The following is a 71,342-nucleotide window of genomic DNA, read 5'->3' as shown; positions in this document are numbered from 1 at the left end:
CAGATTTTTAAATAAATGGTGCTGGGACTATTTGGAAAAAGATAAAATTAAACCCATACCTCACACCAGAGTCAAAAATCAATTCAAAGTGATCAGAGATCTAAATGTAAAATACTAAATCATACAACTACCAGAAGACAATAGCAATGAATTCTTCAACTTTGGTATGGGAAAAGACTCAAAATCTAAAAGCAATGAAAAAATACATTTAGGTATATTTGACTACACGGAACATTAAAATTTCTGTTTCTAGATGGCTAAAACCAGCCAAACCAATCAATTCTAAAATAAATCAACCCTGAATATTCAACCCTGATGCTGAAGCTGAAGCTCCAAAACTTTGGCCACCTGATGTGAAGAGCTGGGTCAACTGCAAAAGCCTGGATGCTGGGAAAGATAGAGGGAGGAGAAGGGGACAGCAGAGGATGAGATGGTTGGATGGCATCACCGACTCAATGGACATGAGTTTGAGCAAATTCCAGGAGATAGTGAAGGACAGGGAAGCCTGGAGTGCTGCAGTCCATGGGGTTGCAATGAGTCAGATACGACTTAGTGACTGAACAACAACAATGGCTAAAACAAACAGCTAACAAATTGGGAGAAAATATTTGTAAGATGTATTACAGGTAATGGGCTAATATTCCTTTTAAAATTTATTTATTGTTTAATCAAAGGATAATTGCTTTACAGAATTTTGTTGTTTTCTGTCAAACATCAACATGAGTCAGCCATAGGTGTGCATATATCCCTTCCCTCTTGAACTTCCCTCCCATCTCCCTCCCCATCCCACCCTTCTAGGTTGACAGAGAAGAACTCTAAAAATGAGGGACATGGACCCAAAACCTGATAAGAAAATGGAAAAATACACTGATACAATTCTTTTAAGAAAAAGGGGGAGTTTTAATTTATTAGTTTTATAAGAAATAGACCATCTGTATTCAGTCTCCGCAAGCACAGAGAAGACCCAAGTAGAATAATCGAGAAGAGTCAGGGTGAAAGGAACAAAAACCAAACGGTGAAGAACCCTGGAGCTAGCAAGAGCCAGGAAGTTGTTACTACCCTGGGACAGCTGTGGAGGAGGCAGCGTAGGGCGCCCCAGAACCAAACCACAATGACTCAATGGGGAGGGAGCCGGAGAACAAACACCTGCCTTCATTCACCAGTCCCTACTCCAGCCATCCATCTCCCGCTGGTGTCGCCTCACGGCTGGACTCAACCAGGAGCCTCCTGGGACACAGAGCAGATGAAGAAAGCTGAAGATGTTATCTGGAGAGATGAATGGGGAATATTCAGAACACCCATTATTTCATTACTACAAGCACAGTGTGTACCGCATTTGAGAAGGGTCTCAAATGATCACAGTACAGACCACCAAGAAACTAAGAATCTGAGGCCACTCCCCCCACCTTTTTTTCCCCCAAGATTTATTTTTTAGGTGGATCATCTTTTTTAAAAGTCTTTATTGAATTTGTTACAATATTGTTTTTGTGTTATGTTTTGGGTTTTTGGCCACTGCCAGGCATGTGGGATCTCTCCAAGCAGGGATCAAACCCATAAGCCCTGCATTGGAAGGTGAAGTCCTAACCACTGGACAGCCAGGGAAATCCCTAAGGCCATTTCCTTTTAAGAATATGGCCTGGGCAGGAGTGAAGTTATACCTGAATTTCTGTTATCATGAAGTTTTTAACTATATTATTTTCACCCTAGGAATAAAAAAATGTGGCAGATGGGAGGTAACTAGAGATTTTTGATGCTACTTTCACTGAAGTATGGGACCTATGTTGCTTTCCCTTGATTTTGGGTGAGTTCTGACTGCTTTGATCAGTGGAGTATTGTGAAAATGACAGTTCCCAGACTTGCCCTTAAGAGACTAGCAACTTCCATTCATGTCTCTTGGGACAGTGACTGGAGCCCTGAGCTGCCATGTAAGAAGACTGACTCTCCAGAGGCTGCCATCAAATAAGGAAGCCTAAGCTAGCCACACAAAGAAACTCCCTGGAGAGGGAGAAGGGGATCAAGAGAGGAAAAAGAGATACCAGCCAGCTTCCAATTGTTCTAGCCTTCCAGACATTCAACTCATTACAGGTGAGGCCCCAGGCATTCTGGAGCAGAAATGGGCTGTCCTTGGTGTGCTGTGTCCAAATATAGTAATAGTAAGTAATTTATTCAACCACTAGGTTTATTGTGCAGCAATAGATAACTTGAACAGAATTTTGTCCTTGGAAATGGGATGCTACCCTAACAAATACCTAAACCATACGACGCTGGCTTTGGGACAGGGTGGCAGGAAGAAGCCAAAAAGGCTGTGAAGGCAGCTGGTGAGGGGCTGAAGGATGCAGATGCTGGAAAACAGAGGACCCCTTTTATGTAGTGGCAGAAAGTCTAGCAACACTGTCACCTGTGGAAAGTGAAAATTAGAAAGGCTGCTTAATTAACTCATGGGGTCAGCTGGGGAGATGTCCAAGCGGAATGTAGAAAAGTGCCAAGCTTAGACTTCCCTGGTAGCTCAGGCGGTAAAGCTTTCCACCTACAGTGCGGGAGTTCTGGGTTCGATCCTTGGCTCAGGAAGATCTCCTGGGGAAGGGAATGGTATTCTTGCCCACCCCCATCCCCCCACCACCACCCCCCCTAAAAAAAAAAGAGGCTCAACGAAAGTGCCAAGCTCCTTTTCCTAGGTCCCATGATAACGTGTAAGATGGGAGGGACTTCCCTGGTGGTCCAGGGGCTTAGACTCTGTGCTCCCAATGCAGGGGGCCAAGGTTCAGGCCTTGTTCTGGAAACCAGATCCTATACACTGCAACTAAGAGTTCTCTTGCTGCAAGTAAAGATTCCACTTGCTGCAACTAGGAAAAAAAAAAAAAAAGATCCCGCATGCAGCAATGAAGATTGAAGATCCTTGGTGTTGCAACTAAGCCAAGTATGTACACACAAGATGGGAGAGACGATCCAATTCTAATGTTTCTAATGAAGAAATCATGCACGTTTTTGGCAGAATTGGGAGAAAACACAAAGAAATAAAGATTTACTTGGTTCTCAAATAAAACCGTCAGTCATCCCCAGTCACTCCCATTAAGAGATTCTTAAAGAAGAAATGGCTTCAGGGCTAAGCTCAAATCCAGAGTGTGGCTATAAGATACTCTATCAGAAAAATTCAGGGCAGGCCTGGGAGTACTTCTAAGAACCTTAAGACTATGTCTCATAGACCATCTCAGTAAACACCAGAGCTCCCAGGAATCTCAGGGTGTTGTCCCACACCAGCCTCAAAGGAGGTCCTGGATTTCTACTTTAAATGGGCACATTCTGCCTCACAGGATGGCAGGGGCTATGGAACAAAGTCACATTCGTTTCATTTGAAATATACGCTGAGTGTCTGCTCTATGCCAGGCCCTGTACTAGGCTTGGGAAATTCCTGATAGATACCAATTGTCAAGATTCTGGAGCAAGAAATTGGGATTCTCAGAAGTTCTTAGAAATTCTCAGAATCATAAGTTATTCTATTATTTTTTTCTATAATACCTTTCTTTACATTAAAAAAAATGATGATTTGTTTTGGCTATGCTGGATCTTCATTTCTCTAGTTGTGCAGGCCAGTCTCTAGTTGTGGGGCATGGGCTTCTCACTGCAGTGGCTTCTCTTGTGGAGTACGGACTCTAGGGTTCTGGGTTCTGTAGGTGTGGTGCAGGGGCTTAGTTGATCCACAGCGTGTGGGACCCTCCCAGGCAGTACCCGTGTCCCCTCCACTGGTAGGCAGCTGCTTATCCACTGGACCACCAGAGAAGTCCTTCCTTACATGTTTTTAAATAGCAACTGACTATAACATTAAATGGTGAACCATTTTTCTGTGACAAGGTTATGCTAAAAGGTTTCCAAGGTTTTCTGCAAAAATCAAAAAAGGAGTAGTAAATGAGTATTATTATGGAAATATATACTGATGCAGGATTATACTACCTTTTGTAAAAAAAAAAAAAAAAAGAAAAGCAGAAGCCTCAATTAAAATAGAGTCAGGAGACCAGAAGGGAGAGCTGTCACGCGCTAGATGATAGCTGAGCACAACAAGGGGAAGAAAGACTTCTCTTTCTTTCCTGGCAAGAGCTCTGCCAATGAGACTCACAACTCGGCCAATGAAAACCCACTAGACTTCAAACTCTCAGTTCCTCCAATGGACTCTTTGTTTACCACCTTCCCCTGCCCCGCCCCACCTCCAACTTCCTTTTCCCTCTTTAAAACAGTTCTCCTCTCCACTTTTGCTGGGGACTGGTGCATGCACCTTGGAGAAGGAAATGGCAACCCACTCCAGGGTTCTTGCCTGGAGAATCCCAGGGACAGCGGAGCCTGGTGGGCTGCGGTCTATGGGGTCGCACAGAGTCGGACATGACTGAAGTGACTTAGCAGCAGCAGCAGCAGGCGCATGCACCCTAGTTGCAGACCCTGAATTTAATCCTTTACTGATTTCAAATAAACTCATTTTTGCTGGAGAAATAACTGTAGTCTATTTGTTTTAGGTTGACAATTTCAGCAACATCTAAAAACGATCTCTACCTGGTATCCATATTTGATGACAGAAAACATTAAAAGACCAACAAGTGCCAAGTACAGTAGTTTTAAAATTTTAAAAATAATACCATGAACATTTAAATTTTAAAAGTTATCATTCTTTTTAAAATTGAAGTATAGTTGATTTACAATATTGTGTTAGTTTGTGGTGTACAGAAAATGACTCAATTATACATATTTACATCCCTTTTCATATTCTTTCCCATTATGGTTTATAATAAGATATTGAATATAATTTTCCCTGTGCTATACAGTAGGACCATATTGTTTATCTATTTTATATACAGTAGTGTGTATCTGCTAATTCCAAACTCCTAATTTATCGCTCCCCCATTGCCTTTTCTCTTTGATGACTGTAAGTTTGTTTTCTATGTCTGTCTGTTTCTGTTAAAAGTTACCATGCTTAAAATGAACTTTTAACAGCACACAAAGCATGAATTGCTTTGATTGTCTTAATTTTTGTCTTGCTTTATGACAAATATTTCAGATACTGAATATTCTTTCATTCTGATATCTAGTTTTTTAATTAATCATTTTATTTGCCTGGGTGGAGTTCCAGTTGCGGCACGTGAAATCTGCTTCCCTGACAAGGGATCAAACCATGGCCCCCCTGCATTGGGAGTGCCGTCTTAGCCACTAGATCACCAGGGAAGGCCTTGTTCTTTAATTTTGTGTTGATAGTTGAATTGTTGAGAGTGTGTCTACAGGTGTCTTCCAGCAGATTGTTAAGATACATGTAGTTTATTATAAATTCATTCCCTTTCTAAAATTAATTTTTATTGGAGTATAGTTGCTTTACAATGTTGTGGTAGTTTCTACTGTATCCCTTTTTAAAATGATTAAAATATTGTATTTCTCTGATTTTGATTTCATTCTTAAAGTTTATATTATTTTTGCTAATTCAGATTTTTAGACCAGTTTCAGATTTCATGATGAATAGTCCACAAAAACATTTACTCTTCTCCACATTTCTTCTGATAAGGCATATTTTCCTTCATAAGAATCTTTCCAGTAAAGATTTTGCTAACTAAGTGATTTTGCATCTCATATAAACTACTAACATTACTTAAATGTTTAATGAGGGATATTAGATATTTTTTCCTACATTAAGCAATTTGATTCTAATTTTTTTTTAAGCAGAATTCTGTTTTTGCTTAGAAGAATTGCATCGTGGTTACTTACTTTTTCAACTGCTAATCAAGCCAGTTTCAAGCAATTTAACATTCCTCTCACAATTTCATAATATTCCTCTTTGAAAACAAGTGTCCCAACTTCAGTAGGCATAAAATAATTTTTCTCATTTGAAAAATCTCTCAATTATTATTTTTTGTGTGTGCTTCAAGGTGCTTTGCCATTCAAAAAAACCTGTAAGTTTTTTCCCCCCATTCTTGTTGCAAAAGAGAATTTTTCACTGGAGAAAGTGTGAACAGTATTATAATTTTTCTGATTCTAAAAACTGTCAGGAGGACATCATTTTGCAGATCATACTGATTAGCCCCAACCACATCGTCTGGATCTGAGCTCATTGCTCTCATCTTTCCCACGTTCAGAATCCTCACTGTGTATGCTTCCTCTGCTGGTTGTTTTTGAGGCTTTCACCTTTCAAGGCTTTGGGCAAAACTCTCTGCTACAGCACAGTGAAGTAGCACAACTGCTGGAAACTTCCCAGATTTTTTTCATGACTGCCACGCCATCACTAGTTGTTGGTATTGGTGGATTCCTTCAAACCAGTAACAGCTCCATGCAGATCGTTAATCTTTATTTCTTGCAGGAAGAATGATAATATTTTCCTCTGTTTTCTCAAATTATTTTCTCAGAATTCAGAAAAGTATCAAAATTCCAAGAAGTTCTGGAAAGGAATAGAAATACTACAGCAGATGCTGGGGTTACTGCAGTGAACAAGACAGAACAGATCCCTGCTTTCATGTGTAAACACAAATGAATGAGCTATTCCAGGTAGTAAAAGGGCGCTGAAGACAATAGGGTGGTGTGTCTGCGGACGGGTGTGGCGTGTTTGTTAGTGTTGAGTGTGGTGCCATGCAGGGGTAAAGCTACAAGGACCAGTGGCATAAAGCAGTTTGTTTCTATCTCATATAAAAGATACCTAGAGGCTGGGACTTCCTACCCTACACCCATCCCATAGTATCGTTAGTTTTCCAGGTTCCTCTCTGCCCTTCTTCCCATCATCACTGCCGCCTCAGAGTCCAAGATGCTTCCAGAAGCTGCAGTTATTATACTGGTGTTCTAGACAGCAGGAGAGAGGAAAATAAGAAGGACTTCTCTGCTTCATTTTTTTTTAAAGATTTTTTTATATGGGTATTTTTTTTTAAGTCTTTACTGAACTTGTTACAAATTGTTTCTGTTTTATGATGTAGTTTCTTGGTTATGAGACATGTGGGATCTCAGCTTCCTGACCAGGGACCGAACACACACATCATTAGAAGGTGAAGTCTTAACCATTGGACTGCCAGAGAAGTCCCTCTGCTTCCTCTTAAGGAGGCTCTAGGAAGTCTCACACAATGTTTCCACCTACAGCCATTAACCAGACGCGTGGCCACATTTGGCTGCTAGCATGGACAAGCATACGGGGCATCACAGTGCCCTGCTGAAGGTCGAGGTTCTATGGGAAGGGACAGCCACGAGTGCACGGTTTAGGAAGTCTTTTTAGGAAGTGACAATTCGCTGGAACTTGAAGAACAAAAAGCTTCTTGTGTGATGATGGGAACAGAATATCTCAGGCAAAGGAAACAGCAAATGCAAAAGAGAAGTGATGGAAAATGTGAAATGTTTGTTGACTTCATGGAATCAAGTCAAGTGAGACCGGGAAGAAGTAAGGAAAGGAGGAGAGAAAAAGGGTCCCGGAGACGGGCAATGTCTGGACCACACAGGCCTTCACCTGCCACCAGGAGAGATTTGCTTTCATTTTTAAACAATTAAAAAAAAATTTTTTTTTCAATTGCACTAGAAATTAGTTTTAAGGGAGAGAGAGCCATGCCTTAAATGCTTATTAGAATGCTTAGGTGCTAAAGAGATCTATTCATTAATACACTAGTACTGACTTGGTTTTAACCTTGATTTCACCCTTGATCATTTAACTGGATGTGGTGAATTATTGCTTATTTTGCCTTTGTTTCTCTGAAGGCAACACATAAAATTCTACCAGCTCATTAGCTGCCTCAGTGAGAAACAGGTAATATCATACAGTGAGGTACTTTCTGTGGCGGCCTGGGATGCTGCAGATGTGAGAGACTTCAGGGTGCTAATGAATAAGCAATAGTAATAGCATGTCTGTGACTTGGGGGTGGCTCTTTTAACCATTCCTTTTTATTTTTTACCTTTTTTTTTTTTTTAAGGCGATTAGGCGCTTGGTAGGAATCTGTATTATATTGTTAGGCAAGACTACACGGCCATATGGACATATGTAAATTGACACTTGATTATTAATTAACTTCTGTTAGATAATTTGTGCTCCCTAACACTATCACGGAGAGTTGAACAAAAGCTATGCGAACTTCAGCCTCGGTTCTCCACCGGTTTAGAAATCGCCGCAAATGCCTGTCTGTGGTCGCCCTCTAGTGGTCCAATTAAGCCTAACATTTAAACACCGCATAACAGCCAATCTTTTCTATTCATCTACCAAGAAAATATCAAGTGACTTCCCTGGTGCTCCAGAGTTAAGTTATGCATCTACTCACCCTTCTTGTCTCAGAGAGGAGGACTTCCACATAGTTCCTCCTCCCTTCTTTCTGTCTCTTACAAATTGATTTGTGTGACTATTTGATTGACATCTATCTCCTCCCCATCTAACTAGACTGTGCTCTGTGTGAGAGCAAGGACCTCTCTTTGCCTTTAATTCTTGACCCCATTCTTAAATAAATATGTATTAAATGAATGAATATCTGAGCAGTAAAAACCTGAATGTCAAGAACCTTTCCTACTTCTTCACTCCAGCCAACTTCACTAATCAGGAGAAAATAAGTTCAAGACCTCTGTGCTTGCTATTTTCTTTTCTTTTCTTTCTTTCTTTTTTTTTTTTTTGCTATTTTCTTTTTAAAGATATTTTTGATGTGGACCATTTTATTGAATTTTTTACAATACCGCTTCTATTTTATGTTTTGGTTTTTTGGCCGTTAAGGCATGTGGAAGCTTAGCTCCCTGACCTGGGATTGAACCCACACCCACTGCATTGGAAGGTGAAATCTTAAGTACTGGAGCACCAGGGAAGTCACTTGATATTTTCTTAAAGCAACTGATGCTATGTAAAAAATTTTAAATTAAAGTATAACATATATACCAAATTGTAAGTACACAGTTCTGTGGTTTTTCACAAACTGATCACACCCTGTAGCCAGTACCCATGTCAAGAAGCAGAACATTAGCAGAAACCCAGACACCCACCGGTGTCCCTTCTCATCACTATTCAAGCCCAGCTTTTAACATCATCCAATCATTTGCCTGTTTTCTTAGTTTATAAAAGATGGAATTGTACAGTATGGACCTTTTCTATCTGGCTTCTTTTGCAATGTATTACATTCGTGAGTTTCATCCACATTACTTTTTGAAAACCTATCTCAAAGATCAAAAATGACATGTGCAGAAAAATTACAAAAGACTGCTTAAATGACTCTAAGTGGCACAGCCATATCTCCTAAGCTGAGCGCAGTCCCTCAAACACTTGGGCAGCCAAAAAAACAAGCTATAAAAATGAGACTCAGGTTTTTAAAGCAATGACTTAGAACCCTCTGTTCCTCCCCTCAATTCACTGTATTCCAAACTTCATGGCAATTTTTCTCCCATTCCAAATGCTTGGACTAATGTCCACATCCTTCTCCAAGTCCTATGAATTTTGCACTTTTCCTAACTTTCTTCCTGGTTTTTTTTTTTTTTTACCTATATGCTTCTTCTTTGTGTGAGTGTGTGTGTGTCCCATTTCTTGCTTGAGGTTGAGGTGGGAACCGTGAAACTGAGTTTAGACATAAGGGAAGGAAGTGAAAAGGGATCCAAGATGGAAAAAATGGCAGCCAGAAATAACATACAGATGAAACAAATATCGTCTCAAGAAATACTTTCATAATCTGAAGGAAAAATAGATTAATTACAAAGGAATAAAAAATCCACTAAGTAAGCCATAATTATTATATTAAAGGAGAAAATAAGATTTAATTTCTCTCAAAGGAAGGCAGCCTAAGCCATCAAAAAACTTCCATCCACATTTATGAAATATTCAAATATGAATAGCCGCCCACTTGGGGGAGAGTCTAGGAATGTGTTTGAAGTTGAGTGGCTCTGTAAGCAGCAGTTTTATTATAGAATAACTCCACGTGTCTACCTTACAATAAAGTAGAACACTTGATAGTTTAAATATTGGCTTCCTGAACATGATCATATTTGCTTCTCATAAAAATCTGGCGAGGTAGATAGGGCAGGAATTCTATAGGTATTTGAGAGAAAAGGAAACAGGTTCACAGAACAGAAAGCCATGCAACTGGCAAGAAGCACATTGGATGAGGAGGTAATGGGCAGCATGGTGACTGCAGTTAATAACACTGTGTTTGAATAGAACAGGAAATGCAACCCACTCCAGCATCCTTGCCTGGAAAATTCCCTGGACAGAGAAGCCTGGCAGGGTCCATAGGGTCGCAGAGAGTTGGACAGGACTGACTGAGCATGCACGCACACATGTGTATTCCAAAGGGGCTAAGAGAGCAGATCTTAAAATTCTCACCACAGTAAAAAGCCTCTGTAGCTATGTGTGGTGACGGATGTTAACAGGACTTGTGGTGACCATTTCACATTATGTTGTGCACCTTCTATATCAAGTATTATATCTTTATAAAAACTAAAATAAAATGCATATGAGGCCAAAAACGAAGACCACTGGAGACTTGAAGTCAAAGCTTTTGATCCCAGATCTTAATCTCTTCTTGCTGCACAATCATACTGTTAATTATAAGAGGGAGTTTTACAAGGAAATTTATAGCAGTTCAAAGTCTGGTTTTCAAAAATGAGATAACAGACTAAAGGACTATATAGATGCTATGGTTGTGAGGAGACTTGGCCATTCAAAGAAATGTGATTATTTGCAATTCACTCTAAGTCTTGCCCTTAGGAAATCAGCAAGTTCATTGGCCCTACTTTTTACACAGTTCATGGTAGAACAATCTTAACTTCACCCAGTAATTCCATGCCAGGGTCCACTTGGTTTTATCAACAGGAATTTCTTACCTAACTCTAAATCCTCCCAACAGCAAGTTTTTTAAAAAGCACTCTAAATTCCAAGAAAGAAGAAATCATATTTTGCTTCATAAAGTCAAAACTGACCGTGCTGCCCTGGGAAAGCAAAGGTGCTGGCACTAGACTCTACTCTCAGCTCGTCTTGCTGGTGATGATGATCTAGTAGCTAGTTTGCAGGCGTTAGCAGAACTGTCTGCTACATGTTGGGCCACAAATCAAGTCACCAGTTTTCTTTGGACTTTGTAGTGGCGGGCACTGGCACCTTGGAGGTGGGCATCTGGACTTTTCCCTGCTTTCAATCTATTCCACTTTCCAGTATCCCTTCTGCCTTAGGGGAACATCTCTTGCTCATTTTCAAGCCAGGTGGCTTCCGTCTAGCTCATTCTATCCCTAACTCCAGGAATAAGCCCAGGCGTCATCTTAACCCCTTGGAATAGTCTGTTCTACTGGCCACAGTGATCAGCTCAGGAAGAGGGAAATTAACTCAAAGTAGGCCAGGGAGACTCAACGCCAAGTCTTTCTAAGAACTCCCCACTGGGATTCGGGGCCACAGGTTGCCGCACACCCGGAGCTATGAGGCCCACCATGTACGGGAAGAGCCTGGTGAGACCAAAGCCCACACAGAGGAAACCAGGGCTGAGGAAGACAGATGTCTACAAAGAACAGCTCCTGATAATCTGACTTGAACCCCTGCACCCAGCATGCCCAAGGCTTATAGATTAGCCTTTCGGTTAAAGCTTGTATGGGTTAGTCTGCAGACATTTGCAGTTGGAAGAGTTCTGCCCAGAGCAATGTTTAAGTGATCTCAGTTGAGAGTTATTTGCATTCTGACCCTCTGTAGCCTAATCTTTCCTTTCCTATTTTGCTAGAAGACAGACATGAAACCCAAGAACAGGTCAGACAAAACAGCTGCTGCTAATCTTCTACTAAATGCTCTCTGAGCAAACTTGGATCCACAACATTTGGGGGATTAAGTGTAAATCACTGAACCCTTATCTTTAGCAAGTAAGATATTTGTTCATATAGGCTTCTTTAAATAGTCAACTTTGCCTCTAATTTTAAGTTTAGGTTTTTAAAATGTCTACAAAACTCTATTGTTGAAAATGTAAGCTGGAAAACGTCTGTCAAGTTAAAAACTTACTTACAAGACTTTAAGAGAAAGGAGAGCCTCATATTCTTGGGGGAAAGGCTCAATGAATTTCAGAGCCATAACTTCTGGTTTGTTTTCAAAGGGAGGATGAATAATGCCAGCTACCCTTTTTTCTTACTTTTCTTGCTACTATTGGTGTTAAAACTAGAGAAATTTTTTTTTTTAAAGATTGTAGTAGCTATTTGTGGTGCTTTGAATATTAAAGAAACTCAACTTATGAAATGAGAATAATCCATTAACTACAGAACAATATAACATACAATAACAATGCATTAGATATAACAACAAAGGAAGCTTACATATTGTGCACTTACTATATGCCCAATCCTGCACTAAAGGCTTAACGTGCGTTATTTAATTTATCCCTCACAACAATCCCATCAATCATCTTGAGTAATGAGGCTTAGAGAGGCTAAATGACTTACTCCTGGGCCCCTGGGAAAATATGAATCCAAATCCAGGGCTGTCTGATTGCAGGATTTAATTACCAAACTATGCTGTCTGGATTTCTAATCCCTTCTTTGTTCCTCATTGTGCATAAATTTAACTGAGAGGATATTTTGCTTGCCTGATTGATTGTCATGATTTTTTAAAGTTTAAATCAGTATTACAAATCAGGCTGGTGTGTGGCTAGTTAACATCAGAATGTATTGATACAGTTTTAGATTTTCTTGAAAAGTGGGACGATCCGGCCGCCTGGCCCTTCTTTTCCCTAGGAGAGAGGCAGGGGTTATGTCTGGCTGCCCTCTGTTGATGGGGCAGGTCCACTTGGAGCTGGACCAGTTCTCTGTAAATGCTATTGTAGCTCCCTGGCTTCCTGCTTCTATCCCTCCTCCCAGTTGCCTGTCCTCTGTCTTTAAAGAAACATAGATCCAATTTCATGAAGCCTGCTGAATGCCTTCGAGAGTCTCCTATTACCTGAAAGCACTTCCTGTGCTGCTCCACCCCATCTTTCTAGCACATTCTCTGGCCTTTATGTCCACCCACTCCTTGTATTGTGTCCTCTGGCCATGTTGGGTTCCTCACTGTCCACCTGATGCACCGCATGCCTGCCCCCATATGCCCCCTGTGTGTTCACGCCTTTCTCTTGCTCTTCTGGTGCATCCATGTCTGTCTGTTTTTTCGCAGTGGTTCAGTTCTTCAGTTCAGTTCAGTTCAGTCGCTCAGTCATATCCGACTCTTTGTGACCACATGGACTGCAGCATGCCAGTCTTCCCTGTCCATCACCAACTCCCGGAGTTTACTCAAGCTCATGTCCATTGAGTCAGTGATGCCATCTGACCATCTCATCCTCTGTCGTCCCCTTCTCCTCTCGCCTTCAATCTTTCCCAGCATCAGGGTCTTTTCCAGTGAGTCAGTTCTTCGCATCAGGTGGCCAAAGTATTGGAGTTTCAGCTTCAGCATCAGTCCTTCCAATGAATATTCAAGACTTATTTCCTTTAGGATGGACAGGTTGGATCTCCTTGCAGTTCAAAAGCATCAATTCTTTGGCCCTCGGCTTTCTTTATAGTCCAACTCTCACATCCATACGTAACTAGTGGAAAAACCATAGTTTTGACTAGACGGGCCTTTGTTGGCAAAGTAATGTCTCTGCTTTTTAATATGCTATCTAGGTTGGTCATAACTTTTCTTCCAAGGAGCAAGCATCTTTTAATTTCATGGCTGCAGTCACCATCTGCAGTGATTTTGGAGCCCAAGAAAATAACGTCTCTCACTATTTCCATTGTTTCTCCATCTGTTTGCCATGAATTACCGCACAATTGCACTTATCTCACACGCTAGCAGATTAATGTTCAAAATTCTCCAAGCCAGGCTTCAACAGTATGAGCCATGAACTTCCAGATGTTCAAGCTGGATTTAGAAAAGGCAGAGGAACCAGAGATCAAATAGCCAACATCTGTTGGATCATCGAAAAAGCAAGAGAGTTCCAGAGAAAGTCTATTTCTGCTTTATTGACTACGCCAAAGCCTTTGACTGTGTGGATCACAATAAGCTGTGGAAAATTGTTAAAAGATGGGAATACCAGACCACCTGACCTGCCTCCTGAGAAATCTGTATGCAGGTCAAGAAGCAACAGTTAGAACTGGGCATGGGACAACAGACTGGTTCCAAACAGGGAAAGGAGTACATCAAGGCTGTACCTTGTCACCCTGCTTATTTAACTTATATGCAGAGTACATCATGAGAAATGCCGTGCTGGAATCCAGCTTGTGAAGCACAAGCTGGAATCAAGATTGCCGGGAGAAATATCAATAACCTCAGATATGCAGATGACACACCATTATGGCAGAAAGCGAAGAAGAACTAAAGAGCCTCTTGATGAAAGTGAAAGAGGAGAGTGAAAAAGTTGGCTTAAAGCTCAGCATTCAGAAAACTAAGATCACGGCATCCAGTCTCTTGTTTAACTTGTATAAATCATCTGAGAAGAGCCTGCCAGTGACTTATGGTATCGTGCCCTAGATCTGTGGTGGCTTATCAAACCCATTTCTCCCCAGATAAAGGCAGGATTGTCATGGAGGGCAAACCACTATTGTCATGGAAAGTGGGGGTTTGGCTGCTCACCATTCAAAAGTCAATAAAGAAGCAAGTTTGGTGGAAAGGAAAGCTTGCTTTATTTCTGATGCCGGGAACTGGAGTGGAGGGTTAGATTCCTGTCCAAAGGCCGACTCCACCACCACTGACAATCACTGGGCAAGGGCTTTTATAGATTGAGGGAAGATGCTACAAGTAGAAACAGCACCGTTTCTGACAATTAACTTCTGACAGTTATCTTGAATTTGGTCCTGCGGTTTTCTGACCAACGTTATCTTGATTGTTTTAAGTACAATTAATCTTCGGTTTCAGAGTCAGTTTGTTCCCATTTCCTGGAGGCTAATTCTCAGAACTGTGGCAGTTTATGTCATGGCTACAATCTGGTCATCCTGCAGATAACTTCTTCCACCTGGTGAGGGTTTTAGTATCTCTAAGACAGCTCACAGAATATGGTTCAGAATATTATCTATAGCCTTATGAGGAGGAATTAAAAATCCTCGACTGTGTTTACTGAGTTTTATTTTTATTTAGTCTTGTTGGACTGATTTCCTGTTTCTGTGTTTTCTCATTTTGATGATTAAACTTTTTCTTTTCTTTTTTTTTTTTTATTGCTGCACTCACAGCATGTGGGATCTTAGTTCCCTGACCAGGGATTGAACCTGTGCCCCCTGCATTGGAAGGACGGAGTCTTAACCACTGGACTATTAGGGAAGTCCCTAAACTTATCCTTTGACTAAAGTTTTTCCACAGACAAAAGGCAGGCTGAGGACACTGGGGGCAAGGACCATAGTGTCCTGCCCTGTTTCACTATGGAGCCCACAGATTTGTTGCAAGAATGTCCGTTGGCAGCAGGGATCCCACAGTCATACCCTCCTTTGTGGTCTTGCTGGCGAACTTGTCTGAAATGATGGAAGCTAGAGCATCCAGTCTGATTTCATGGGAGTTACAGGCCTGAGAGGTCCCCAGATAGCTCTCGAATTTTAGGTGCAAAGATCCCTCTTTCCTCTGTTTCCAGTCCTCTAGGTGGGGTGCTTTTCTTGTCTTTCTCTCTGCCTTTTCTTCTCATTTTGGGTGAGAATACATCCTTCAAGTAAATTATTGCTAGAAATGATATGTCCAGGAAATAGTGTACAGTTGCCCCTAGACTAACACAGGTTTGGACTGTTTGAGTCCACTTCTAGGTCGATTTTTGTTTTTTCTTTTCAATAAACATGCAGTTGGCCATCTACATCCACAGGTTCCATCCAGGGCCTCCAGCATCAACCCAAGTTTGGTTGAATCCTCAGATGTCAAACTGGAGGATGCAGTCGGCCAACGGTACCAGTCATTTAAAGAAAGAAATGGTTTATTTGGCTGCATCTGGTCTTTGTTGCAGCATTCTTTATTTCCAGAATGCTGAATCTTTACTTGCAGCATGTGGGATCTATTTCCCTGGGCAGGGATTGAACCTGGACCCCTGTGTTAGGAGCTCAGAGTCTTAGCCATGGGACTGCCAGGGAAATCCCTCCACCAGCCATTTCTAGAAGAGACTTGAGCATCTGGGCATCTTGGTATCCCTGGGGGCGCCTACAACCCATTTCCTGCAGATTCTGAGGGTGGACTGTATGTATTTCTGGCCCCCTGCTCCCCACTCCCTCCAGCCTTCCTTTGTCAAAGTTGTCCTTATCCTGCATGGAGGCAGTGTGCAGGATCACACACTGCTTGTTGGTAGTTAGGTAAACTTTGAGGATTCTGGAGTCAGAGAAATCTGGCTTCACATCCTGGCTCTGCTCCTTCTATGTGTATGTGGCCCTAGGTTAATCATTTAACTGCTCTGAACTTGTATCCTTGTTAAGTGCAGATACTGCCAATACCTGTCTCACATGCTGGTTGTGAAAAAGCTTGGACAAGCAAATGGATGTGAAGTGATTGGCACCATGCTTGCCACCCTGGACACACTATAAAAGTCGTCAATTATTATTGGCCACATGGCAGAAAGAAACATCGGCGAAGCAGCAGGACAGCCTTCCAACACTGTTGTCCTTTCAGACGCTGCTTGATCCCTGTTCGCTGATGTGGGAGTTATATTACACAGTGCCATCAAGCCAGCTTTCCATGTCTGGATATGTACTCCAGATGTTTAAGGAGCTTCAGTATTTCCTGTGTCGTAAAGTATCAGTGGAAAATTATCTGAACAGTGCCGATTAGGTCTTATCTCTAAAATTTTAATAATGTGTATTATACCTCATGGGGAATTTTTTTGTTTGCTTCTGAGTTAATGGAGATATTAAAACTGAGAGCTCTGAGGGGAAAGCGGGTAGCGAAAAGTCGGCTTCCCACCATGTGGTCATGTTAAAAAGCTCCCTGTGGCGAAGCAGTTTCAGTGAATCTTCACTAGCCAAAATCAAGCTGAGATGTAGCAGTTTAAATGGTTCCAGCTTTTGTCATTAGGATCACCATCAGGGTGGCCCCCGTGTCTCTCTCTATTATTGATTTATTTTTTAGTATTTTCTTATTTTCTAGTATCGCAAAATGTTCCATACTCATATTTATTTTCTCTGTTCCTGCCTTGGAATTAGTCACTTCTCCTAGGAGCCCTGGTTCCTTTTTTGGAGAGGCATTCTTAGACGTAAAGAAAAACACAATGGTTTTCCCTTATACCACACACAATACCCTGAAAGCTTTGTATTCTGGTCCCCCAAATGTATGGAGCTTCCTCCCCCCTCCCCAACCTCCCCATCAAGCAATTCTGCAGCACCAACTGGCTGTTGTACAATATAATGCAATGTTGACACTATCTACCCAGAGGTAGCATCAGATCCTGTGGGTTAAGGGTTCAGTCTTACGAGACTGCCTCCATCTTCTTAAAAAATTAGTCTAGATTCTTTTTTCACATGGGACCCTTTTAAATATCTGAAAATACTTACTAGTTCTTCTCCAGTTTCAATAGTCCCAGTTTTTTCACTCTTAGGAAATGGTTTTTAGACTCTTCACAATTCTGGTATTCTCTTTAAAAAGTGTGACATCTTAGTAAAGATACCTTTATGATGTATTGCCTAGAGATGAGAAATTTGTTTCACTAGTTTGGAGAACATTAGATATATTATTTCCTGTATTCTCAGTACTATAGCTCCCTTATATACACTTATAATTACATTATTTTTAGCCAAGCTTAGAGTTTCTTGACAATTTTTAAAATTCCACAACAAGTACAAAACACTATAGTCAGGACAATAAAAAGATAAACAAAATGTAACAATAATAGCTAACATCTAATGAGTTAATATATATCAGGCATTTTATAGCATTTTGCTATTATTAGCCCCACTGGGCAGCTGGAAAAACTGCAGCTGAGCGGTTAAGTGCTTCCTCGATGTCTCACAACTAGTCTATGGTTATGTTAGTATCAGAGTCTGATTCCCAAAACTAGCACTTGAGAATGCAGAAGCAATACTTCCATCAGAAAACCAGCTAGATGGTTATGTGCTAAGTCTCTGACTCTTTGCGACCCCATGGACTGTAGCCCACCAGGCTCCTCTGTCCATGGGATTCTCCAGGCAAGAATACTGGAAGGGGTTGCCGTGCCCTCCTCCAGGGAATCTTCCTAACCCAGGGATCAAACCCAGGTCTCAGTATCGCAGGCAGAGTCTTTTACCTTCTGCTTCTTAAATGAGTACCATGAAAATTGTGTACCATGAAGTATTGAATGGAGGGTATAATGAATGGTGAAGGGGAAAGGAAATATTTTTAATAGAGCCTGATTAAATAAATATTAAGAGGAAGAGTTTTCAAGAACAAAAGAGGCAGAAGAAGTGAGCTGTAGGACGTGGAAACCATGGTGAAGAATCTGGTAAGACTTAGAATGGACTAATTTGATTTCAAGGAAAGAAAAGATGATGAGGTAAAATAAAATTTATCTTACTCTCCAAGTCAGGGCACTGGGAGATGAGGCAAGTGGCCAGAGTCCAAGTGAGTGGGAGAGGTTACATTTCCAAGTGGGAGTGCAGTGGAACCAGTAGGATTTGGGCTGATTTGCCGTGTCCCCCCTCTTCCCTTGTGGCTCAGCTGGTAAAGAATCCACCTGCAATCTGGGAGACCTGGATTCAATCTCCGGATTGGGACAATCCCCTGGAGAAGGAAAAGGCTACCCACTCCAGTGTTCTGGCCTGGAGAATTCCATGGACTGTATAGTCCATTGGGTAGGAAAGAGTCCAACTTGACTGAGCGAATTTCACTCACCCTTCTGTGTGAAATGTTTGGTGGAGCTTTTCTGGAACTTTCAACAAGGCCCAAGGAGTATGAGAAGAGGAACTATATTCTTGAGCTCTATCAACAGTTCCCAATTTCTAGCTTTGAGACCAGCACAAGCTGGGAGGGGGAGGTTTCAGACAGGAAGAAAAACACACAGCTCAAAACAGCCTCCAGACATAAAGCTTGGTTGTTGTTCCAAAGAGCCAAGACAGTGGCTTTCAAATGCAAGGGTTGGCAGAGGAGTTGGACAAGGAGCTCTTCATTATCTCTGAATACACCTAGACTGATCTGAGACATTGTGAGACCAGTGTGGTAAGAATAACCATATGTGGGGGCTTCTCTGGTGGTTCAGTGGCTAAGACCCCCAAGCCCCCGATGTGGGGGTGCTCAGGTGTTTTCCCTGGTTAGGGAAACAATCTGGCAGTGCTGTAGCCCCTGGGCTGCAAAGAGTTGGACACAACTTAGCGACTAAACAACAGGGAACTAAGATCTCACATGCCACAGCTAAGACTCAGTGCAGCCAAATAAATAAATTAACAACTATTTTCAAAAAGAATAACTGTCTATGTCTGTAGACATGAGAGAGGGAGAGAGAAACAGAGAGGCAGCCAATGAGATTTGGCGTAGCTGCCTCTTTTTTCTGAAAAAGATTAATCATGCAAACTAGTACAGCCACTATGGAGAACAGTGTGGAGATTCCTTAAAAAACTGGAAATAGAACTGCCATATGCCCCAGCAATCCCACTCCTGGGCGTACACACCGAGGAAACCAGATCTGAGAGAGACATGTGCACCCCAATGTTCATCACAGTACTGTTTATAATAGCCCGGACATGGAAGCAACCTAGATGTCCATCAGCAGACGAATGGATAAGGAAGCTGTGGTACATATACACCATGGAATATTACTCAGCCATTAAAAAGAATACATTTGAATCAGTTCTAATGAGATGGATGAAACTGGAGCCCATTATACAGAGTGAAGTAAGCCAGAAAGATAAAGAACATTACAGTATACTAACACATATATATGGAATTTAGAAAGATGGTAATGAAAACCTATATGCAGGACAGAAAAAGAGACACAGATGTAGAAAAACAGACTTTTGGACTCTGTGGGAGGCGAGGGTGGGATGATCTGAAGAATTAGCATTGAACATGTATATTATCAGGGTGAAACAGATCACCAGCCCAGGTTGGATGCATGAGACAAGTGCTCAGGGCTGGTGCACTGGGAAGACCCAGAGGATGGGTGGGGAGGGAGGTGGGAGGGGAGATCAGGATGGGGAAGACATGTAAATCCATGGCTGATTCATGTTAATGTATGGCAAAAACCACTGCAACATTGTAAAGTAATTAACCTCCAACTAGTAAAAATAAATGAAAAAATAATAATAAGATAAAATAAAAATAAAAGAGATTAATCAATATTCTGGTGAAAGAACTATTCATATACAATGGTACAAGAGAAAAAATGTAAAGGAGTTGGTTGAGAAATCATAAGTGAATAAGCATGAAGGTTGAGCATGAAGGTGACATGAAGGATGTATTTGAACAAAGCTATGGGATCTATTTTGGGCTTCCCCGGGTGGCTCAGCAGTAAAGAATTCACCTGCAATGCAGAAGACTCGGGAGACACAGGTTCAATCTCTGGGCCAGGGAGATCCCCTGGAGTAGGAAATAGCAACCTGCTCCAGTATTCTTGCCTGGAAAACCCCATGGACAGAGGAACGTGGTGGGCTACAGCCTACGGTGCAAAGAGTTGGACACACACACACACACACACACACAAGATCTATGTTACTCATGATCTCAGAGTTTCATAAATTAGAAGTGGATCTGTTGGATGTTGAGAGATGAAGGGGTAGACATAGGCTCTGTGAAAAGACACAAACAAGTGCTGGATTTCCTGCTGAGAAGGGCCACAGCTGCTCAGGGGAACACAGATCATCCATCAATCTTGTCTTCTCTTAGGAAACCACCTTCTCTTAAGATATACTTATGCGATGTCACAAAGCTCTCAGACACTGATATTTGAGTACAATTTACACTTACTTAATTAGATCCTTGGCCAAGTTATAAGTTTACCTTGCCCTCATGGCTTAACTCAGTGTATTTAAAAGGTGCAAAATCATCTCCTACCGTTTGTGAAGTCAGGGAAAGGCTTTTGAACTATATGTGCTTTCCTTCCAGTGAACACTGGGTAGCGCTGTCACCTAGAGAAAATAAATCTAGGCAGTTGTGCACCAGGCCTCGGCAGCTCTACTTAACTACAGCGCTGAAGTCCTCAATCTGTTAGTAAATCGAAATGTGGGTGCATAGGCACCCTGGTATTTTTAAGTCTTCATTACAATTTTTCAAATTTCCTCAGTGAACTTGTAGGTAGCACTTTCTAGTATAATGGGCATAAAGTTAAACGTGATATAAAACAATTGGATTCCATTTCTCTAAAAATGTTGGCATTGTTCCTACTGACTTTAATGTTTCTAGATGTATCTGGTCTGAAGAACTAGCTAAAAAGTCATTAAGTTTAAAATAAAAGAACAAAAAAGCCTTTTTATTGTTTAAAGTGTATTATTTTTTAAGTGAAAGATAAAATTTAATTGTGTAAGTCACTAAACTGTTGGTACTGTTTGTTATAGAAGTTAGCTTTCCCTGACCCACACTTTCTTCTTTGCTTCATGCTCTTAAAGCTAGGGTTCACCTTCTCTATCTACACACAGTCCCTTGGGCATTCTGTTCAGATTTAATGACTTTCAGTACTGTCTACCCACCGATGACTTGCAAACATGGATCTCCAGCCCAGCTTCTCTCCTGAACTTCAGGCTAATATAATCAGTAACCTGGTTAATGACTCCACTTGAATGTTCACTAACACCTCAAACTTGTCTTGCCCAAAATGGGATGCCTGATTTTCCTCCAAAGACCTGCTCCCCTGTGGTTCTTCCTGTTTGGGTTGAAGGCAACTCGGTTCTTCCAGTTGCTCAAACCAAACTTCTCTCTCAGCTCCATGTGGAATCCAGTGAGAGTTTTTGTTGTTTCTGTCTTCAGAATCTCACCACTTCTTTCCTCCATAAATGCTACACCACGACCTGAGCCAGAGTCCTCTCATCACTGGCGTCTCTCTGCTTCCTCTCCCTTTCCTCTTTCTTTTTAAAGTTTCTTCAAATAACCTTAGCAATTAATCCTAATGGGAACAATCCCTATCCTAAAATAATGTATTCAATATTCCAGTTTTGTTTTCAGAGGGGAAAAAAATGTTTTTTTAAAGAAAGCTGGAAGAGCTGAGGTAAAAAGAATTTAAGTTGCTTAATAAATTAAGAAGTTATTGGAATAATTTCGATGAAAGGTCACGAGAGAAGGAGTGGCAGTGAGAATGGAAAGGTTTTTAATAGCTTGTGTTGATTCTTATACGACCACCTTTTCCAGTTCAGAGGTCTGAGTGGCTGGATACTGAGACCTCTTGGGGGAGAATGGGGTCACGTGCCTTGTGGAAGAAGCCGTAGTGTTAGTGGATTTTTTTAAAAAACTTATTTTAATTTACATAATTTTAACTGGAGCATGGGCTTCACTGGTGGCTCAAATGGTAAAGAATCTGCCTGCAGTGCAGGAGACCTGGGTTCAATCCGTGGGTCGGGAAGATCCCCTGGAGAAGGGAATGGCAACCCACTCCAGTATTCTTGCCTGGAGAATTCCAGGGACAGGGGAGCCTGGCGGGCTACAGTCCACGGGGTCACAAAGAGTTGGACACGACTGAGTAACTTTCACTTTCACTTTTGCTTTACAATATTGTGTTGGTTTCTGCCACATATCAACATGAATCAGCTACAGGTCCATGTATGTCCCCACCCTATCCTACCCCTCCCTGTTGTCATAGATCACGGGATTGGAGCTCCCTGCACCATACAGAAACTTTCATTGGCTATCTAATTTTACATATGGTACTGCATACGTTTCAGTGCTGCTCCCTCAATTCGTCCCACCCTTTTCTTCCCCTCCTATGTCCACAAGTCTGTTCTCTGTGTCTGCATCTCTACTGCTGCCCTCCACATAGATTAATCAGCACCATCTTCCTAGATTCCATATGTATGTGTTAATATATGATATTTATTTTCCTCTTTCTGACTTACTTCACTCTGTATATTCACTTTAGGTTCATCCACCTCATTAGAACTGAGTCAATTGCATTCCTTTTTATGGGTTACTGTTTTGTAGTAACACTTCTTTATTTTCCTTTTATTAACACTTCCTTTATTGTCTTTTAAAAATATTTATTTATTTATTTGACTGCATCAGGTCTTAGTTGTGGCATGCAGGATCTTCATTGCTTCCATCTTTTGTTGTGGCATTCGGGCTTGGTTGCCCCATGGTATGTGGGATGTTGGTAATTTGATCTCTGGTTCCTCTGCCTTTTCTAAATCCTGCTTGTATATCTGGAATTTCTCGGTTCACATGCTGCTGAAGTCTAGCTTGAAGGATTTTGAGCATCCCCTTGTTAGCATGTGAAATGAATGCAGCTGTATGGTAGTTTGAACATTCTTGGTGTTGCCTTTCTTTGTGATTGGAATGAAAACTGATCTTTTTCAGTCCTGCATATTGAGTGCAGCACTTAAATAGCACCATCTTTCAGGATTTGAAATGGCTCAGCTGGAATTCCATCACCTCCACTAGCTTTGTTCATAGGAATGCTTCCTAAGGCCCACTTGACTTTACATGCCAGGATGTAAGTAAGTGTTTGGACCCAGACATTCTTTCCAGACCCCGTCCTCTTAACTGATAGCCATGCTTTCTATTGACACGTGTAAGAAAAGCCACACTATTCCTAGCTTTTATTTTTCTGAGTCCACCCAAGGAGTCTGAAAGGAAAAGAAGGCTACGTAACTGCAGGAAACACACAGGAAATATTTTATTAGCTTCCAGATGGAGAAAAAGGTAGAGTAAAAATATTTCAATAGAAATCCACAGCCCTCCTCAAGGAGCCCACTCGGGCATCCACGGCCCCCCAGTCGTGGTAGCGCCTGTAATCCCCCGGCCGCAGCAGGTACTGCCGCCCCCGGTAGTTGGGCATCTCATAGAGGATCCACCAGCCCTCCAGCACATTGAAGGAGTGGATCTCACTGAAGTGGAAGCGGTCGTGGAGTGAGGAGCAGTCCTCTGTGATCTCCACCATCTGGCCTCGGTAGTCCTCTCGCTCATAGATCCTCAGCCGGTGGGAGCTGGTCTGTGGGTTCAGCAATCAACAGATGGGAAAAGTCAGAAAACCTAGTCTTTAGCCACCAATCACTCACACCCCTTGGGGAATGGGCATTTAAAATTTTTTTCTATATCAAAGATGACAAAAAGACAGCCAACACCAGGGTCAACTGTATACAGCTGGGTAGACTGCACACTGCAAAATTGAAGAGAGTGCCATTCACGTAGATCAAGATATGCAGGCCTTCCCTGGTGGTCCAGCGGTTAAGACTCCGCCCTTCCAATGAAGTGGGCGTGGGTTTGGTCCCTGGTTGGGGAACTCATATCCCACATGCTGTGGGGTGTGGCCAAAATAAAAAGGATATGCATGGTGCTCCCTAGAGTTTTCTAGGGCCACAACCTATATGAATCATATTTAGTACCTACTTAGTACCATTCTTAAGTAGCAATTTTATATATAATATTTGTTCTCTCCTTTATAAAGACCATTGACTTACAGTGGTCTGGAGCTCTCCTTGGAGGATATAAAAATAATTAGATTTTAAAATTAAAAGGCAAATATATCCCTGGCAAGAGGCATTAGTTTGGATCTCAGTAGCTTCAGAAGAGGCTGGGGAGAGAGAAAGCAGAATTGCTTTCCCCAGAGTAAGGCACAGATTGGCAGCAGTTGGGACCAGACATCTCCTCATCCCTTCCTTTCTGCTTTGAGTCCTGCTATTCTGAAGTCTTAAAAAGCAAGAGCCATCGTAATGGTTAGGTTTCAGTCCTCAGCTCTAACATATGACCCGGGAAAACACTTTAAGGTTATTAATAAAAACAGAAGCTCAAAATCATGAGGGAGGCCTGCCTAGATCAATAGATTATATGAAGTTTAGGAAAATGGAAGGGAGGCTGTTAGTCCTGGGTGAATCCTGTCTGTCTCTTCTGAGCACTTGTGCCTTTATCTGATTGTTTCTTCCCAGCAGGTACATATTCAGTTTTCCTTCTTCCACCATCAAACCCTCCTTAGCAAAGGTTCTCATAAGCAGTTCATTCTGAGGCATAAAAAAACTGCTAATAAGGCATCTTCCATAGTTTGCAAAGGGTTCACATGTCCGTTACCTAATTTTGATCTTCACAACAGCCTGACACATGTGGGGCAACCATTCTGTCTTCTTTTATGAGAAACTAATGACTAGAACTTTCAGGCTGTAACCAGAAGAGTCAGGCCTGGAAGGTGGAAGCTGAGATTTCCAGGCTCCTAATGCCAGTCTGGGTCCCATCAAGGCATTAAACCCTCTGAGGGTCTTTCAAACTTACCCAAAGTGGTACATTTTCCATAGGACTCGGTCACAGTCAAATTACAGCATCCCTAACTCTGGAATTCCAGGCTGCTCGGGCTTTATTTGGATAGCAATGACTTTGCAGGGGCTACTGGAGTCACATTGCTGGTTAGTTGTTTTGCTGAGTCAAAAAGCAGGACTTGAGAGACCCTGGATGTGCAAAGTAGTCAGTATCTGTAGGAGGGGGTGGCTTGCCAGGTGACAGGCAATCTCCTTCCCACCTCATCACAGCTCTAGGAATTAGCTGCCCTAGTAGCCCCATTTTACAGGTGAGGAAAGAGAGAAATAGCCCAGGGACTAGCCTAAGACCACCGGAGTGTGAGGAGTTCATCACCTGTGCCATAGGCACTCTGAACAAATACCGTGCCACTTTCCCCCAGTAGAGGTGAGTTTAATTTTAATAAAGGAAAATAAAATCTCAGTTAAGAGCACTGCATTCTCAATTAAGAGATATTATAAAGGAAAAGAGAACCCGGTTAGAACCGGCAAAGGAAGGCCACCGTCCCACAGTCTGACCACGGCGCTGGGGATCGGCGTGACCCGAGCCCACGGCAGGCCCAGGGGGACCGGACTCACGTGGGGGATGAGGCGGCAGGAGCGGATGGAGTCGCTGAGGCCCATCCACTGCTGGTAGTCGGGGTAGTCTCCGCGCCGCAGGAAGTACTGCGGGCCCTGGAAGTTGGGCTGCTCGTAGATCATCCAGCAGCCGCTGTCCACGCGGATGGAGTTGCAGCGGCCCAGGTAAGGCTGCAGGTTGGGGTGGTCGCTGCTGCACTCATAGTGGCGGCCCTGGAAGCCCCGGTCCTCGTAGAAGGTGATCTGCAAGGGAGGGAAGGAGAGGCTCAGAGGCCTGGCCTGCAGCCGGGCTGCGGGCCCCTCCCGCCGGCGCGGGGCTCACCTTCCCCATGGCTGCTGGACGCGGGCATGGAGTTCAGGGCGGTGGGGCCGGCGCGCGGTCTATATAGCGGGAGGGCTGCTGCGTTGGCAGGAACAACACAAAAGGGGCCCCCGGGTGAGGAGGATTTCCTTTCTGTCTCTTTTCTATATAATGACGGCGGGGGTGGGGTGGGGGACTTACTGTATGTTTTCTCTTAGACTCTCCAGAGCTTTCGAACTGATGACCCGCGTAAAACTGTCATTGGAGCCTCTGGGGCCTTTAAATGAAGCCTATTCAGGAGATGGGGAGCGAGCAAAAGCGCCTAACCGGGCTAACACTTGTACTGAAATATTTTATTTATCTTTTAAATATTCTAAGTGATCTCTTTTTGAGGAACAACACGGGGTAGTGACCGGGTCAGAGGTCAGGGTGGGCCCCAGCGGGAGGCGTCTAGATGAGAGAGCTTTTCCTTGGTGCGAGGATGAGGGACACAGAGGCCCCTGCCTTCTGCACAGGACGGTTGAAGGAGGATGGGATTTCCCCGAGAGAGCCTTCTTCCGTCCTCCCGGCTCAGGAGCGGATGCAGCAGACATTACACCGGGGGAATGGAGGTGGTGGGCGCTGGACCCCGGGAAGCCCTGTTCATGCGCCTGGCTCGGCTCTGCTCCCTGGAGACGGAGTGGACCAGGGTCACCTCCAGACGCAGCCAGTGTCTCCCAGGAAGCTCCCAACTCTGGAGTTCATGAGGCAACTCATGGTGGTTATTAGTCACACACTAACTTTTTATTTAACCAATAATTTTGCAAATTAAGGGCTAAGCCTAATTAGTTCTGTTGTTGTTGTTCAGTCCCCAAGTCCTGTCTGACTCTTTGCCACCCCATTAACTGCAGCATGCCAGGCTTCCCTGTCTCTCCTCATCTCCCGGAGTTTGCCCAAGTTCATGTCCATTAAATCAGTGATGCCATCCAACCATCTCCTCTTCTGTCATCCCCTCCTCCTCCTGCTCTCAGTCTTTCCCAGCATCAGGATTTTTCCAATGAGTGGGTTCTTCACATCAGGTGGATAAAGTATTGGAGCTTCAGCTTCAACATCAGTCCTGATGAGTATTCAAGATTGATTTTCTTTAGGATGGACTGGTTTGATCTCCTTGCTGTCCAAGGGACTCTCAAGAGTTTTCTCCAGCACCACAGTTCAAAAGCATCAATTCTTCAGTGCTCTGACTTCTTTATGGTCCAACTCTCACATCTATACAAGACTATGGTCTTGACTAATAGCCTTGACTAATTAGTTCAGCTGTGTACAAATTCAAAGTTATATGCAAATATAACAGATTCATAATCCTACAATCCTGCAAAGACTCTCCCTTCTCTACCTTCCCTGGCTCCTGGGCAAGCCTGGTTGCTCTCTGGTTAATATTCTGGTTCCACAGGCTGGAGTCTTCTTTCCTTCCCTTAAACCCCTCCCACCCCACCTCCACCAGCTTCTTCTGGTGCTCCACTCTTTAGAACAGATTCTCTCAACCTCATACTGTTGTGACAGTTTGGGTCAAAAAAATCTCAATTGTGCAGGTCTGTCTGCTGTATTTGAGGATATTGAACAGCATCCCTGGTCTCAATCCTCTAGATACTATTAGCATTACCCTCATGGTTATGGCAACCAAAAATGTCTCCAGATATTGTCATATGTCCCCTGGGGGAGCAAAATCAACCCTGGATGCAAACCACTGCTTTAGAAGGATCTTGTCCTCAACTATATGCAACTGTGATACATCCTGTTTCATTCCTCAGTCTGGATTCTTGTTACTTAAGCCTAAAGACAAAAAACTGTTTGCCTTGAAAAATTTTATTTGAAACACATAAGTTTATTAAGACTTTTTCACATTGTTTCTTTCAAAAATTCTAATTTTATAGAAATATTAAAATTATAGAGAAGAAGAAAGGAGGAAAAAATTAAAATCATAGGACCATATTTTGAAAACCACTGTCAGGACTTCCCTGGAGGTCTAGTGGTCAAGACTCAGTGCTTCCAATGCAGGGGGCATGGGTTCAATCCGTGGTTGGAGAACTAAGATCCCACATGGCTCATGTTGTGACCAAAATCAAAAGACAAAATCACCATGGACAAGTATTTTAAAATCTCCTTTCAGTTTGACAAGATGAAAAAGTTCTAGAGATCTTTGCATAACAACATCCAAATAGTTAGCAATAGTTGCTCCCTGGTTTGGGAAGATCCCCTGGAGAAGAGAAAGGCTACCCACTCCAGTATTCTGGCCTGAAGAATTCCATGGACTGTATAGTCCATGGGGTCACAAAGAGTTGGGTTTTATTTATTTAATTTTGGCCTTACCAAGTAGTTTGCAGGATCTCAGTTCCCTGGTGGCTCAGACAGTAAAGAATCTGCCTGCAATTTGAGAGACCTGGGTTCAATCCCTGGGTTGGGAATATCCCCTGAAGGAGGGCATGGCAACCCACTCCAATATTCTTACCTGGAGAACCCCCATGAACAGAGGAGCCTTGTGGGCTACAGTCCACGGGGTCACAAAGAGTCAGATAGGACTGAATGACTAAGTACACACAGTTCCCAGACCAAGGGTTGAACCTGGAGCACTGCAAGTGAAAGTGCCAAATCCTAACCCCCAGACACCAGGGAACTCCCCAGAAACAATCTTGAAAAAGAAGGACAAAGCTGACATTCTCACACTTTCTGATTTAAAAATTGCTACAAAATTACACTAATCAAAACAGTGTGGTACTGGCATAAAGATAAACATATGGACAAATGGAAGAGTAGAGAACATAGACCCAAACCCTTACATACATGGTCAAGTGAATTTTGACAGGGTTCCCAAGACCATTCAATGAAGAAAACACAGTCTTTTCAACAATAGTCCTGGGAAAATTAGATATCCACATGCGAAAGAATGTAGTTGGGGCCTTACCTTACAACGTGCATTATACAAAAACTAACTCAAAGTGAATTAGAGACCTAAATATAAGAACTAAACCTGAAGAAGGAAAGGAGCAGGTTGCCCTGACTGGACTGACTCCATTTTTAAAAGAAAAGTGCATCTTACACTTTGGTGAACTTTGGACTGCATACTAGGGAGGCCATAGAGATAAAACACTAACAGCCAAGCAGGCTTCCCAGACAGATAAAAACCCAAACAGGCAGACCCCGTACCTAGATCTCTCAGAGCCAGAAGGAAAGCAATGTCCATTAAGTAATCTTAATAATGCTTATTGATGTAGACTAAACTTTACATCAAGATAGCTTTAGAATGTAAGTCTATGGCTGTAACCTGATTGTATCTCTTACTAACATTGTCCCAGGTGGACTTTGGGTATACAAATACACTTTGGGTATAAAAGGTTGTCACAAAAATCGGTCAGCGTCCCTGGCTAAAGAGGAAATTCTGCCTCGGACCAGCCAGTGTGATAAACTGAACTCCACTATCCACGCTGTCCTTCTAAGTGAGTTTGCTTCACAAAGCTACAAAACTCTTAGATGAAAACACAGAGGAAAATCTTCATGAGATTAGACTTGGCAATGATTTCTTGGATGTAACACTAAAGCATAGGCAATAGATATATTGGAGTCTGTCAAAACAAAGATGTCTGTGCATCAGAGACTATCAACAGAGTGAAGAGGCCACCCAGGGAATGTGAGAAACTTTTGTGAATCATGTATGATAAAGCATTGATATTCAAAATGTACAGAGAACTGATACAGCTCAGCAAAAACAATAACAATGCCCCCCTAAAAAAAAAACCCAATTTAAAAAAAGGGCTTGCCCTTTCTCTTTAATGAGGTGGTCAAGCAGCAGACTCAGAGATGCAGATCTCTGTGAAGACCCTGATGGGCAAGACCATTACCCTTGAGGTCGAGCCCAGTGACACCACTGAGAATGTCAAAGCCAAAATCCAAGACAAGGAGGGCATCCCACCTAACCAACCACGTCTAATTTTCGTGGGCACACAGCTGGAGAAGGGCTGCGCTCCGTCAGACTACAATATCCAGAAAGAGTCCACCCTGCGCCTGGTGCTTCGTCTGTGAGGCGGCACCATTGAGCCTTCCCTCCACCAGCTCGCTCAGAAATATAGCTGCGACAAGATGATCTGCCGCAAGTGTTATGCTCGCCTGCACCCCTGTGCTGTCAACTGCTGCAAGAAGAAGTGAGGCCAAACCAACAACCTGCACCCCAAGAGGAAGGTTAAGTAAAGCCCCTCTGCCGGCTTCTCCTTTGACCACAGGGTGACCTCATGCCCAAGCCCCATGCCCTGGGGCCTCAATAAAGTTTCCCTTTCATTGACTGGAGCAGTTAAAAAAAAAAAAGTCTATGGGGTTGCAAACAGTCGGACACGACTGAGCAACTTCACTTTCTTTCAAATAAGATAATACAATGGCCAATAAGCACATGAAAAGATGCTCAACATTGCTAATCATTCAGTTCAGTTCAGTTGCTCATTCGTGTCCGACTCTTTGTTACCCCATGAATCGCAGCACGCCAAGCCTCCCTGTCCATCACCAATGCCCAGAGTTTACTCAAACTCATGTCCATCGAGTCGGTGATGCCATCCAGCCATCTCCTCCTCTGTCGTCCCCTTCTCCTGCCCCCAATCCCTCCCAGCATCAGGGTCTTTTCCAATGTGTCAACTCTTCGCATGAGGTGGCCAAAGCACTGGAGTTTCAGCTTCAGCATCAGTCCTTCCAATGAACACCCAGGACTGACCTCCTTTAGGATGGACTGGTTGGATCTCCTTGCAGTCCAAGGGACTCTCAAGAGTCTTCTCCAACACCACAGTTCAAAAGAACCAATTTTTTGGTGCTCAGTTTTCTTCACAGTCCAACTCTCACATCCATACATTAGGGATATGCAATTAAACCTACAATGAGATACTTCATACACATTAGAATGACTATTATAAAAAACAGAACAGAAAATAAGTGTTAGTGAGGATGTCAGAGAAACTGGAAAACTTGTGCATTGTTGATGGGACTATAAAATGGTAGAGCCACTGTGGAAGATTGCATGGTAGTTCCTCAAAAATTAAACATCTAATTACCACACGATTCAGCATTTGCATTTCTAGGCATACTCGAAAGAATTGAAAGCAGTGACTTAAGCAGCTGTTTGTACCCCAATGATCATCACAGCATTCTTTATTATGGCAAAATGGAAGAAACAACACAAGTGCCCTTTAATGAATGGATGTATGGATACATGAAATGTGGTATATGTATAGAATGGAATATTATTCAGCATTAAAAAAGAATAAAATTTTGATAAATTTCACAACTTGGACAAACCTTGAAAACACTATCCTAATTGAAATAAGTGAGACACAGGACAAACATTATATGATTCAATGCATTTGAGATACTTGGAATAGATTTATAAAGAAAGAAAGTAGAATGGTGGTTACCAGAGGCTGGGGGAAGGTGGGAATGGGGCGTTATTGTGTAATGAGTATAGCAGCTTGGGATGATGATAAAGTTCTGAAGATAAATAGTGTTGATGACTGCACAATGATGTGAATGTGCTTTATGCCACTAAATTGTACACTTAAATTGTACACTTAAATTGTATGGCTATAATGGTAAATTTTATGTATATTTTACTATGATTTTAAAAGTTTTCCATTAGCAACAAGAAAAAAAGGAATTAATATTAATTTTTCAAAATTAATTTTTTAATTTCAATAATTCTACTGTGGGTTAGAACTCCATGCTCTCACTGCCAAGGGCTCTCTCCTTGGCTGGGAAACAGATCCCACAAGCTGCATGATGTGGCAAAAAAAAATTTTTTCCTGTAGTTATAAGAAAATGTTAAAATGGGATAAATCCTAGTGACTTAAATGGAATTAAAAAGCATTTAAAACAGTTTATTTTAACTTACAGTCCTCTTACTTTATAATAAGAGAATAATTAATAAAATTAATGTCTTAAGTTTTTCTTATTAGTACCTTTCCCTCCTTGGGTTTTCTTCCTTTTTTCCTATTTACTCATTTTATTCTATCTTACACCACCAAAGCTTGCATTTAAGAACTGGTAATATTTCAAAGTCTTTTTTAATGCTGGGATTTAGTGCTCTGGACACAATTGTGCTGTAGGCAAAACTTGGTAGGTTCTTTCCTTCACTCACCCTTCCTTGTATAGTTCCCCATTTGCAGCTAGCAGCTGTGGTACCAGGGACACCAGCTTTAGGATGATACAGATGCTAAATATTGTGGGAAACGGACAAAACTTTGCACCCTGATGATAGTGTTGAGCTGCTGAATCAACCATCCCTAAATCCTGGGCTACCCTAGGACTTCCTATCATGTGAGTAGATTTCCATATTGCTTACCCATTTGGTATGGTGTTTTGGCTACTTTCAGTCTAATGTATGTAACTGATTCAGATCCATTTTGGCCAAGGGATTAGGGTACATTCTAATTTGAGGAAACTCCGGGAGATGGTGAAGGATAGGGAAGCCTGGTGTGCTGTAGCCCACGGGGTCACAGAGAGTTGGACACAACTGAGTGACTGAACAATGACAACAACTAATCAAGCTTTGGAGGGTGAGTAGTTCACCAGGAGGAAGGTGGGGAAGAGTGATCTGGGTGAGAAAAAGATGTGAGCAAATTCAAAGAGATGTGAAAATGCTTCATTTGCTTAGAAAAGATGGGAGTAAAGGATGACTGGGGTCTGGTAATTGGAGAGGAAGCTGTCACCAGATTCTTGAAAAGGTAGCATTTTTCTCTGTGGGCAGTGGAACAATATCAGAAGTTTTTAATCAGGGAAATGACTTGATCAGATTAGTTTTTGAGTACAAACATAATCACCGCTCCTCCTTTCTACGATTCTAGCAATGAAATGCGAGTAAGACAATAAGCAGCAGGAGAATGTAAATGATAACAATGTTATACTTCCCTATAACCTTATACAGATAATATATTAATACATATATAAACATACATATGGAGAGTATACATATACAGCTATGAATGTATATAACTGTGTGGATATCATATTTGCATATATGTAGACACAATACTGGGCTTCCCCGGTGGCTCAAGTGGTAAAGAATCTGCCTCCAATGCAGGAGGCACAGGAGATGCTGTTGGATCCCTGGTTTTGGAAGATCCCCTGGAGGAGGAAATGGCCACCCACTGCAGTATTCTTGCCTGGAAAAATCCCATGGACAGAGGAGCCTGGCGGGCTACAGTCCATGAGGTCACAAAACGTCAGATGTGACTGAGCATGCACATGCATGCATGCAGGGAACGCAACTGTAGATTATCCTATATATCTAATTCAGTTCCTGGTTAGCTGCTTGCAATGACCTCCTGGTAAGAATCTGTACACTAGTGCTGTCATTATTTTGACAAGAATCATCCTGATTCCATAATGGAAAAAATCTCTGATATTCTGAACTGTGAGTTCTGAATTCTGATGTACTTCTATTATTAACCGTTTGAAATTCAAACTGGACCTTAGTTACCTTACATAAAATGAGTGATCTAGGTTAGATAATCTCCAAGTCTGAAATATGTTAAATATCACATGAGTTCATTGCTCTGTAATGACTTGCCTTCTACCTTCGCACTCCCTCCTTCACTTTCTCCCTCTCTTCTTCTTTTTGGGGTGGGGGGGTGGTGTAGAGATTTTCCATTAGGATTTCCTTGAGTCTCTGAATAAAGTTCTAAGCAGTTACCTTGGAAAAAGGTACATATGCTCTGTGTCAACCAGGAATGTGTATTGAACTACAAATAACAGAACACCCATGACAGTGGCATAAAAAAAGTGTGAGTTTATTTTACTCCCATTACAAGAAGTTTCAAAGTAAAGGATTGCTGGCCTTGTGTGATAGCTAATTTTATGTCAACTTGACTGGGATATGGGATGCCCGGATAGCTGGCAAAACATTATTTTGGGGTGTGTCTGTGAGGATATTTCTGGGAGAGATTAGGATTTGAATTGGTAGTCTGAGTAGAGAAGATCACCTCTACCAATGCCTTATCCAGTCTGTTGAGGGCCTGCATAGATCAAAAAGGTGGTGGAGAGTGTAACTCTCTCTACCTGCAGGAGCTGCCACATCAGTCTTCTGTTTTCAGACATCAGCACTCCTCACTCTTAGGCCTTTGGACTCAAGACTGAATTATTCCACCAGCTTTCCTGATTCTGCAGCTTGCAGACCATGGGACTTCTCAGCCTCCATAATCCCATGAGCCAGTTCCTAGAATAAATCTCCTCATGTAAGCTTCCCTTGTGGCTCAGATGGTAAAGAATCTGCCTGCAATGCGGGAGACTTGGGTTTGATTCCTGGGTTGGGAAGATCCCCTGGAGAAGGGAATGGCTACCCACTTGAGCTGGTCCTCAGTATTCTTGCCTGGAGAATCCCTTGGACAACGGAGCCTGGTGGGCTACAGTCCATGGACTTGCAGAGTCGGACACGACTGAGAGACTAATACTTCCACCTTCTTTCATATCTATAGAGATCCTGTTGGTTCTGTTACTCTGGAGGGCCCTGACTAATAGCTAGCATTGGTTCAGTGGCTTGACCACATGCAGGCCAGCATTTCTGAAACTGTGGCTTCTCCCTCATGCTTGTCACCTCTTGAATGTAAAATGCCTGAAATAAGAGGGAACCTGGGGCAGCTATTCCCTTTTATCAGGAAGACAAAAATTTTTCCAGAACCATCAGCATTTGTCCACTTATGTTTCAATGTCCAGAAAGTGTCATGAGATCAGCTCAGAATCAATATCAAATACTTAAAAAAAAAAAAAAAGCAAACTAATAAAAGGAGAAAAATAGAGTCTGCCAGAGATGTGTAAACTCAACTTTTGCATACAACTTAGGGAATTAAAAAATCTTCTAAAGCCCATTGTGGTAACTAGCTTCAGAATCCTTGATTTGAAAAGTGGGTCACACCATCTTTGAACTTCAATTTTCAGATCCTCACACCTCAAAGAAGAATTGGAGAGATTTCTAGCAAACTAGTCTGAAGCAACAACATGTTTAAAGGCCAGAGAATCAAATAAGATATGTATTATGAACGTGTTTCACAAGCTGTACAGTTCTGCTTCATATGAAAGCATAGTTCTAGTGAGAGAATTTTGTTATCTGAAGATCATACACCTTGATTTCCACTTGTATCTTGTGTGTGTGTGTGAGTGTATAAATAAAATAATAAAATAAAAGTAAGACAAATTGAAAGCACAAGCAAGCCAGCGCCAGGAAAACAGAAAATACTTTATTAGTTTCCAGATTGAGAAATGATGCATTTATTTCAATAGATATCTATGACTCTTCTCAAGGAGCCCACTTTGGCATTCATGGCCCCCCAGTCATGGTAGCGCCTGTATTCCCCTGGCCTCAGCAGATACTGCCGCCCCCGGTAGTTGGGTAACTCATAGAGGATCCAGGAACCCTCCAGCACATTGAGAGAGTGAATCTCACTGAAGTGGAAGCGGTCTTGAAGAGAGGAGCAGTCCTCAGTGATCTCTATCATCTGGCCTCTGTAATCTTCCCTCTCATAAAGTCTGAGCCTGTGAGAGCCAGCCTGGCCCATCCAGAGGTAGAAAGAGGAGAAAGACAAACCGTGAAATGATTCCAACACATTCATGCCATTCAGTTTGGCCAGCTCAAGCCATTTTCAAATATAAGTTAAAAATGAATTACTTCTGAATCTTTATATACTCCTCACTTTCAAAGGTGAAAATTCAGTACCTTTTCAAGGTCATAAAGTGTGACTAAAAATTAAGGAGGAACTCTTATACTTTAATATATTCATATACTTCCCAGGACAAACTATTAACCATGCTCAGGACACTGTACCATAGAGAAACCAAACCTTTAACAGCTTATTACTATTTTTGCCATTTTGAAGATTTTTAAAAAGTTTTTCAAGCATGTGTGTTTGAACAGGAAAATCAGTTTATGAAATGAATGACCTTACATTGAATTTTAAATAAATCTTGGAAAAATCACCAAGGACTTAGATGCTTCTGAAGTCTCTCAGTTAAATGCTTGATTTTCATTTAATAAGTTATGAATGAGGGAAAATGAGAAAGAAAAATCAGTCAGCCCAAGGACTAACTTTTCAAAAACCTTGTTTTAACACACATGTGAACTCTGTGTAGCCCACATGTAAAATCTCGGTGTCACTCTCCCCTGACAAAAAGCACTTTTATTTGTACAGGTAGGGAAAACTAAAACATACAAGTGGGGAGCAAAAAGGGGAAAGGGTGTTACAAAAACTAACCCTTGTAAAAGTATCCTTTCCCACTCCTATCTGCTCAGAAAGTAGCACCTAATTACTTTTCTTTGTAATATTAGTGATATTAGTGGTTTTTCTACAACTCCATTGCAAATAATTCCAGGTCAGGACCTCTACCTTATACATGCTCAGGGCTGCAAATGCATTCTTACTCAATATATATTTGTTGATTAACTGGTACTTGGGCAACAATTTGCTTTTGTTCCGGGCAAATTATATTGAACTAATATACAATAATACACAATAGCTTACTTTCCTTCTCAAACTCTCAGTTATTCTTTATGATCACCACTCCAAATGTTGAACCTTTGCCTGAAACTATCCCCTCTGAGTTCACAAGGCCCGGATCTGCTACGGAAGTGGACTCACGTCGGGGATGAGGCGGCAGGAGCGGACCGAGTCGCTGAGGCCCATCCACTGCTGGTAGTCGGGGTAGTCTCCGCGCCGCAGGAAGTACTGCGGGCCCAGGTAGTTGGGCTGCTCGTAGATCATCCAGCAGCCGCTGTCCACACGCGCCGAATTGCAGCGGCCCAGGTAAGGCTGCAGGTTGGGGTGGTCGCTGCTGCACTCATAGTGGCGGCCCTGGAAGCCCCGGTCCTCGTAGAAGGTGATCTGCAAGGGAGGGAAGGAGAGGCTCAGAGGCCTGGCCTCCAGCCGGGCTGCGGGCCCCTCCCGCCGGCGCGGGGCTCACCTTCCCCATGGCTGCTGGACGCGGGCATGGAGTTCAGGGCGGTGGGGCCGGCGCGGTCTATATAGCGGGAGGGCTGCTGCGTTGGCAGGAACAACACAAAAGGGGCCCCGGGTGAGGAGGGGATGTTTGTGTTCTCTTTTCACTCTTTGCTGTCAGAGTCCATGGGGCTCATTGTGGGGTTTGGTCCCATTCTCTCTGGAGTTTCTACCACTGGCTGATGCTAGATGAGTCAGTTTGGAAAAAAAAAAAAAAAGCCATCTGGGACATTGTCTATTTAATAATAGAAGTAGAGCTTCAGCCATTTCATATATAGTCCAATCGTTTATTTATATAAGTTGGAGAAAAACAAGAAAATGTAAGTGGCCCAACAAAAAAGGCAGAGTCTTGATATGGCAAATAGAAATTAAGTTCTAAGAAGTATGTGCCATAACATTGAATGCTAATTGTTAATCAGAAAGAAATGACCTTTACTGAATATTGAAAATTTCAAATTAGTCCTTTAAGAGAGCTTCTTCATTAAAAAGTGTAAGAAGTTATAATGTTTTCCCAAGAGGGTTCCCAAAATTTCAAACTTCGGTGTGGTGAAAAACCAAAAACAACACAACAGATCTTTAGCATTTGGTCTAATTTTGTTGCCGTTGTGCATGGAAGTAGACTGAAGATTAGGTGTTTCATCTTGGCTACTTGTAATTCAGAAGAGAATAGCTTTAACATGCTTAATCTCAGAAAGAAGAAATAAAAGGAAACTTTCTATGATACAATTGAAGTTATTTATAAAACACAACAGACTCACAGACTTAGCAAACTTATGGTTGGGGGGGGAGGTGGAGAGAAGGGATAGTTAGGTAGTTGGGATGGACATGTGCACACTGCTGTATTTAAAATGGATAACCAACAAGGACGTAATGCTCAGGGATCTCTGCTCAATGTTATGTGGCAACCTGGATGGGAGAGGGGTTTGGGGGAGAATGGGTACATGTGTATGTGTGGCTGAGTCCCTTTGCTGTCCATCTGAACCTGTCACAATTTGTTAACTGGCTATACTCCAATATAAAATAAAAAGTTAAATAAAATAAAAGGGAAAAGTCTGAAAGTTCAAGGAAATAAGAAAAAGTAATGCATTTAAAACACAAAACCAGATTGTCCCTTCAGTTCGGTTCAGTTCAGTTCAGTCACTCAGTCCTGTCCGACTCTTTGCGACCCCATGAATCGCAGCACGCCAGGCCTCCCTGTCCATCACCAACTCTTGGAGTTTATTGTAAAAGAAAATCAAATTCCTAAGAAACCTGTTTCTGATGGGCTCTAGATACACCTTTGTTCGATGGGGAACAAGATTACAAAAAGCTTTTGACTTAGAGGAAATTAATTGCATGAACACGAAAAGGAACTATAGCTGGAATGGTGTGGGTAGAATGAGAAATAAATATGTAGAAGCTGGGACTCAAACAAGTCTTTAAAAAGCATTTATCAGTCTGGAAGAGGATAATCTGATGAACTGGAAAGAGCACTGGAATGGAAGATGACCTGTGCCTTTAGCCTCTTCCATGTTCAAGAATTAGTCACAGTTCTATGTTGACTCATTGAAATATTTGTGTTTACTTTGGGTCTTAAATCTTTGTAAGTTGACGTTTATGGATTAGACACCAGTTATGCACAATATGATGTTTCAGTTCTCGTTATCCAGTATGTCAGTCATGTGTTCACAGAATTACTTATGTTAGCCTAGTGCAGTATACTCAGCCAGAATCTAAAGAATAAAAATCATCATGATAATTAAAAAATTTTTAAATAAGAATGAAAAATAAAAATCCATAAAAAAAATCATCATTTTGCTCAGAGTTTTTCCTGTGGGGAGAGTGTAGATAAGGTGAAAATAGTAAAATACGAGAAACAACCAGAATGCAGAGTCCCAGAGATTACCTAGAGAAGCAGTATGGGGATGTCAGTGGGGACCACTGACTCAGCTGACATGCAGCTACAGCTGAAGTTTAGGATGCAACTGAAGGCCCAAGGGCCTTCCCTGGTGGCTCAGACAGTAAAGAATCTGCCTACAGTGCTGGAGACCTGGGTTCAATCCCTGGGTCGGGAAGATTCCCTAGAGAGGGGAAGGAAATCCACTCCAGTATTCTTGCCTGGAGAATTCCATGGATGGAGGAGCCTGGGGGTCCTTGAGGTCACAAAGAGTCAGACACGACTGAGCAACTAACACTTCCACTTCCAATTAAAGGACCAAAATGAGGGCATTTGGGGTTTGGCTTTTTTCATTAACTGGGAAGAGGAAAGGCTTTATTTCAGCCTGGGGGAAGAATTAGGGAAACCCTCCTACACTTCTCATACAATTGAAATGTAAATGTCTTGGGCCAAAATGTGGCTTGATTTCAATGCTTTACAGAAAATTCTGGGGCTTCTATGGTGGCTCAGACGGTAAAGAATCTGCCTGCAATGCAGGAGATCTGGGTTCAGTCCCTGGGTCGGGAAGATCACTTGGAGAAGGGAACGACTACCCTCTCCAGTATTCTTGCCTGGAAAATCCATAGACAGAGGAGCCTGGAGGGGCTACAGTCCATGGGGTCACAAAGAGATGGACATGACTGAGCAACTATCACTTTCACAGAAAATTGTAGGCGTGACAAATATACACAACACCGTAGTATGCTAAGTGAACATAGGTTAAGACCTAACGCTCCTTGCACCTGTGGCCAGAAGCAGAGCTCTGCACCAGTTGCCTGGGAATTGTCTATGGAGGGAGAGCAAGAAAGAAGAACCATCCTGTTATCCTGAGCTCTGGTCTAGGAAGTAACCCTTAGTCATTCTATACATATTCACATGGTTGCAAACAAAAGTGAAGAAAAAAGGGACTAGTTCAGATTCGGAATTTGTTGCACGCAGGGTTAATGATTTGTATAGCTAGTGTAAGTAGCTTAGTGAGGAAGGCACGTTGAAAGCTGAGACAGATTGAAAGCTAAGCCTCTTGCTCCAAACAGTTAGCCAAAATGTGGTTGTAAAGGGAAAGTTTTTGACAGAAATTAAAAGTGCTACTCCAGTGAACAGGCTTCCTAGGTGGCCCAGTGCAGGAGACATGGATTTGATCCCTGGGTGGGGATGATCCCCTGAAGGAGGAAATGGCCCCAGTATTATTCTTGCCTGGAAAATTCCATGCACAGAGGAGCCTGGCAGGCTACAGTTCACAAGGTCGTAAAGAGTTAGACATGACTGAGCAACTGAGCATGCATGAACACACGCATTCCAGTGAATGCACTAATGAAGAAAGTGAAACAGCCTTATTGCCCATATGTATAAAGTTTTGAGTAGTCTGGATAGACAATCAAAGCAGACACTACATTCCCTTAAGCCAAAACCTAAATGAGAGTAAAAGAGAACCTAACTCTTTTCAATTCTATGAAGATTGAGAGAGGTGAGAAAACTGCAGAAATAAAGTTTGAACTTCGCAGCGGTTGTTCTTGTGGTTTGAGGAAAGAAGCCATCTCTATGACATAAAACTTCAAAGTGAAGCAGCAAGTGCTGATGCTGAAATTTCAGCAAGTCATCCAGGAGATCTAGCTCGGATAATTAATGAAGGTGTCTATACTAAACAACAGATTTTCAATTTAAATGAAACAGCCTTATGTTGGAAGAAGTTGCCATCTAGCCCTTTCACAGCTAAAGAGGAGAAGTCAGTGTCTGGCTTAAAAGCTTCAAAGGACAGACTCTCTTTTTTTTTTTTTTTTCCAGTGGGTTTTGTCATACATTGATATGAATCAGCCATGGATTTACATGTATTCCCAATCCCGATCCCCCCTCCCACCTCCCTCTCCACCCGATTCCTCTGGGTCTTCCCAGTGCACCAGGCCAGAGCACTTGTCTCATGCATCCCACCTGGGCTGGTGATCTGTTTCACCACAGATAGTATACATGCTGTTCTTTTGAAATATCCCACCCTCACATTCTCCCACAAAGTTCAAAAGTCTGTTCTGTATTTCTGTGTCTCTTTTTCTGTTTTGCATATAGGGTTATCATTATCACCTTTCTAAATTCCATATATATGTGTTAGTATGCTGTAATGTTCTTTATCTTTCTGGCTTACTTCACTCTGTATAATGGGCTCCAGCTTCATCCATCTCATTAGGACTGGTTCAAATGAATTCTTTTTAATGGCTGAGTAATATTCCATGGTGTATATGTACCACAGCTTCCTTATCCATTCATCTGCTGATGGGCATCTAGGTTGCTTCCATGTCCTGGCTATTATAAACAGTGCTGCGATGAACATTGGGGTGCACGTGTCTCTTTCAGATCTGGTTTCCTCAGTGTGTATGCCCAGAAGTGGGATTGCTGGGTCATATGGCAGTTCTATTTCCAGTTTTTTAAGAAATCTCCACACTGTTCTCCATAGCGGCTGTACTAGTTTGCATTCCCACCAACAGTGTAAGAGGGTTCCCTTTTCTCCACACCCTCTCCAGCATTTATTGCTTGTAGACTTTTGGATAGCAGCCATCCTGACTGGCGTGTAATGGTACCTCATTGTGGTTTTGATTTGCATTTCTCTGATAATGAGTGATGTTGAGCATCTTTTCATGTGTTTGTTAGCCATCTGTATGTCTTCTTTGGAGAAATGTCTGTTTAGTTCTTTGGCCCATTTTTTGATTGGGTCATTTATTTTTCTGGAATTGAGCTGCAGGAGTTGCTTGTATATTTTTGAGATTAATCCTTTGTCTGTTTCTTCATTTGCTATTATTTTCTCCCAATCTGAGGGCTGTCTTTTCACCTTACTTATAGTTTCCTTTGTAGTGCAAAAGCTTTTAAGTTTCATTAGGTCCCATTTGTTTAGTTTTGCTTTTATTTCCAATATTCTGGGAGGTGGGTCATAGAGGATCTTGCTGTGATTTATGTCGGAGAGTGTTTTGCCTATGTTCTCCTCTAGGAGTTTTATAGTTTCTGGTCTTACATTTAGATCTTTAATCCATTTTGAGTTTATTTTTGTGTATGGTGTTAGAAAGTGTTCTAGTTTCATTCTTTTACAAGTGGTTGACCAGTTTTCCCAGCACCACTTGTTAAAGAGGTTGTCTTTTTTCCATTGTATATCCTTGCCTCCTTTGTCAAAGATAAGGTGTCCATAGGTTCGTGGATTTATCTCTGGGCTTTCTATTCTGTTCCATTGATCTATATTTTGTCTTTGTGCCAGTACCATACTGTCTTGATGACTGTGGCTTTGTAGTAGAGTCTGAAGTCAGGCAGGTTGATTCCTCCAGTTCCATTCTTCTTTCTCAAGATTACTTTGGCTATTCGAGGTTTTTGTATTTCCATACAAATTGTGAAATTCTTTGGTCTAGTTCTGTGAAAAATACCGTTGGTAGCTTGATAGGGATTGCATTGAATCTATAGACTGCTTTGGGTAGAATAGCCATTTTGACAATATTGATTCTTCCAATCCATGAACACGGTATGTTTCTCCATCTGTTTGTGTCCTCTTTGATTTCTTTCATCAGTGTTTTATAGTTTTCTATGTATAGGTCCTTTGTTTCTTTAGGTAGATATACTCCTAAGTATTTTATTCTTTTTGTTGCAATGGTGAATGGTATTGTTTCCTTAATTTCTCTTTCTGTTTTTTCATTGTTAGTATATAGGAATGCAAGGGATTTCTGTGTGTTAATTTTATATCCTGCAACTTTACTATATTCATTGATTAGCTCTAGTAATTTTCTGGTAGAGTCTTTAGGGTTTTCTATGTAGAGGATCATGTCATCTGCAAACAGTGAGAGTTTCAGACTCTCTTTTTAGGAGCTAATTCAGCTAGTGATCTTTTTTTTTTTTTTTTCAGCTAGTGATCTTAAATGAAGCCAGTTCTCATCTACCATTTCAGAAATCCAAGTCGTTTGGAATTATGCATAATCTACTCTCCCTGTAATCTATAAATGAAACAACAACACAGCCTGAATGATAGAACATCATTGGTTTACTGTATATTTTAAGCTCACTGTTGAGACTTACTACTCCAAAAAAAGATTCTTTTCAAAATAGTACTGTCAGTGACAAGGCACCTGGCCACCCAGTAGCTCTGATAGAGATGTACAATGAGATTAATGTTATTTTCATTCCTGTTTACACAACATCCCTTCTGCAGCCCATGGATCAAAGAGTGATTTTGACTTTCAAATCAGATTATTTAGGAAATACATTTAATCAGCCTTTAGCTGCCATAAATAGTGATTCCTATGATGAATTTGGGCAAAGTCAATTAAAAACCTTCTGAAAAGATTTGTCATTCTAGATGCCATGAAGAGCATTCACGATTCATGGGAAATAATCAAAATATCAGTGATAACGGGAGTTTGGAAGAAGTTGATTCCAATCCTCCTGGATGACTTTGAGGGGTTCAAGACTTCAGTGGAGGAATTAAATGCAGATGTGGTGGGAATAGCAGGAGAACTGGAATTAGAAATGGATCATGAGGATGTAAATGAATTGCTGCCATCACATGATAAAACTTTAATGGATGAAGAGTTGCTTCCTATGGATAAGCAAAGAAAGTGATTTCTTGAGATGAAATCTACTCCTGGGGAAAATTTCGTGAAGGCTCTCAAAATGACAACAATGAATTTAGACTATTACATGAAATTGATGTCAAAAATTCAATAAAGCAGTGGTAGGATTTGAAAAAAGTTCTACTGTGGGTAAAATGCTATTAAAGAGCATTACATGCTACAGAGATTGCTTGTAAAAGAAAGAATCAATCTATGTAGCAAATTTTGTTATTGTCTTATTTTACAAAATTGCCACAGCCACTATGACCTTCAGCAACCATGAGCCTGTTCAGTTAGCAGTCATCAGCATGAGGCAAGATCCTCCATCAGCAAGAAGAATATGATTTGCTGAAGGCTCAGATGATGGTTAGCCTTGATTAGCAATAAAGTATTTTAAATTAAGATATGTATATTGTTTTTATTAATTTTTATTGGAGTATAGTAAATTTATTGATTTATAATGTTGTATTAGTTTCAGGTGTATAGCAAAAGGAATCAACTATACATCTACATATATCCACTCTTTTTTGCATTGTTTTTATACATAATGCTGTTGCATTTATTAATGGACTATAGTATAGCATAAATATAACTTTTATTTGCACTGGGAAACCAAAAAATTCCTGTGACTCATTTTATTGTGAAATTTGCTTTATTGTCATGGTCTGGAACTGAACCTGCAATGTCTTTGAGGTATGCCTGTATTTATATCATCTCCCTAGCCCTTGAAGGCACTGAATTGTAATCCCAAACAAAAGTTTTCAAACTCTGCCCAGTTTCTACCAGTTTTTTTTTTTCCAAATTAAAAACAAAAACAAAACACCTATAAATAGAAGCAATATTCCTATGCATATTTTCTTGATCTGAACCACACTTTATTAGAAACTTGTATATTTGAGGGGGTTAAAATATTCTTTTTAAAATGTGTTTTTTTTAAATATAAAATGATTCAATAATAAATGGTGCTTAGTTTTGATTTACTGTTGTTTAGTTTTTAATTACAAATATTCTTGCTCAGCAAAATAAAAATTGGCAATCCTGTGTTAATTCTTATTTAAAGAAAATTGGTCTGAGAAATCTAAAATATTGAGACCCACTTGTTTTCAAGAATGTGAAAAATATGGCAAGCAATTGCTGGTGAGAGAGTCTGTTATAATATTTTCAAATCTTATTCTAGAGTTATTTCAGAACTTATCCCTCCAAGGGAGGAGGGATAAATTAGGGGTATGGGATTAAGAAATACAAGCTAGTAGGACTTTCCTGGTGGCCCAGTGGTTAGGAGTCCAAGCTTTCACTGCAGGGGGCACAGGTTTGATCCCGGTCAGGAACTAAGATCCTATATGCTGGGCAGCATGGCTCTAAAGAAAAGAAAGAATACAAACTACTATATATAAAATAGAGAAGAAACAAGGATGTCTTGTACAGCATAGGGAATTATAACCATTATCTTGTAATAATTTTTTATGCAGTATACTTCATGTTGGATTGTAAGCTCCCAGTGATTTTATGTGAAAAAAAGAGAAAGAAAATAAGTCATTTGTGAAATGTTTGGATTATTATTAGAATTGCTATATGTGCATCTCAAGCATGTTTATTTTTAGCGCAAGAAATGGGCAGTTCTGGATTGTTAACATTTCTCCTTAGGACAGGAGGATTTTAGTGAAGCTTTGTACCTCGAGACTAGTGGGCTAGGGACTTCTCTGGTGGTCCAGTGGTTAAGACTTTGCCTTCCAATGCAAGGAGTGCCTGTTCGATCCCTGGTCAGGGAGCTAAGAGCCTGCATGCCTCATGGCCAAAAACCCCAAACATAAAACAGAAGCCATAGTGTATCAACTCAATAAACACTTTAAAAAATGGTCCACATAATTCTTTATAAAAAAGAGACTAGTGGGCTAGAAAAAGGAGCAGAAAGGTAGAAATGGGATGGGGGTAGAATTAGCCAAAGGGCCAAAGGCTGGAATTAGCTACTCCTGCCATGCAATCTTTTGTCTGTTGTGTCAAAACTAATTTTTTTTTCCCTATTCACTGAAAACTGTTTTCACTGGACTTGTTGTTCCATAAAAGAGAAAAAGGTGTCGCAGAAAGGTAAGGTATGTAAAGCGAAAGTGGCTCAGTCGTGTCCAACTTTTTGGGACCCCATGGACTATACAGCCCATGCAATTCTCTAGGCCAGAATACTGGAGTGGGTAGCCTTTCTCTTCTCCAGGGGATCTTCCCAAGCCAAGGATCGAACCCAGGTCTCCCACATTGCAGGCAGATTCTTTACAAGCTGAGTCACAAGAGAAGCCCAGGAATACTGGAGTGGTTAGCCTATTCCTTCTCCAGAGGATCTTCCCGACCCAGGAATGGAACCGGGGTCTCCTGCATTGCAGGCAGATTCTCTACCAACTGAGCTATCAGGGAAGCCCAAGGTATGTAAGGAAGTTCTAAATGTGTGTATCATACCAGGGAAATATTTTCCCTCCCCAAATGTTAAAGAATAAAAACTGTTATCACAAAAAAATACAGAGATAAACATTGCTCCATTTTTTCCCCAGAAATGGGTCATGGGATGCCCTAAAACTGTGCAGTAACAGTACTTGTTAAACAAGTGATTAGATGTGTATGCGTATTATTTAGTACTTGGGAAGCACTGGACCAAAAAGAGTGATCATGTATTAATTGTTTATTGTTAGTGTTTAGTATTTTTGTGTAGAGTTCTGTCGCAGGAGGAACAATAACTTCTGTTTGTTTTCATTTTTCATTTCCAGTGCTGCACACGGCAGGCCTATGGTAGGTGCTCAGTACATAGTGACACTCCTAACTCAAAGAAGTTAGGCTCCCTGGTGGCTAATAATTGAGCAGTCCATTGAAAGAAAAAATAACCTGTGCTAAGAGTGACAGTGTCACTCCTCAGCCTCTGTCCTCCAGAAACTATAGCATGTATAGATAAAGATGGGGCTTCCCAGGTGGTACTAGTGGTAAAGAAACCATTTGCCAATGCAGGAGACATAAAGAGATGCTGGTTTGACCCCTGGGTCGGGAAGTTTCCCTGGAGAAGGAAATGGCAGCCCATTCCAGTATTCTTGCCTGGAGAACCCCTTGGACAGAGGAGCCTGGTGGGCTACCATCCCTGGGGTCGCAAAGTGTGGGACATGACTGAAGCAAGTTAGCATGCAGCATGCATGCATAGATAAAGATATATATCCGATGATACTCATTGTAGCCTTGTTTGTAAAAGAAAAATTGGAAAAGCCCAGTTACCAATGAATAAATAATTAAATAATCCAGCAGATCTCCAACAAGGGAACACAATGCAGCCATTAAGAAAACAAGGTGCTTACCTAGATAGATATCCATGTCACATTACACTTTAAAAGCCAGCTGCAGACTAATATGTTCAGCATAATTTCATTCTTGTAGAGAAAAAAGGCATGTGCTTCATGAGACAGCTACATAAATGAGGGAACATTTGAGAAGCATACCCACCAAGTGTAAAAAAGGGCTAGGAATAAAAACGGGGACTCAGAAGGACTCCTCCACTTTCTTTATAGGATGCATAAAGTAGTAAGGTTATGAGAGACTTTCACTTTGGAGGCAAAATTTCAAATTAAAAATATTAACAATTTTCTCTGATGAAAGAATTTTCAATTAAAAACTTTGCAAGGCTTCGCTGCATATTCACTATGGGTAAAAATATGCAGAGCAAGCAGATGTTACTTCAAAACACCCTAGAAATTATGACTTTCTTTAATGTGCCTTTAAATTTGAGCCCTTTTTTTAGTAAAGAACTTCTTTTTGTTTGCAGCACACTATATTATGCACATCTATTTAGAATGTTAATGTCTATCTCATTAATTTACTTGCATTAGCTGGGCACTTTGCAGTTTCTGAAATTCACACAGTGTTTGGTCCAGTAGCTGAACAGGCCAAGGGGTGCACTCTAATCAGGAGTTATTTTGGAATAAGAAGGAGGGTCTTCAACTGAGTTCGAAAGTATGCCAATGACTGATGGCAGCCCTGGCATTAGTTGTATAATACTCTGCTTGAAAGTGAAACAAAGCTACAATTCCTTATGTAGTCTAATCATGCTTTTTGCAAATGGGCTGCCCTTCACCACTCATCTGTGTCTCTCTGTGGCTCATGACTGCTTCTTGGGTCAGAAGGAAACTGCTGGAATGCTGTTCCTTAGGCGCTCAGTTGAATGCGGCTTTTCCCCAGTCACCCCCTCCCATTTCTCTCATTTGAATATTTATTGATTTTTTAGCTGCACAGGGTGTTAGTTGAAGCACTCAGGTTCTTCCTTGCCCTCATGTAGGCTCTTTCCTTGAGGTGGTACAGGGGCTCTGTGGTTGCCCCATGAGGGCTTAGTTGATCCGCTGCATGTGGGATCTTAGTTCCCCAACCAGGGATGAATCCATTTCCTTGCATTGTGAGGCAGATTCTTAAGCACTGGGCCACCAGAGAAATCCCCCATTTCTCTCCTTCAATCTGCCTTTATTTCTCAGACAGGCTCCCTCCTTTCTCCACCTCCACTCCTGACCCTTGTTCAAAACTCATTCTACCTTGATTCTTTTCTGGGAAGAGACCTCCCTGCCCCCCACCGTATCCACTTCTCAGCCTTTAATGGGGAGCATTTACAGGTGGATTAATTGGTACACAATGAAAGAAAAACAGAAGCCAGCGATTGCCAACAATACAGACTAAATACTTTATTAGATTCCAAAATGAGAAAACGGTAGTGTGAACCTATTTTAGTATAAATCCACCACCCTCCGCAGAGAGCCCGCCTTGGCATCCACGGCCCCCCAGTCTTGGTAGCGCCTGTACTCTTGGGGCCGCAGCAGGTACTGCCGCCCCCGGTAGTTGGGCATCTCGTAGAGGACCCAGCAGCCCTCCAGCACGTGCAGCGAGCGGACCTCGCTCAGGCGGAAGCGGTCCTGGATGCAGGGGCAGTCCTCGCTCAGCTCCACCATGAGGCCTTTCTGGTCCTCTCTCTCATACAGCCGCAGCCTATGGGAGCTTGTCTGCTCGGTCCACACAGAGAAGGAGCAGAAAAAGCAATCAAACAGGAGATGAACTTGGCAGGTTGGGACATGAGGTGGGCAATGTCAGAACTGAGAGTCTGAAATTGCTGTGATCCATATTCTACTAGCAAATATTAACAAATATTTGCATGTTAATTTTCCATTTTTTTAATGTGGGAGGTGGAATTTTTAAGAGGTTCAAGGTCTGGTTTAGACTCAATCAAGAAATCAAATATCTTGATTCCTAATACTTAATTCCCTAATTTCTTGATTCCTATGTTATAACTCAAACTTATATTTGGGAGGAAAATGATAAGTATTTTGTTAATATTTTAATATGAGTATTATTTCCCAAATGTATATGTGAGTGTGTGAAAGTCACTCAGTCATGTCCAACTCTTTGGGACCCCATGGACTATACAGTCCATAGAATTCTCCAGGCCAGAATACTGAAGTAGTTTGCCTGGTCCCTTCTCCAGGGGATCTTCCCAACCCAGGGATCAAACCCAGGACTTCCACATTGCAGGCAGATTCTTTACCAGCTGAGCCACCAGGAAAGAAAGCCTAAGAACACTGGAGTGGGTAGCCTATCCATTCTCCAGTGGATCTTCCTGACACAGGAATCGAACTGGGATTTCCTGCATTGCAGGTGGATTCTTTACCAGCTGGGTTACCAGGGAAGCCCAAATGTATATACATATACACATAAATTTACTACTAAAATAAGATTTTTAAAAACTACACCTTTGGTGGAAATTTTGTTTAAATAGTCTGAAACCAAAGTTCAATTGACTTTCTCAATTAAGAAAAATTACTTTTCCCAGAATTGGACAATATCTTTGAACGGCTTAATTAACAGTAGACTTGTCTATATTTATTAGTCTGCACTGGAAACTATCAGATTTGTTCATTATCAATTCCTTTACTATAGGTTAAAAACTGACTTGTTAGAAATACTGCCTTCTTATGCCCAACTGGCTCCCCACTTTCGTTACATCCGCTGTGATATTAACATTTGTTACAGACAAGCTCTGATTAACCTAATGGCAGTAAAAATTAAAAACAAAACTGACGCTTTCCCTAAGGGAATTCGTTCTTATATTCTCTGCTGGCGCGCGCGTGCGTGCGTGCGTGTGTGTGTGCGCGCGCCTAGATCTAACAGGGCTTTGTCAGCTTCCGAAAGGCCACTTAACTCTTAGGTGTATTTAAAGGAAGACCTCCGTGCCTTAACACCCATCGTAATAGACTGCTGGACACTCAGGCGGCGGGATTGGAATCAAGCGGAACTCACGTCGCGGATGAGACAGCAGGAGCGGACCGAGTCGCTGAGGCCCATCCACTGCTGGTAGTCGGGGTAGTCTCCGCGCCGCAGGAAGTACTGGTGGCCCTGGTAGTTGGGGCGCTCATAGAGCATCCAGCAGCCGCTGTCCACGCGGACGGAGTTGCAGCGGCTGAAGTAGGGCTGCAGGTTGGGGCAGTCGCTGCTGCACTCGTAGCAGCGGCCCTGGAAGCCCTGGTCCTCGTAGAAGGTGATCTGCAAAGGAAGAATAATTCAAAACCAAAGCATTAGCTCCCCGTAATAAATCCTGTATACAGGCATTTCCCCCCTCCATTTTATTTCCCTTGTGTGCCATTTACCTTGCCCATGGCTGATTGACAACGGATGATGCGAGTTCAGGGCGATGAGGCCCCAGCCGCGCGCCGGGTCTATATAGCAGGGCGGCTGCTGCGTTGGCAAGAACAACACAAAAGGGGCCCCCGGGGGGTGAGTAAGGGGATTTTTTTGGATCCCTTTTACGTGCTGCATTCAGTGGAAATGCCTGTCGAGCCTGCCCTCATTCTCTGGTATATTCTAACGCTGTCCTGTACGGGTTCTGGGTGAGTCCCTAGAGTTGCTTTTACTTGGATTCTTGGTGTTTTATAAATTTATCAGCGCATCAGGCTGAACTTTTGACCTGAGACTCACTTCTGTATACATATGATTCAGTTATGCCTCATGTATTTTCTGGGAAAAATCTATGCCCTTATGGATGGGTCCCTACAATTCCAGAGAGGTTGTGGGTGAAGCGGGTGCCACAGGCACTAACTTTCCTGGACGACAGAGATCACTCTATCTAAGAATTCTTTCTTCACAGCACTTGTCAAGCCAGGGCAGGACACAAATCTGGATTCTGATTTTTGCTAGTTTTGACTGGGCTGACCTGTTAGGACATAGCTATTAAACTTCCTCTTTGGTGACTACAATTCATATAACTGGAGTCTAGCCCCTGGCAGCCAAGTTGTGATACAGACCAAAAGAAAGGTTTTTTATGGCCATTGGGTTAAAGACTGAGAAGTATATTGCTTCATAGGTTGCTTCCCCTTTACCGGGAGAAGGTGGTAAAAGTTCGTGGACTTGGAATGTCCACTTAGTAGCCAGGTGAACTTGGCCAAGCCTTATGACTTCTCAGAACAAGAGTTATTTCATAATACTTACCTCATGGGATATACTATGCAGAATGAGAAAGGAAGGAAGGGTAGCTTCTAATATTTCAGAGCTGGCCTGGCCCTCAGAAGAGCTAGGCCATATTTCCCTGCTAGACAAAAAGAATCTCACAAAATACCAACTTCAGGAAAGGTTACCCTGAGACCATGCTGAAATGAGACAAAATAAGGCCGCTTCATAATTTTGTCTCAGCATGGGCAGAAACAAATGTGCCAATGTGCCACCCACAAAATACCAGACACCCCCTCTCTCAGCCAAAACGATTAACTGCTACTTCTTTATCAATTGCAGCTTTATCTTTGTTCTTTGCTCCCTTCCCCACGAGTAGATTTATTAAGATATTCAATCATAAAATACCCTTGCTGTCCCATCCAATCAAGTCAACGGTTGTTTTTTAGACACTTTCCCAATTCGCCTAACCAAAGTACAAATCCTTTCATAGTTCTTTCTAAGCCTTGTAAGACAGTCCATGCTTCCCCATGGTGTATATTCTCTCTGCTGCTGTTACCAGTAACAAACCCTCTTGTTTAGTGCAGGTGTTTCTGGTGGTCTTTGGCTGAAGGACATGACATGCATAAATGGGATTATGTGTTTAATGTGTTGGGCATGTACAGGGCACAAATGAGCACTGAATAACTGTTTGGTATTAGTCATAGTGAAATATTATTAAGGATGACTTCAACCCATTTATCTCTCTCAAAACGTTCAATCCTTTCAAAGATGCCTAAAAAGTGTCTCCATCACAGAGAAAGTGTAGATTTGGAAGGAACTTCAGAAGTCACCTAAGGCTGTGGAACTCTGCTCAATGTTATGTGGCAGCCTGGGTGAGAGGTGGGCTTGGGGGAGAATGGATGGTGGTGGTGGTGGTTTAGTCGCTAAGTGGTGTCTGACTATTGAGACCCCATGGACTATATAGCACGCCAGACCCTTCTGTCCATGGGACTCTCCAGGCAAGAATACTGGAGTGGGTTGCCATTTCCTTCTCCAGGAGAATGGATACATTTATATATATATACATGGCTGAGTCCATTCATTGTTCTGAAACTGTCACAATATTGTTAATTGGCTATACTCCCATTCAAAATGAAAAGTGCAAAAAAAAAAAAAACCAAAAAGAAATCACCTAGTGCTCGTCAAACTCCAGTGTGCATATGAATCATCTGTGCTTATTAAAAATGCTATGGCTCTACTTTTTTCCAAGATTCTGCATCATTAGATCTGGAAAAAACTCTAGGAGTCTATATTTCTAACTGACAGCACCAGATTGTTCTTGGACCAAACTTTGAAAAACACTGTTCTGATTTATTCCTTCTTCTTTTATTTTTCTTCCTTCCTTCCTTTCTGTGTGTGTATAGTTGATTTATAATGGTATATTAGTTTTAAGAATAGTGATTCAGTTATATGTATATTTATATCTGTTCTTTCTCAGATGCTTTCCCTTATGGGTTATTGAGTACAGTTCCCTGTGCTATATATTAGGCCCTTACTTACTATTTTATATATGCTAATCTGTATATGTTATCCCAAACTCCTAATTTATCTCCCCCTTCCCTATCTATCTTTACTTTTGTATTCTCACTAACTGGCAGAAAGAACTGGCACATAAAGTTTGCTCAATAAATGTCTGGGGGATATGAATGTTATTCCCTCATCTGAAATTCATCATTGTAGTAGTCCAAAGGACCTATTTCAAATGCTCAGCACATCAGGCCTACACACTCACATCAAAACTCAGCATTTGCAACTTTCAACTTTCAAAAGCACCCTGCATTTGATCTATTTAATGGGACTTTATAATAGGCAAGATGAGTAAGCAAAAGAGAGAAAACAGAAAAGTTGTGTTGTCCCCTAAGTCCTCTGCTCCTTCATAATTCCAGTGGTTATATCTCCTGAGATGCCACATCAGTGTCACAACAGCAGTGGCCAGCTCCAGGGTTTTGCTAGTGTCTGAAGTCCATGAGAGTTGGACTGTGAAGAAAGCTGAGCGCCGAAGAATTGATGCCTCTGAACTGTGGTGTTGGAGAAGACTCTTGAGAGTCCCTTCGACTGCAAGGAGATCCAACCAGTCCATCCTGAAGGAGATCAGTCCTGGGTGTTCATTGGAAGGACTGATGCTGAAGCTGAAACTCCAATACTTTGGCCACCTGATATGAAGAGCTGACTCATTGGAAAAGACCCTAATGCTGGGAAGGATTAGGGGCAGGAGGAGAAGGGGACAACAGAGGATGAGATGGTTGGATGGCACCACCGACTCAATGGACATGAGTTTGGGTGGACTCTGGGAGTTGGTGATGGACAGGGAGTCCTGGCGTGCTGCGATTCATGGGGTCGCAAAGAGTTGTACATGACTGAGTGACTGAACTGAACTGAACTGAACTGAGTGTTCCCTTTGCCTGTACCTCAGAAAGAGAAGCAACTTGCAGACCTGATCAATGAGAACCAAAGTTTTTTCTTTTTTTGAGCAGAGAAAGGTTTATTGCAGGGCCATGAAGAGAGACAGGTGACTCATGCCCCCTAAACCCCAAAGTCCCTGAAGGGTTTCAGTGAAGCATTTTTATTTTTTTTTTATAGAACTATTTCCATTTATTATACCTCATTTGATTCTCACATTTATTCACACAGCACTCAGTTAATATTTGATTGCACTCAGACAATGGGTATGCAGCTGGTCACAGGTATGTTACATTCTAGTAAGGAAGAGAAACACTAAGGAAGTAAAAGAGAACATTTCAGATAGTATTTTTTTTCCATTTATTTTTATTAGTTGGAGGCTAATTACTTTACAATATTGTAGTGGTTTTTTCCATACATTGACATTAATCAGCCATGGATTTACATGTATTCCCCATCCCATTGAGGAACACTAAACAAGTAAAAGATAAAATTTCGGGTAAATCACTTCAGATGGAGCGAGTTGGGTGTAATCCACTTCAGATGGAGTGAGAGTTGTAATCAACAGATAGAATGGTCATATGGCATCTCCAGAGAAGTTGATATTTGTAGGGAGACCTATTGTCCAAAAGAAGTCAGCCCATGGAGATCATGTAGAAGTCATTATAAGCCAAAAGGAACTTCATATGCAAAGGTCCTGAGGTAGGAATTAGCAGTGTCTCTAATTTTATGTGCTTTCAGTTCCAGTGTTTCAGGGTAACTTCCATAGTGAAGTTTGTGATTTTATTTCCATTAAACAAATAACATAAAGCTCAGCACTCTAAGAGCTTTTGGTTTTCTTATTCATGTTTATTGTATTATTATTGCCAAATAGAGGGTCCTGGCTAATATCTCCAGGAAGCCAACAAAAGTCTTAAGAGTTTAAAGAGTCAGACACGACTGAGCGACTGAGCTGAACTGAACTGAAGTCCAGTCCACAATTGGCCTTACCATGCACCTGCTTTCTTCCTAGTAATTAATGTGGCATTTGTATCGTATACATGCTTGGTTAAATGAGAAGATGTTATAAGAACTGGAATTTAGGAACAATTAATATCAAATAATACAGCAACCTCCAGGGAAGGAAACTTTATAAAAAGCCTAACCTTGTGCCCCAGTTTGCCTGAAACAGTCCTTGTTAATGCCTCTTGCCCCAGTGCAATCCTTAATAAAAAACAATTTCACCCTCAAAAATGACAGGTTAAGTAACAAATTCTATGCTTGCTCTGGTAATAAGCCACTAGGGCAGTGGATATGGAGCCCTTGAAGGTGGGGGATGGGAGGACTCTCTATAAAGAGTGAACAATCATGTGGGTATATCTAAGAACAGAGAAGAGAGAAGCAGGGATGGGAAAGACCAGGCCACCCAAAAACAGGTTGGAGCTTGCAGACTAGAGCAGGACCTCTTAATATTAAACTTGATATTGTTGTGTTGTTATGATTTAAACTTGCATCTCACCCTCACAACCTCTATAACAAAGCTGGCTGCATCATTATTGCTTTATGTGAGAAATGGTTCAGGAGTTAAAGGAAAAGGCAGTATGTCACCAGTTTAGGTCAAGGTGAATCCACTCAGTGACAAGGCAGGAGTTCAGAGCCGAGGGTAACTCAGTTCAGTTCAGTCACTCAGTAGTGTCCGACTCTTTGCGACCCCATGAACCGCAGCACGCCAGGCCTCCCTGTCCATCACCAACTCCTGGAGTTTACCCAAACTCATTTCCATTGAGTCGGTGATGCCATCGAACCATCTCATCCCCTTCTCCGCCTGCCTTCAATCTTTCCCAGCATCAGGGTCTTTTCAAATGAGTCAGCTCTTCCTATGAGGTGGCCAAAGTATTGGAGTTTCAGCTTCAACATCAGTCTTTCCAATGAACATCCAGGACTGATCTCCTTTAGGATGGACTGGTAGGATCTCCTTGGAGTCCAAGGGACTCTCAAGAGTCTTCTCCAACACCACAGTTCAAAAGCATCAATTCTTTGGAGCCCAGCTTTCTATATAGTCCAACTCTCACATCCATACATGACCACTGGAAAAACCGTAGCCTTGACTAGATGGACCTTTATTGACAAAGTGATGTCTCTGCTTTTTAATATGCTGTCTAGATTGGCCATAACTTTCCTTCCAAGGAGTAAGCGTCTTTTAATTTCATGGTTGCAATCACAATCCGCAGTGATTTTGGAGCCCAAAACATAAAGTCTGACACTGTTTCCACTATTTCCCCATCTACTTCCCATGAAGTAACAGGACCGGATGCCATGATTTTAGTTTTCTGAATGTTGAGCTTTAAGCCAACTTTTTCACTCTTCTCTTTCACTTTCATCAAGAGGCCCTTTAGTTCTTCTTCACTTTCTGCCATAAGGGTGGTGTCATCTGCATAGCTGAGGTCATTGGTATTTCTCCCAGCAATCTTGATTCCAGCTTGTGCTTCTTCCAGCCCAGCGTTTCTCATGATGTACTCTGCATATAAGTTAAACAAGCAGGGTGACAATATACAGTGTTGATGTACTCCTTTTCCTATTTGGGACCAGTCTGTTGTCCCATGCCCAGTTCTAACTGTTGCTTCCTGACCTGCACATAGGTTTCTCAAGAGGTGGGTCAGGTGGTCTGGTATTCCGATCTCTTGAAGAATTTTCCACAGTTTATTGTGATCCACACAGTCAAAGGCTTTGGCATAGTCAATAAAGCAGAAATAGATGTTTTTCTGGAACTCTGTTGCTTTTTTGATGATCCAGCGGGTGTTGGCAATTTGATCTCTGGTTCCTCTGCTTTTTCTAAAACCAGCTTGAACATCTGGAAGTTCACAGTTCACGTATTGCTGAAGCCTGTCTTGGAGAATTTTCAGCATTACTTTACTAGCGTGTGAGATGAGTGCAATTGTGTGGTGGTTTGAGCATTTTTTGGCATTGCCTTCCTTTGGGATTATAATGAAAACTGACCTTTTCCAGTCCTGTAGCCACCGATGAGTTTTCCAAATTTGCTGGCATATTGAGTGCAGTACTTTCACAGCATCATCTTTTAGGATTTGAAGTAGCTCAACTGGAATTCCATCACCTCCACTAGCTTTGTTCATTGTGATGCTTCCTAAGGCCCACTTGACTTCACGTTACAGCGTGTCTGGCTCTAGGTGAGTGATCACACCATCGTGATTATCTGGGTCATGAAGATCTTTTTTGTACAGTCCTTCCGTATTTTCTTGCCACCTGTTCTTAATATCTTCTGCTTCTGTTAGGTCCATACAATTTCTATCCTTTATTGAGCCCATCTTTTCATGAAATGTTCCCTTGATATCTCTAATTTTCTTGAAGAGATCTCTAGTCTTTCCCATTCTATTGTTTTCCTCTATTTCTTTGCATTGATCGCTGAGGAAGGCTTTCTTATCTCTCCTTGCTATTCTTTGGAACTCTGCATTCAAGTGGGTATATCTTTCCTTTTCTCCTTTGCTTTTGGCTTCTCTTCTTTTCACAGCTATTTGTAAGGCCTCCTCAGACAGCCATTTTGCTCTTTTGCATTTCTTTTTCTTGGGGATGGTCTTGCTCCCTGTCTCATGTACAGTGTCACGAACCTCTGTTCATAATTCATCAGGCTCTCTGTCTATCAGATCTAGTCCCTTAAATCTATTTCTCACTTCCATTGTATAATCATAAGGGATTTGATTTAGGTCATACCTGAATGGTCTAGTGATTTTCCCAACTTTCTTCAATTTAAGTCTGAATTTGTCAATAAGGAGTTCATGATCTGAGCCACAGTCAGCTCCCTAACTGGGGAAACCGTAAACAACTCATTCCCTCTCCAGAATGACAAGATATGCTGGGTATATATGTGTGTTGGAAGGAGTGGTACATATCTTCTACCCGCTGTGAGATGAGATTGAGCCGTTTATTAGAATCTCAAAGGATGGGATACTTCAGATGAATTTTGACTTGAAGCCGACAGTTTCATTGAGGAACTTTATTTATTTATTTTTAATATTTACTTATTGACTGCATCAGGCCTTAGTTGTGGTGTACAGGTTTAGCCGTCTCACAGCATGTGGGATCCTAGTTCCCTGACTGGGGATCAAACCCGTGTCCCCTGCATTGCAGGGTGGATTCTTAACCACTGGACCACTAAGGAAGTCCTGAGGAACTTTAAAAGAGTCCTGAGACCTGTGTTTAATTATCATAGGATGTTGTTTACTCAATATCCTCTTTACTAGGACCCACAAGAAAATCTTCTTTTAGGTTTCATTATTGGGTATGGTTAGGCTAGTTTTGAATAATTAATTTATTTGCTTTATAGACTCAGTCGGTCATGGAGGTGATCTTACTTCCCTCTGCATCTTGGTTGCTGGGTCCAAATCTGGCTCTATCTTCAGCCAGCAAAGTGCCTTATCATACCCAGTTTGGGCTTAAGCTTTACTCTTAGCTCCATCTCTCTTTCTCTCTCTTATTTTTCTTATGGCCCAATTTCCTCATTCATCTATTTTTACTTTCTTTAATGTATTATGTTTTAATTTTTTTATTAGTGAGATTAATTCATTTTTTAGTAAATTTATTTATTTTTTAATTAAAAGATAATTGCTTTACAGAATGTTGTTGTTTTTTGTCAAACATAAACATGAATCAGCCGTAAGTACATATATGTCCCCTCCAATTAATCATACTTCTGCAGAAAATTTCAAGTTTCTATTTTTTTCATCTTTTCTTTCTTTCTTTCTTTCTTTTTAGCTTTACTGAGTGGCATGTGAGATCTTAGTTCCCCCACCAGAGATTGAACCCATGACCCTGGCAGTGGAAACATAGAGTGCCAACCACTGGACTGCCAGGGAAGTTCCCAGTGCTTTATTTTTGATTTAATATTATTTTTCATATGTCATAATACTTTACTCCTATTAAAGTGATAGGTGGCAGAATTTTCCTATGTGTTGGTGTTTTTGGTAAAAATCCTGAAAAATTTCTGCAAAGCACATACTGCAAAGAGACAGTGAGTTCTAGTTCCATGAAAATCTCATGGAGGTATGAGATGTTGGACATGGAATTGGGAGAAATGGTTGGAAGCTGTTAGAAAGATAAGGAGGGCATTAGGTGAAATGACCTGTTTGTTTGTTTGTTTATGGAGCTAAAGTAGGAGTCAAGATGCTAAGGATGACCTTCTTGATTAGGTAAAATGGATTAAATAGGGAAGATGGTGGGATAAGCTGGAGGGATAACTTGAGGTGTTTCAACAAGTACTTATTAATATTATTATAATTGTAAATATATCCTTGTAAGATTAACCACAAGTGGGTTGACCCAGTTGAGTTGAACTTTGAGCCTGCAGGGTCTAGATATAGGGCTTCCCTGGTGGCTCAGATGGTAAAGAATCTGCCTGCAATGCGGAAGGCCCGGATTCAATCCCTGGGTTGGGAAGATCCCCTGAAGAAGGGAAAGGCAACCCACTCCAGTGTTCTTGCCTGGGGAATCCCATGGACAGAGGAGCCTGGTGGGCTACAGTCCATGGGGTTACAAAGAGTTGGACATGACTTAGCGACTACACTTTCACATGGTCTAGACTTTAAAAGAATGCTGGCAGTAATATCCTCTACTTAATTCCCCTTACGAGATATTGTTCCCCATCTTGAAAACATGTCATCATGTCTGGCCAAATGCCATTATTGCTTATGAAGACCCCATACGTGAAAAGAAAGGCAGGACTCTACTCGTGCCAGAAACACAAGCTAAATCTTTTATTAGATTCTAAAGGAGAAAAGTGGAGAATTTAAAACTTCAATAAAAATCCATCACCCGTCTTAAAGAACCAACTTTGGCATTCATTGCCCCCCAGTCAAGATATCTCCTGTACTCCCCTGGCCTCAGCAGGTACTGCCTTCCCCTGTAGTTTGGCATCTCGTAGAGGACCCAGGAACCCTCCAGCACGTTGAGGGAGTGAATCTCATTGAGATGGAAGCGGTCTTGAAGAGAGGGACAATCGTCTGTGATCTCTGACATCTGTCCTCTGAAGTCATCTCTCTCGTAGATTCTTATTCTGAAAGTGCCAGTGTGCTGAGCGACAGACAGAACAGAAAAAGGAAATGGATACAAATAGAGAGAAATTAAAGTTCTAGCTCCTGCACTCCCTGGTCACACCTGCCCCAAAGCTCTCTTAGTCCAAGTCTACAACAACCATGTTTGCAAACCAGGTTTGCAGGCAAACCATGTTTGCCCTCATCGCCCACCTGTGAATCTAACAACCGGGCTAACCTAGAAACAGAACATGGCAGCCCTTCAGTTGCTATGTACCACCCTCTCTCCTTGAGAAGTAAGGTTGGTCTAAAATAAGACTGATTATTTTAGGACTTCTTATCAGAGAAAGTTCCTCTCCAAGTAGAAAAGTGAGCATTATTGGAAAGTGAAGCCTCATTTGATCTATTACTCTTGTTAAAAAGGAACCAAAATTTAGCTATTTTCTGTAAGGCCAATGTTTTGGTTTTCATGTTTACTTTGGAAGGATTATGAAGCTCTTGTTAAAAAAAAAAAAAAAGATGGCATATTTTCTCTACCTCTGTCTTTGTAACCTCATTTTCAGTTCAAATTTCAACCTATGTGACAATCAAGCTTCCTTTCTGACCTCCTACCCTCCCCTTCCTCACTCCCCCAGCAGCAGGAATCATCTTCATGAAACTTGGATGTTTCATGAAGTTTGGGTGACATTTATCCCACCCCCAACCCCCCAACTCCCACACATTCTTCTAAGAACTCTGCAATCACTCTCTGGGAAATACTGGATCTCAAACTTTAGTTTGGATGAGGCCTTTCCTCTGATTCCTACCCCTAAGCAAGCTAATAGGTACCAATTACAAAATTAGAATAGAAATCAGGGGGCCTGTCTTCTCTAGGAGGATAATCGAATAGAAAAGTAAGTCAAAGCAAGCAAAAGTATTTTTATCAATTAAACAGACCCAGATTGTATTTATAAATTTGGATATACTGGGTTTCTGAGTTGACACGGCTTGTAATGACCGCTTTAAAAAAATCTTGTACCTTGGAGTAGGAGTTTGGGGTTAGCAGATGCAAATTTTTGTATATAGAATGGAGGCCCTACTATACAGCACAGGGAACTATATTCAATATCCTGTGATAAACCAAAATGGTAAAGAATATAAAAATGTGTGTATAACTGAATCTTTGCTGTACTGCAGAAATTAACACATTTTAAATCACCTATACTTAAAAAAAAGAAATATCTTGAACAGAGGATAACTTTAGTCTCTTCTATGACATGCTTTCTCTTAATGCGTCTTTTTATCTTTGACTACACTTAAAACATAAAACACTGGGAATCTGTGATTTAAAAAAAAAACAAAACACCACAAAGTTCGTGAAGAATGGCTTCCCATCTGAGACATCCCTCTAGAATGGACTGCATGCCCTGGGCTCACTCCCACTTCCTGCTGTCTAGTCAGAACGGTTTGGTTGAAGAATGCTATTTCTTAATGGCTTTGATTTCCAAAGAAACGGAAGACAAAGACGGAACCAGGCTCACTGGCGGGATGAGGCGGCAGGAGCGGACCGAGTCGCTGAGGCCCATCCACTGCTGGTAGTCGGGGTAGTCTCCGCGCCGCAGGAAGTACTGGTGGCCCTGGTAGTTGGGGCGCTCATAGAGCATCCAGCAGCCGCTGTCCACGCGGACGGAGTTGCAGCGGCTGAAGTAAGGCTGCAGGTTGGGGCAGTCGCTGCTGCACTCGTAGCAGTGGCCCTGGAAGCCCCGGTCCTCGTAGAAGGTGATCTGCAAAACGGAAGATGTGGGAGCATGAAGCGATTTGCAGCCCCGCTGGAGATGCCGCGACGGGGCAAAGGTGGCGCAAAGGTTCCCCGCACTTACCTTTCCCATGCTGGCGGTAAGGGAGCAGGAGGTGTTCGCTGGGCGCTGTGTGGGACTAGGGGGAGGGCCGCTGTATATATAGCAGCCCTGAATGCTGCCTCCGCAGGAAATCACACAAAAGGGGCCTATTTCGGTGAGTAAGGGGATTTGCAAGCTCTCCGCTCCCCCTCCCCCTGGTCATTGGGGTTAGCTGAATGTTTACTCTCATTCTTTCTGGTACGTTCGGGTTTTTCTAATTCACAAAAGCTGTTGTTGCCACCAAAATGAAAAGTCTTTCCTCTTTAGAAGGACGAGCAAAATTCTATCCCCATGCTTTTAGTTTATAGCCTACTCTGCTTAACTGACTCCTTAAAGGTAATTAAACACTGTGTTCTGCTTAGGGACTGGTGTTTAAAAAAATTTCTTGAAAATGAGAACTTTAATAAGGAAGAGGGAATCAAATGAAGTTATTTTTGAAAATGCTTTGAAGAGCATAAAGTTAGTTCAAATTCAAGATTCTGTGATTATCAATGTTGTTGTTTGGGGGCCTATCTTGAGTGAAATTGACACTTGGCTGAAAATTTGTGGGCTCCCTGAGGCTGGGAATGATCCTTGTTCTTTTCTGTCCCTGGGCCCTAGAGCAGGGATGGGCACAGAGTAGGCCCTCAGTCCTTGGCTTTGACCTGAATGAAAGCAGATGGTTGTGGCCTTCCTCTCTTCATGTCTCCCTGGGAGCCTGCACCCTTCCTTCTGCTGGTGCTGCCCAGAGATTGCTCGCTTTTTGGGGGGTCCCTGGCCTCCTTCAAATGTCCTAAGATCTGTCTTTCCTCTTCACCTTGGTAAATTCCTGCTTCCTTGAGAAGGGTGATTTGAGTTAGTATAAGGATTAATGTAGGGGCTTCCCTGGTGGTTCAGTGGTGAGGAATCTGCCTGTAGTGCAGGAAGTGTGAGTTCGATCCCTGGGTCAAGAAGATCCCCTGGAGAAGGAAATGGCAACCCGCTCCAGTATTCTTGCCTGGGAAATCCCGTGGACAGAAAAGCCTGGTGGGCTACAGTCCCTGGGGTCGCAAAAAAGTCAGACATAACCTTTTGACTGAAAAACAGCAAGGAGTAATGTAGAAAACCTCAAGGTGCCACATCCCCTACTTTCTCAGACTTTTGAGACGCTAGACGGCACCCAGGCTAGACAACAGAGCACCTTCATAGTATGGGCTTCACAGTGTGGTACGGGGACCCCTAAAGTCCCCAAGACACTTCCAAGGGGTTCATATGGTCAGAACAGTTTTCATAACGATGTGTGTATGTGTGCTCAGTCGCTTCAGTCATGTCAGACTCTTTGCAACCCTAGGGACTGTAGTCCACCAGGCTCCTCTGTCTGTGGGATTTTCCAGGCGAGAATCCTGGAGTGGATTAATCTTCCAGGGAATCTTCCTGGCCCAGGGACTGAACCCGTGTCTCCTGTAGCTCCTGCATTGCAGGTGGATTTTTTTTTTTTTAACTGCTGAGACACTGGGGAAGCCCCCAAGATGTTATTTGCCCTTTTCACTCTTCTTCCTTCACAGTGGACTTTTTCCAGAGGCTGTATGACATGAAAGAGATTTGGCAAAATGTAAAGCAATTGCAGCCTTTTCATTACTTGTTTTTTGCTTTGGAAAACATGGTTATTATTCATAACATGTTATTTATGTTAACATGTAATAGATTTACTACCTAAAGCTCTTCCTATAAAAAGAGAAACCCACCATGGGTAGGGGGTCCCTCTATTGGAATAGAACCAAACAGTATCCAGCAGATACTGGCCCTGGCATGACCCTCTATGGAATGACAGAGATTAGGTGGTTACCATTTCCCCAGTGGCTCAGCTGGTAAAGAATCTGGCTGCAATGCAGGAGACATAGGAGACCTGGGTTCTATCCCTAGGTCAGAAAGGTCCCCTGGAGAAGGAAATGGCAACCCACTTCAGTATTTCTTGTCTGAAAAATCCCGTGGACAGAGGAGACTGGTGGGCTCCAGTCCACCCTGAAGAGTCGGAGATGACTGAGCATGCACACGGCGCACTGCAGTCTTAGACGTGATACACAAATCAGTGACTCAGGGGTTAAAGGACCCTTTACAGTCAGCTAATGCTGAGATCCTGGAGCCAGGGTGAAGAAATGAGTCTGGCAACAATGTCAATTGAAAAAGAGTGGCTCAGAGCTAAAGAATTCGCCTGCCGATGCAGGAGACACGGGTTCAATCCCTGGGTCTGAAAGATCTCTCGGAGAAGGAAATGCCAACCCACTCCAGTATTTTTGCCTGGGAAATCCCATGGATGAAGGGGCCTGGTGGGAAGTACATGGAGTTGCAAAGAGTTGGGCACAACTTAGCAACTAGGACAACTATAATTTACCAGAATTCCTGTTAAAGCCAAAGATTCTCAAGGTTGATAGAGACAGAGCTTTACAAATTAAAAAAAAAAAAAAAAAAAAGGATGACATTGAACCTACTATGTCAAGTGTATAAGATATATATATCTAGAAAGATAACTTCTAAAACAAGCCATGTTTTATGCAGAAACAGATTATAGACCTTCAAGGCTGACAAGCCTGAGCTCAGTTCCCAGTTCGTCTACCTCCTAGATGTGTGTATTTTTTTATTTTATTTTTTTCTTGCTTTAAAAAAAAATTAATTTATTTATTTTAATTGGAGGCTAATTACTTTACAATATTGTGGTGATTTTTGCCATATATTCACATGAATCAGCCATAGGTATACATGTGTTCCTCATCCTGAACCCCCCCTCCCTCCCCATCCCATCCCTCAGGGTCATCCCAGTGCACCAGCCCTGAGCACTTGTCTCATGCATCGAGCCTGGACTGGCGATCTGTTTCACATATGATAATATACATGTTTCAATGCTGTTCTCTCAAATCCACCCTTGCCTTCTCCCACAGAGCCCAAAAGACTGTTCTTTACATCTGTGTCTCTTTTGCTGTCTCGCATATAGGGTCATCATTACCATCTTTCTAAATTCCATATATATGTGTTAGTATACTGTATAGGTGTTTTTCTTTCTGACTTACTTCACTCTGTATAATAGGCTCCAGTTTCATCCACCTCATTAGAACTGATTCAAATGCGTTCTTTTTCGTGGCTGAGTAATATCCCATTGTGTATATGTACCACAGCTTTCTTATCCATTCATCTGCCAATGGACATCTAGGTTGCTTCCATGTCCTACCTATTGTAAACAGTGCTGTGATGAACATCGGGGTTGTGTGTACCTTTTTAGATTTGGTTCTCACAGTGATCGGCATGTGATTAGACTTGGTCATTCGGTAACCTTGGCCTGGACAGGGTGTTCAGAGAGCCTCCTCTGGCCCCCTCTAGCTGCCGTCTTCCCCACAGGACAGGAATGTGTGGTGTCAATGGGGACATGCCCACACTTCTTAGAGACCACATTCCTTGTACCTGGAGCTCCAGAATTTCCTCCATTTACATCCTTGCTTCCAAAACCTAGAAGAGAATCTTTACCCACCCACCCAAGGACATTGTTCATAAAAGGGAGCCTATTTGGGGGACCTGATAGGGGGTGAGGGGAGGTGGAACATGTGGATGGAGCTTGGGCATGTGAAGGAGTGAGATGGGAGGAGGGTGGGCTGTGGAGTGGTGATGGGGCTCTGTTTATGCTCTTGTCCCAGATCCCCCCTCTTGATAATAATTGTGCTATGTTAGCTACATGATGTACTCTAAGATTTCTGGTATAATGTCTGGAACATGCACAACACTCTTCATAAGGCAGGCTTTCATTATTAGCTATCACTATATCATCATCATGAGCCAAATAAGTGATGCTGGAAGATCAGTCATACCCACTCCAGTGAGAGCAGACGTGGCTTCCTTCAGCAGGGTCGTGTCAATGATGTGCCAGTGAGCTCAAGGGGTTTCATCTGGGAGACATGGCAGTGGCTACCAGAGAAAGGAGTCTGCAGGTGCTTCAGGAAAACCCAGCTGACAAACTAAAACATTTGTATGAGACTGGGTGGCGGGGAGGGTAACGAACTATTTCCACTGAGACTTCTCACAGGCCTCAGGTAACTTTTGTTGTTACTTAGTTGCTCAGTCGTGTCCAGCTTTTTTGCGACCCCACAGACTGCAGCCCACCAGACTCCTCTGTCCTTGGGATTTCCCAGGCAAGAATACTGGAAGGGGTTGCCATTTCATTCTCCAGGGGATCTTCTCCACCCAGGGATCGAACCTGAGTCTCCTGCTTGGCAGGTGGATTCTTTACCCCTGAGCCACCTGGGAAGCCTCCAGGTAACTTTAGGCTGTGGTTAGTTGCCCAGTCGTGTCTGACTCTCCGGGACACCATGGACTATATCCCGCCAGGCTCCTCTGTCCAGGAGGATTCTCCAGGCCAGAATACTGGAGTGGGTTGCCATGCCCTCCTCCAGGGGATCTTCCCAACCCAGGGATTGAACTCAGGTCCCCCACATTGCAGGCAGATTCTTTACCATCTGAGCCACCAGGAAAGCCCAAGAATTCTGGAGTGGGTAGCCTATCCCTTCTCCAGGGGATCTTCCCAACCCAGGGATTGAACTCAGGTCTCCTGCATTGCAGGCAGATTGTTTACCTTCAGAACCACCAGGGAAGCACCAGGGAAGGTAACTTCAATGGCTCTTAAATGAACAATTTCATTTTTGGGAGAAAAAACACAGGATTATGTTAGATCCATTCATGTGTTTTGACATTTGAGTCTATGTATTTTGATATACAAGTTTGTTCAACTATGATATCCTAAAGAACTTTAAAGAGTTTTATAAATGTTTTTTCTGATTTAAATGACACCTGTGTTTTTAAAAATGAGTTTTGCAGTTCTTTTTAAAGAAAAGAAAAAAAACACCTTATATATAACTGTGAACTTGGTATTCAAATATTTGTGCTAAAAGTCTCATTGACTCAGTCCCTCCCTTAATCTCCCATATATTTTAGACTAGGGTGTTGGCTGATCCTACAAAGAGATGTAACAAAGCATGTCTTGCCACATCCAGGACTGAATGTCTCATTCCATTGACCCATCCATCTTCTAAAGTGCAAGGAAGAGGCGGGGAATCTATTATTTTTCTTCACAAAAAAATGTTGCTTTTCACCTTTTCTTTCATTTTTGTTCTCTTTCTCAGGCTGTCTTCCCCTGTCTCTTTCCTTTAGCTGTTAGAGGTAAGCTCTGAGACCTTCATAGGGTGGTGCTCTAACTCTGCCCCTCCCCTCAAGAAGGTCTCCCTGCTGTCAGCCTACACCAGCCTGCTGATCTCTGGGCCATTTTTTTTTACCTCCCTGCAAGTTTTCCCAGGTCACCAAGAACCAGCCAGGACTGGAGGCTGTCAGAACCAGGTAGAGGACTGAGTGTGAGAGACTGCCGTCTATGTCTCTGAACATCCGCATTGGTGACCTTGTGTGAGAGAGTCATTGCTTTCCAAAATAAACTGGAATCGTTTGCAATAAAGTCAGAATCCCTTGCTGTTTTTCACACTTCCAGGGCTCTATTTATGCATATCAGTTCAGTTCAGTTGCTCAGTCGTGTCCGACTCTTTGCTTCCCCATGGACTGCAGCACACCAGGCCTCCCTATCCATCACCTACTCCCGGAGCTTCCTCAAACTCATGTGCATCGAGTCGGTGATGCCATCCAACCAGCTCATCTTCTGTCATCCCCTTCTCCTCCTGCCTTCAATCTTTCCCAACATCAGAGTCTTTTCCAATCAGCTCTTTGTGTCATGTGACCAAAGTATTGAAGCTTCAGCTTCAGCATCAGTCCTTCCAATGAATATTCAGGACTGATTTCCTTTAGGATTAACTGGTTGGACCTCCTTGCAGTCCAAGGGACTCTCAAGAGTCTTCTCCAACACCACAGTTCAAAAGCATCAATTCTTCGGTGGTCAGCTTTCTTTATAGTCCAACTCTCACATCCATACATTACTACTATTTATCCATGTAATTAATTAGTAATTAATCATGAGGATTAGAGAAGCATGACATGGTCCTTATCCTTATGCCTTGTTGAAGACACTAAACCAAGACAAGAAGACATTATGTGAGAAAGGCAGTGCTTCAGTGCTAAGTTGGGTGGTCATGAAGTGGATATAGATGTTCAGAGAAGGAAAAGACAAGTAAAAACTGGTTGTATGTGGAACCATCCTGGAAAGAGGGACCTAGACTGCCTTGATTAGGTGGGATTTGATAAGCTTCCAAGAAGGGACGGCGTTCTAGTATTGGGAACAGATTCCTTCCATTGGCCCAGATCATCAGACATCTTGAATTTAGATGAAAAGATGAGGGGGAAGAAACCTGCCTTCTGCACTTCCAAGTTTTAAAACAAATTTCAGTGTGAATTGTGTCTATTCTTACTATTTCTTTACTTAGCCCAAAAATAGTTCAATAAAATAATGAGAGTGAGGATACTTCTTTTGATTTGTTCTTTGCATATCAACTTTCCTTTTCCAAACCACTTCAAAGACCTCCAGAGCACTTTAAGAGAAAGGATACAGTTATAATGTAGTGAAGACTAAAAAGTTAGACAAAAAAACTTCATTGGTGATACAGAAATGAGAAAAGGAGGAAAATTCTACTTTTAGCCAAATCAGGCCTAAATCACCTGCTAGATCTGAAATGCACATGCACAGTAGCACACACACCCTTAAGTCTTGTCACAGGTGATGACGCCCTTGGCTTCTGCAGTCTACCAACCGCACTGAGGTGGGTTTAGAACAGGGGCCAGTCAAGGAACTCACAGTAACGTGTTCTTGGGAGGATTTCCCTGACTGTTGTCCTGTTCCACCCCTCACTCATACCTGCGGTCTTGCTTCAGTATTAAGTATTGGCGCTTCAGTTTCAGCATTAGTCCTTCTGATGACCATTCAGGGTTGATTTCCTTTAGGACTGATTCGTTTGATCTCCTTGCTGTCCCAAAAATTACACAAGCAATAAGTGCAGGAGTATGAATGGGTGGATGAAGTCACTGCTTCCTGAACGTGTTCTTCAGAAATAGTGACTATTCAAGAATTTCATGTGTTTGTGAGTACTGTGAAAATAAAAAATGCTTTAGAAGAAGCAATGTGAAAGCAAGGCCTGGGCTAGACAAGGAGGTGGTCACTGGTAGTTTCGTTTGCAAGGGTTGCTCCTCCACCAACCAATGATGCAGGCCCTGAAAGAGCCACTCACCCCCTACCTGACTCAGTCCAGGTCCCTGATGCTCTAAAATCAGAAGCTGACTATACAAGTAAAAGGGCTTGTATGCAGTCTCTGACTCAATCTTTCCCGTGACCTTGGAATCAGCAAGTAAGGCTGAGTCTCTCAGCAATCTCCTGAACCAATGTAGTTGTTGGTTCTCTGTATCCGCAAATTCTACATCCATGAATTCAAGCAACCACAGAAAGTAACTGGAAAAAAAAAATTCCAGAAAGTTTCAAAAACCAAAACTTGAATTTGCCAGGCTGGAAACTACTTACATATCGTTTACATACTAATACTGTGTAAATACAATGTAAATGATATGTAAATTTTCAAACTTCCCTGATGGCCTCTTGGGTAAAGAATCTGCCTGCAATGCTGGAGACACAGATGTGGGTTTGACTCCTGGGTTGGGAAGATTCCCTGGAGAAGAAAATGGCAACCAACTCCAGTATTCTTGCCTGGGAAATCCCATGGTCAGAGGAGCTTTGTGGGCTACAGTCCAAAGGGTTGCAGAGTCAGACACAATTGACACAGCCCAGAGCATTTACATTGTGGTAGGTATTATCAGTAACCTAGAGATGACCTAAAGTATAGGGGAGAATTGCATAGTTTTCTGCAAATACTGCACCATTTTATGTAAGGGACTTGAGCATCCACAGATTTTGATATCTGTGGGGATTCTGGAACCAATCCCCCTTGGATACCGAACGACGGCTGTACTGTATTTCTAGGTGTTTTATTTGATCCCTAAAATGTCTTAATATAATTGTTTGCCTCAGGATTCTGTTAGTGATGCCTGCCACCAGTTTTGTAAGAGGTCGGGATGAATTTTACAGTATCACATGACACAGGCTGGAAGTTGTGTCAAAGCTGATTGGAGCCAGCCTGTAACCACCTATGTATGTGTGCTTAGTCGCTCAGTCGTGTCTGACTCTTTTCAACCCCATGGACTGTAGCCCTCCAGGCTCCTCTGTTCACGGGATTTTGTAGGCAAGGATCTGGAGAGGGTTACCATTTCCGCATTCAGGGGATCTTTCCAACCCAGGGATCAAACCTACGTTTCCTGCATTTGCAGGGGTATTCTTTACCACTGAGCCATCCGGGAAGCAAGATGGCAGTAATGAACGACTATGAAAAGGACGTTGAGGATGTTCACATTTTCTCGAATTTTTTAAAAAAAATAGCTAATTTACTTTCCCCTCCCCCCTTTTTTATGAAATCCATATATATATATATATATAGCACAATGAGGTAAAACTGATGGAGTGATGACTACTATTTATTGAGCTTCTTTATAAGAAGCATCCCATTTATTCCTCACAAGAACATACAAGTGGGAAAACTAAGGCTTATGAGGATTAATAACTTGCTCAAGGTCACACAGCCACTAGGTGGTCAAGCCAGAAACCAAGTCCATGGACCTCAAGGCCTACCTTGGTAACCATTAAGATATTCCACCTAGAAACCTAATAGTGTCTTAAAGAATCAGAACTGAAGGAAGCAGGGAACTCCTCTTGACCAATACCCCTAATTTTATAGAGGAAGAAACTTGCGGCATTCCAAGGTTTGTTAGATAAAATGCTGGTTTCTAAAGCCTTAAATTCACTAGGTTAAAACAAAACAAAGCCTCCAAGTTAAAATCATCTTCAGTGAGGCACGTCACCTGGGTTTTCCTTTAAAAAAAACAAAAAAACAGAGCTCGTAATTCACTGGTCACTCAACAGAGGACAACACAGTTTAAGCGTGGTTTAACTAAGCCAGCAGCAAAACCACAAATCTCCTGCATATTTGGTATTGGAAAGAGCCACAGCAGTTTAATAATATGTGTATTTTCATACTTATAATTCATAGCATATGTTCCTTCAGCAAGAAGGAATCTTATTTTAAAAGATTCTTTATTACTTAAGGTTCTGTTCAGGGCTTTATTATTTTTAAACAGCTTCATCGAGATATAATTCACGTTAATATTTGCCCATTTAAAATGTATTATTCAGTGGTTTAGTATATTCACAGTTATGTGCAACTGTCACCCTAGTCAATTTTAGAAAATGCTCATTCCACAGTGAAAAGTCCTGAACCCTTTAGTTATCATTCCTTTATCAACCTATCCCCCAGTCCTAAACAACCATGGATAGACTTACTGTCTCTAGATTTGCCTATTCTGGGTGTTTCATATAAATGAATCCTATAATATATGGTCTTATGTGACCAGCTTTTTTCACTTGACATATTTTCAAGGTTCATCCGTGATGTAATATATATCCGGACTTCATTCCTTTTTACAGCCAAAGAACATCCCATTGTTTGGACAAATCACATTTCATTTATGCAATCATCCACTGATAAACATTTGGGTTGTTTTCACCTCTGGCTATTGTGAATAGTGCTGCCGTGAACATTCATGAATACGTTTTTGTTGGAACATTTCTTTTCAATTCTTTTGAGTATATGTGTCATAGTGGAATTGCTGAGTCATATGATAACTCAGTTTAACTATTTGAGGAACTACCAAACTGTTTTCCCATAGTGGCTGCATCTTTTTACATTACTTTACATTACTTACAAGTATTTACATTAATTTACATTACAGAGATTTATGAAAGTTCTAATCTCTCCACAACCTTACTAGCACTTGTTATTTTCTGTTTTATTTTTCTCTAAAATTAATATAACGACCTTAGTGGGTTGTTGTTGTTGTTGTTCACCACCCAGTCGAGTCCAGCTCTTTGTGACCCCATGGACTGCAGCTCCCCAGGCCTCCCTGTCCATCACCATTTCCCAGAATTTGCCCAAGTTCATGTTCATTGCATCCGCGATGCTGTCCAGCC

General features: G+C 42.0%; 4 protein-coding genes and 1 pseudogene across 6 annotated transcripts; 1 reads left to right on the top strand and 4 right to left on the bottom strand.

Annotated features, from left to right (window-relative positions):
* Positions 1-19,921: 19,921 nt before the first annotated feature.
* On the top strand, positions 19,922-30,310 carry LOC122426364 (annotated as a pseudogene).
* On the bottom strand, positions 23,649-26,371 carry LOC122426361 (gamma-crystallin F-like). Its single transcript, XM_043445212.1, has 4 exons — positions 26,294-26,371; positions 26,114-26,191; positions 25,792-26,034; positions 23,649-23,921 (listed from the first exon to the last, which is right to left on the bottom strand). Exons 2-4 carry the CDS (start codon positions 26,120-26,122, stop codon positions 23,649-23,651), a joined length of 525 nt encoding a protein of 174 aa, XP_043301147.1. The 5' UTR covers positions 26,123-26,191; positions 26,294-26,371.
* A 4,997-nt stretch (positions 30,311-35,307) lies between the features above and the next one.
* LOC122426362 (gamma-crystallin D) lies at positions 35,308-37,073 on the bottom strand. Of its 2 annotated transcripts, XM_043445214.1 has the most exons (4): positions 37,046-37,064; positions 36,724-36,966; positions 36,479-36,481; positions 35,365-35,637 (listed from the first exon to the last, which is right to left on the bottom strand). In XM_043445214.1, the coding sequence occupies exons 1-4, from the start codon at positions 37,052-37,054 to the stop codon at positions 35,365-35,367; spliced, it is 528 nt and encodes a 175-aa protein (XP_043301149.1). In that variant the 5' UTR covers positions 37,055-37,064. The 2 variants fall into 2 exon arrangements, with proteins under 2 accessions (XP_043301148.1, XP_043301149.1); XM_043445213.1 differs by lacking the exon at positions 36,479-36,481 and having other exon boundaries at positions 35,308-35,637; positions 37,046-37,073.
* An 11,159-nt stretch (positions 37,074-48,232) lies between these two features.
* Positions 48,233-50,306, bottom strand: LOC122426479 (gamma-crystallin C). Of its 2 annotated transcripts, none has more exons than XM_043445456.1 (3): positions 50,211-50,306; positions 49,864-50,106; positions 48,233-48,572 (listed from the first exon to the last, which is right to left on the bottom strand). In XM_043445456.1, exons 1-3 carry the CDS (start codon positions 50,217-50,219, stop codon positions 48,300-48,302), a joined length of 525 nt encoding a protein of 174 aa, XP_043301391.1. In that variant the 5' UTR covers positions 50,220-50,306; the 3' UTR covers positions 48,233-48,299. The 2 variants fall into 2 exon arrangements, with proteins under 2 accessions (XP_043301391.1, XP_043301392.1); XM_043445457.1 differs by having other exon boundaries at positions 48,300-48,575.
* Positions 50,307-59,168: 8,862 nt separating this feature from the next.
* LOC122426422 (gamma-crystallin B) lies at positions 59,169-61,362 on the bottom strand. The gene is made up of 3 exons (XM_043445349.1): positions 61,328-61,362; positions 60,989-61,231; positions 59,169-59,508 (listed from the first exon to the last, which is right to left on the bottom strand). The coding sequence occupies exons 1-3, from the start codon at positions 61,334-61,336 to the stop codon at positions 59,233-59,235; spliced, it is 528 nt and encodes a 175-aa protein (XP_043301284.1). The 5' UTR covers positions 61,337-61,362; the 3' UTR covers positions 59,169-59,232.
* Between the last annotated feature and the right edge of the window lie 9,980 nt (positions 61,363-71,342).

Source organism: Cervus canadensis, chromosome 24, assembly GCF_019320065.1.
Source record: "Cervus canadensis isolate Bull #8, Minnesota chromosome 24, ASM1932006v1, whole genome shotgun sequence".
In the NCBI taxonomy this organism is placed as follows: Eukaryota; Metazoa; Chordata; class Mammalia; order Artiodactyla; family Cervidae; genus Cervus; species Cervus canadensis.
This window is presented reverse-complemented; position numbering and strand designations above follow the sequence as displayed.

Bases quoted from the DNA above. Each gene is read 5' to 3' on its own strand.
- LOC122426361 (XM_043445212.1), bottom strand. The intron at 23,922-25,791 runs GTGAGTCCGGTC...CTGAACCCACAG, and splicing joins CCTGCCGCCTCATCCCCCAC to ACCAGCTCCCACCGGCTGAG.
- LOC122426479 (XM_043445457.1), bottom strand. The intron at 48,576-49,863 runs GTGAGTTCCGCT...GTGTGGACCGAG, and splicing joins CCTGCTGTCTCATCCGCGAC to CAGACAAGCTCCCATAGGCT.
- LOC122426422 (XM_043445349.1), bottom strand. The intron at 59,509-60,988 runs GTGAGCCTGGTT...TCTGTCGCTCAG, and splicing joins CCTGCCGCCTCATCCCGCCA to CACACTGGCACTTTCAGAAT.